Below are 72,089 nucleotides of genomic sequence, written 5' to 3'. Positions count from 1 at the left end.
GCCACATGGCTCGAGCACCTGTCCAGGGGCTGAAAGCCAGACAACCATCCCAAAGGGCACTCCAGCCTGAGCTGGAGCTGGAACTTTGTATCTGACCAGTTGGCCCAGCGCATCACCCTTCTTATTAAATGGTGTTCTCCAAATTGCAAGAGTGGCTATACAGCAGCACGTCACAAGCAGATGTAAGTGACTGTGTCGCCACATATTACACATATTACACATATTACACAAGGCACCTTTGAGGTGACTCAGTACTGAAGAGGCCTCACGTGCAGTAATCGCAGAGAGGCAGACATTGGTAGCCATCAACCTCAAATCCTGCTGGAATCCTCACAGTGGCAGGGCTACTCCCAGCTAGAACTTCGTGAAGCATTGTAGAATGCGGCCGTTGGTCAAACAAGCCAACATGGTCACTGACTAGGCACCAAGATTCTTTGTCCTATTGACTTTGAGGAGCATTTGATATTGACCCAAATGCTCCAAGTGCTTATGCAACAGATCCCTGTGCATGAATGCCAACTCCCCCGATTGCACTAACAGCAGCCATTCGTCAAGGTAGTCAAATATACAGACACCGCTTAGCCTAAGCAGAGCCAGTGCTGCATCAACACATTTAGTAAATGTGCAGGGAGCCAGGGACAGGCCAAATGGAAGGACCTTGTATTTTCAAGGCTTGTCAGGACCAAGTTGTTTAATGGCCAGTTTGTCTTGAATCTGCAATAGAAACGACACACTGTTACACACGTTTATCGATAGCACTCATCTTGTTCACAATCTGTCACACTGCTGGTGCGCACTAATACTAAAGTTACCTTTGGTTTGGCACTACGTTATGGGCAGATTCATTTCTGCCCAATGCGTCTCAATGAGGGCTCTTTGAAGCACCATATTTGACCAGAGATTTCCATTGGAAAAAATTAGGGGTGCTGTGGAGTTTGGAGATTCTCTGCCCCTCATGCTTATATATCTATATCAAACAAATTGTGATGGAGGTTTCAGATAAATTACGACTTAAAAATAGAATAAAAACTTATACTAGACCTGCTTTTAAATACATATGTCAGCATTTTTAACACATTACAAATTAACAATTTCTAATATGGATCTATGTTTCAAATGCATGAATATTTAGGTGGGGCTCTGCCCTACCTTCCCATATGGACGAGCCGCGCCTGAAAAGTGTCTCTTTATGGTTCTTTATCTAAAAAGAAACACACAATAGAACAATACAACACACCACAGTGTAAAGCATGCATTTATCACCGTTGCACAAGAGGGAGAAAATAATCTAACTCGTTGTTTAAAAGTGCAGATACAAACTTTGTTACACACTTTCCTCAATTTCCCCTACTCGAGCCAAATCTTTTGTGATTTTGAGACAGACTAGGAGATACTCGATTTGTCATGGACATTAAAGAGGCCCTATCAAGACCTACAGAAATGGTAAGTGAGTGACCAGGAGAAGTTAAAACTTAACATGGCATGCACTGTTGATCCGACATTTAAAGCTGCCACTCATGTCAGAAGATGAGAGGCATGACACATTCACAAGAATGGCTTATGATGCTGCAACAGTGTGATACATACACAATTTAACAAAGGAGCAGGAGCAGGAGCTCAGGGGAGGAGAACGTGTGTCTTACATCACAGAGGAGGGCCTTCCACCTGCAAAGAAATAAGTATCCTGTGCCATGGCTGACTTACTTGAGAGCACTTTTGTACATGTTAGGGAGACCTCTGATAAGTAATCTCAAGAAAAGGCAGGAGATGAGATAAATGGATACAATGATTGTCCTCCTTTGACTTTGGGATGGACACATGACCATTATCATCTTACAGTTCATACACAATCCTTTAGTTTTAAACATACAATTCCTCACAATTTCAACTCACACTTTCAAGTTAAGATAACTTAAACTATATTCATATCAATTGCCATTTTATGTTAAGAGCACTAATGTTTTTAAATTGTTTCTTAAATGTATTTCTCATCTTGACTAATAACAGCAAGTTTGCCAGTTTCCTTATTTACACTGAATGAACTTACAACTTATCTGCTCAAAAATATAAAATGTATTTTAACAAGAACAATGTTACACAAGCTTTAACATAGGCTTGAAAATTCATTCCTAGTAGGACAACAGGTTCTAATAAAGACTGGTTGTAAAAACATTCATTTCATCAAAATAATATCCAGGTTTCTCCAATGTTTTCAGAACTGGTACTGTCACATTCGCAGTGCACGGTCAGTGTGCTGAACTTTTCACCACACAAGAAAGTGGCAACCTTTTTACATTTTATCAACACCAATTAAAAATACAAACTTTCCTCCTCACCGCCTTTGTGTTACTCAACAGAAATGCAGCTACTCCAGCTCACTCAAAAATGCAGCAACTTCTCTGTATTTCCCGCTCAGTATCACCCCTCCTCCTCCCTCTTTTGCAATTTATAACTTACAGACGAGTTAAATGAACATTGAAAATCCATAAGTAGTCAAAACAATGGATTACTTTAAGTTTAATTCTTTGAAAACTTTAAACTTGAGTTCAATATCCAAAACTTGTCATGACAATTGGAGTTAAAGATAAGAAATAAGTTAAGATAACTTAATGGGGCTATCATGTTTTACAGTGCAGAGCATGTTGATCAGCTCTTGTTTCTGCAGAAGAATGAACATTAGAGACAATAGAGAACATAGAGAAAATGAACATTCCCTAAAAAATGGCTTGATATGGAGTGTCTTTACAAGCAGAATTAGCTTATTAATGCTATGAGTCAGTAAATATTAATAGAAGCATTCAGATGGTGACTTCCTTTTACTTTGTACTTATTTACTTTTACCTGTTCTGATTACAGTAAAAAACTTTGTAGACACAATTGTTAACTACAACTTATGTTCTTGTTTTTAAGCAAGATTCTTTTGTTTTTTAGATAAAAGGGGGGAAAAACCAGCTATTTACTTTTACCTGTTCTGTATTAAAGAATGAGGGGAAAAAAAGTTTGTGGACAACTGTTCTTGATCTTCAACTTCTGTTCTTGTTTCTAAGCAAGATCCAGCTGTTTAAAGAAAATGGGGGAAACAGCCATTTACGTTTAACTGCTAATTCTGTATTACAATGTTAATAAAATGTCTTAAGTTTGTAGACACAGCTGTTCTTCAGTAAACCTTTGTTTCTAAGTGAGATTCACTTGTTTTTAAGAGGGGGGGTTATGGGGGTCAGCTCAAAATATTGTAACATTGAATCACATTACTTACAAAATCGCAATACTTCAAAAATCACAATACATATATATCAGCAACTAAATATCATTGTAATATTGAATCATGACGTCTATAGCAATTCCTAGCCATTCACACTAGCTACTAACATCATATAAATGGGCTGTTTTCATTTAAAATAGAACCCCTCATCTTTAATTAAACAAATAACTGACTGTTTGTTAAACATTTAGTATATAATTAAAAAGTAGTAGTATACACTAATGCCATGGTCTCTGGAAAGAGATTCGGTTAGTGATAATTATGTTCCACATGATCGAGTAATAAACTCTGTGATGGCGATGCCTTCCACTGGTCGTGCTGGTCTGTTACAGTGGGAAAGGGGCTGGATTCCATTTCAACAGCCTTAAACATGAAGCTCTGAGGAATGCTGATCTCCAGGAGGAGAGGGTCCTGACAATTTGGGACATGCAGATGAAGACCTGAAGTTAGTGCAGAAGGTCCTTAACAATCTGGAATACACATATGCAGGAAATTTCAAGAGAAGGTTTTCTCATGAGAGCTTAACCTAGTAGTGGGTGTTTCTAAAAGTGTCTCCTCTTCATTGTATTTGTTGCTGAGTCCTACCTCGTGGCCTGAGACTCAAAACTTGATTGTTCATTGATTGCAGATTCTTACAGGTCAAATGGACCAAAAAAAAAAAAAAAGATCTAACTGACACAACACTGCAACACTCTTGAAATTTCCATCCTATTGAGGTAGAACACCAGACAATGAAATACATCATTAATAATAGAAAGGCTGAAACACATCCTCTAATTAAAAAGAACTGCAAGCTGAAGCATTAAGATTGGGACAGGAAATACCAGAAGACTTATTTTTCAAAGTTTTTATGGACAGATATGATGAGAGTGGCTCTTGACAGACCAGACATGTGGAAACATACAGTAGCTGAATCATTAAAGTACACATGATATGGGTTAGGGTCAGGTGCCAGCAGGCTGGGGAAGAAGTAATGATGTGGGTTGCTATCATTAATGATGAGCTTGTTGGACCTTTTCAGGTTGCAGATGGACAGAAAAACAATTCTAAAAACTTCTGCCAGTTCAGGAAGACACTTGCTTTGAACATTGGTAAAAGAAAAATTCTAAATTTTTCAAGACGACCATGATCTTCATGCAGGATAAGGCTCTTTTGCATTCATCTAAGTACTCCACTGCTTGGCTAGCTAGAAAACGCTTGTCAGATGACTGAATAATGACTGGCCCCTTTCCCCACCTGAACTGAACCCAACTGAGAACTTGTGGGCCCTTCTGAAACATGAGATTTACAGTGAGGGGAAACAAATCACATCTTTGAATGACATCTTAGAGACTGTGGTGGCTGCTTGAGCTAAAATTGGTTGAGAACACACAAAGAAACTGACAGAATTTATGGAGGAGAGGTTCATGAAAGTTATTGAAGTGTACTTGTTTGCCCACTGAATACCTTGAAATGCCCAAAATGTCACTTGGTTATTTACTTTTGTGCTGTTAAATTTTAAGGTTAGTGGAGGAAAAAAATAAAGTGTTACCTAGTTGCCAAATAATTGCACACACTTATAAATTGCTGTAACTCCTCTGAGATACATGACTCACTTTTTAGTTTTTAAATATTAAATTTTGGTACAAAATAGGAATCACTGACAACACTGTATCTTTTTAACAGTAAAATTAGTAGTGGGAAACATCCATCCATCCATCTCCTATAGCCGCTTGTCCTATGCAGAGTCATGGGTAGTGCTGGAGCCTATCCCAGCTGTTTGGGCTGAAGGCAGGGAAACACCCTGGACAGGTGGCCAGTCAGGGCAACACACACAGACATACACATTCACACTCTCACTTATGGGCAATTTAGGACCTTCAGTTAACTTAACCTGCATGTTTTTTGGACTGTGGGGGAAACCAGAGCACCTAGATCCCCAGCCTTAGTAACAGTAAATTAACTTTCCCAGACTGACAGTTCCCTTCTAGACACAACTGATGCACACGTAAGCACTTGTTACATTCAAGCACACCAATATATAGGAAGCATTTTGGCCCATTTGGTCACCCATCCCATGGTTACCTGAACCTGTAAGTTCCAACTTCAGCCTAACGTACCAAACTTGCTGCATATGTGATGATGAGCATGTGCATATACATAACTTACGTAAAACACACATAGGCTTATGTCACACATTTTAAAGCTTCACATGTGGAAACACACAAACAATACAAGTATACCATAAAAATAAATTTCATACAGTGACAGTGGGAAAAATCTGTGTGCTTAAACATTCAAACTAAAATCATATTAGATCCTGTCCTGGTCACACATACATCAGAGTGGTGTAACTGTGCTCCTGTGCCACAGAAAGAGATGCAGTCAGCATAGAGGTGGAGGTGAAAGTAAGTTTTATGAATACTGAACATTCAGACACACTACTCCATTGGCATACTGTTTTTGGAATACTTAATTGTAGGGAAGTATGGATATTAGGACACAACATCTATCTCTCCCGATCAAGCTGGTGCCAATTGGCGGATATTAGCTTAACTTCCTCACTAATTGGTTAACAATTGTCAGTTCTCTTAAAACATACACACATGTGACTCCATGAAGTTAAATATATAAACCAGATACATACAACTAAATTTTTTTGTCTAGGTTACACCAGACTAAATATGCATCTTTTTAGCCAAGCATACTGTAGCGAAGATGCCAGGGCAGTTGTGTTAAGATCCATGTGCAGTTTAATAAATGTAAGAACAGTACAACAAAGTAGCAAATAAAAGGATAAATGACAAAACAGGCAAGGGTCCGGTACACAGGAGACAGTCCAAGAAATGCAAATCAAGTAAATCCGAGAGACAGAGGGGTAATCCAATAAACAGGCAAAAGGACCAAAAACTCACAAGCAGGCAGGGAAATACTGTAAACAGGCAGGAGTTAAAAACACAGGAAGAACAGGAATGGTAATAAAGCTCAGAATTGCAGACTAGGCAGAACAAGACTTCGCACTGAATGCAGGTAAACAGAGAACTTAAATAGTCTGGGATAATGAAACAGGTGAGTGAGTAATCAGTCTGAGCGGGGGATTATGGGAAGGGTAGTTCATGATGGGAAAGCTAGAATTCCAGAGATGGAGACCTCTGGTGGTGTTCTGGAGAGATAGCAGACGCTGCAGATGTAACAGAGCCCCCCCCCCCCCCCCATGAGTGGCTCCTAAACTGAGGAGGTTGTCTGCGTCGGGGTCTACCACAACCTCTGGGAGCGGGACAATTAGGGAAATTGTTGTGGAATTCGGAGATGAGGGGAGGGTACTGAATGTCCTCAGAGTTTGTCCAGGAACGCTCCTCAGGGCCGTAGCCCTCCCAGTCAACCAAGTATTGGAGAGTCCGACCCCAGCGTCTAGAGTCCAGGAGCTTGTGTACCCAAAAGGCCTCCTCTCCATCAATGAGGAATGGAAGGTGTCTCTGGTGGTCTTGAGAGCCCTCCTCTCTCGGAGGCGCCGCGGGTTTGAGCAAGGAGACATGAAAGGTGGGGGAAACACGGTAATTAGCAGGGAGTTGTAGCTTGAAGGACACAGGATTGATTTGATGAATGATTTTGAAAGGACCAACATACCTGGGACTTAAATTCTTGCACGGGAGCCGAAGACGAAGATCTTGGGTTGACAGCCAAACCCACTGCCCTGGAGCATAGTTGGGGCCAGGCCGCCGATGGAGATTGGCCTGCTCCCTCTGTCGTTGAATAGCATGTTGTAAGGGAATGTGTGCTTGATCCCAGACAGCCTCACTGCGCTGCATCCAATCGTCAACTGCAGGTACATCGGATGGTTCCCTGGACCAAGGAAAGAGTGGGGGTTGAAAACCTAGGATGCACTTGAAAGGAGTGGTTCCAGTGGCTGGTGTGAACAGAAAATTTTTAGCATATTCAGCCCAGGGAAGGAAGCAGCTCCAGTCATGCTGATTCATTTGACAGTATGCTCGGAGGAATTTACCTAGATCTTAATTAAGGCGTTCAGCTTGTCCATTAGATTGAGAGTGATATCCAGAGGTTAGTCTCACATTGACGTTCAGCAATTTGAAGAATGCAGACCAGACTCGGGAGGTGAATTGAGGACCATGGTCGGAGACAATGTCTTCTGGTAGGCCATAGAAGCGGAAGACATACTGGAACAGGTTCTCAGCACATTCCATAGATGAGGGGAGCTTGGGCAGAGGGATGAATCTACAGGCCTTAGTAAAACGATCCACCACGGTTAAGATGGTAGTGAAACCCTGAGAGTTGGGTAAATCTGTGACAAGATCCACTGCGATATGAGACCAAGGATGACAAGGGGCAGGCAGGGGCTGAAGGAGGCCAAACGGAAGCTGTCGAACAGATTTAGAGGTGGCACAAACATTGCAATTTTTAACAGTCAGCGACCTCTGTCACTAGGTTCTCCCACCAAAACCGGTTTTGCACTAACCTGCAAGTAGCTTGTGCGCCTGGATGCCCGGAGCAGGCCGAGTCATGAACCCACTGAAAAACTCTGTTGTTGTCCCAGGTATGTTGGTCCTTTCAAAATCATTCATCAAATCAATCCTGTGTCCTTCAAGCTACAACTCCCTGCTAATTACCGTGTTTCCCCCACCTTTCATGTCTACTTGCTCAAACCCGCGGCACCTCTGAGAGAGGAGGGCTCACTGTAGTTTTTTGACAGACACGGGTAGTGGCCACTTCAGCACGGCTTACACCTTAGAAGAGTCCATGGTGACTCCCTCTGGGGAGATGACATACTCCAGGAAAGAGATGGCTGATTTGTGAAACTCACATTCTCCATCTTGGCATACAGTTTGTGTTGAACAAGGCGGTTTAGCACCACTCTGTCATGTTGAACATGTTCATCAAGGCAAGAAGATTATATCAGAATATCATCAATGTAGACAATGACCTATTTGCCAATAAGATCACGAAAAATGTCATTTACATAGGCTTGAAAGACAGATGGACTGTTGGAAAGTCCGAAAGGCATCACCTGGTATTCATAGTGGCCAGTGTGTGTAGAAAAAGCAGTTTTCCATTCATCCCCCTCCCGAATGCGGATTAAGTTGCAGGCGTTACGAAGATCCAGTTTTGTGAAGATCTTGGTGCATCGTAACTGCTCTAATGCTGCTGGTACCAGAAGGAGAGGATAGCGATACTTGATGGTGACTGTGTTCAGAGCTTTATCACGAAGTTATCTACTAGCCAAAAGTGTGTGCGAGAATGTTTGTGAGGGGTCGTGCGTTTGTGTGTGTGTGTGGTTAGTACATGAGAGAGAGAGAATAAAGTGAAGGCCCCAAAGCCGATTTTGCGATCGTGGGAGAGAAAGCAGCTGTTAGTTTATCACTCAGAGACGCGGTGGACGGCTCGTAAACCTATGATTCTTTAATGGATAAACTCAATGTGCCGGTCTCACCCGCGACGGCAGAAATGTGGTTGGACTTCAACACAGCAGATCTCATTCGTGATAATAGTACATTACAATAATACCTTGAGTATTACCCGCAATGAACAGACTCGGTAGTCCGTAAACTGTACAAGCAATAACCTTGATACACAAGAATAACACACTATAATATTCTATCTCTGCCCAGACGTAAACCTCTTACTTGAATCGTATGAGGATGCCAATGTGTGTTCATCCGTCCTTTAACTCCGACTCGGTTCCTCGAGGCTCAGGTGATGACGGGAGGCTGTTTCCTCGCTCTGTCGGCGGGTGGTATGGCTGCTCATTCTCAGCTGGCTGGCGGAGAAATCAGCGACGTCGACTTGATTGAAGATGGAAGAAAAATCTTTTATCCCTTCACTTCTGCAGGCAAATGGATGAAGATGTGGATTGCTCAGCGGTCTCCTTCAGATCCGTTAGAGTGTTCGGTGGAACACAGAGTAATCTCAACTCGTCCAGTGAGATGGAGATTGTATGGCCACAGTTTCAAGTCGGACATTACTTGTGCCACGAGGCTACACCTGAGAGCAGCGATGAGCTGCGTCTACACACGGCAGGCAAAGTTGCTGGAAGCAAATCCCAGAAGCATCTCAGAGTTATTTCTACTCCCGATGACGTCATGGTTGAGGGGGCGTTCTGTTGTGTGCCTCATCCAATAGGAATTGAGAGTTCGATCCTTTAGTGAACAAGGTTTCATGGGATTTGTAGTCTGTTTTGGACTCCCTTTGTTTGATTTTGGTGCGGTTTTTATCAGTAAGATTTTTGACTTTGTATGTGGGCCTCAGTTAGGTTTTACGACTGTGTTAGGCCTGCCTTCGTCTTCTATCTGAATACATCAGGCCCAACATCAGTGAGGATAGTCGTGGTGCTTACAGGAGGAAGAGAGATGGGTTCAGGAAGGTTGAGGCAAGACTGGAAACAGGAAGCACTCCAATGAGTGATTTGTCTATCTCTCCATGAGATCTCAGGGTTGTGAAGTCTCAGCCATGGCAGGCCAAGAACAATCGGGTTCTTAGGAGAATGAGTGACTAGAAATTGAATCACCTCATAATGAAGAAGTCCTACTTGAAGACGGATGGGTCGGGTGATTTGTTGAATCTTGCCAGACCCCAGAGGTCATCCGTCTAGTGCTGATACATGCAAAGGAGGGACACAGGGAACAAAAGACAGGTTTAGATTAGTGGCGAGAACCAGGTCAATAAAGTTACCTGCAGCCTAAAATGGTTGTGTCTAAAATGGCAGATACATGATGTTCATTATCTAGAACATGTAAAGTAAACCTTCAAACTGTTCAATTAGAATTAGGTTTGAAAGTTCCAAACTCACCGCCGTAGGGCAGGCAGCCAGTAAATGTCCCGACTGTCCGCAGTAGATACACAATCTCTCCCATAGACGATGTCTTCGTTCTTCGGTAGAGAGAGAAGAAAGACCCACTTGCATGGGCTCTTGATAACTGGTTGCAGCAATGTCAAAGTGAAGTGTCTGTAGAGAACTATCTGGACGACGGGCTTTAATCAGGTTATCCAGAGGAATGGCTAATTTGATGAATTCATCAAGAGATCTCCCCTCATTACGACATGCTAATTCAGCTCGAAGATCAGGATTTAACCCCTGATGGAACAGTAGTTTCAAAGTGTCCTCTACCCACACTGTTTGTGCTGCTAGCGTGTGAAAGAATAAGGAGAATTCAGCAGCAGACATCTTCCCTTGCTTTAAACATAATAAAAGTTCTCCTGGGTCCTTACCACCCTCAGAGTGTTCAAAAACCTCCCGTAAATGAGCTATGAAATGAGACAAGGTGTGTTTTATAATGTTCTCATGACTCCATACCACAGTAGCCCCGTCTAGTGCTTTTCCTGACAGCAGTGATACGATAACGGAAACACAAGCTTCATCATTGGGATACATTTGAGGCAATTGAGATAAAAAGAGCTCACATTGCAAGAGAAATCCTCGACACTTACTGAGTGATCCATCAAACTTCTCAGACTGGGATAATATGAAACTGGTGAGTGAGTAATCAGTCTGAGTGGGGGATTATGGGAAATGTAGATTGTGAAGGGAAAGCTAGAATTCCAGAGATGGAGACCTCTGGTGGTGTTCTGGAGAGATAGCAGACACTACACATACACCTAATTCATCCCTCAACCTGTAGTTATGCTGCATCGCACCGTGTCCTAACCAGACATGACACAATGAGAATTCAGCGACAAGCAATTTGTCTGTCCATGACAAAGCACCTCTACACTTGACTTATGACTAATAAAATCAGCAATCAGAACAGTTAGGCAAAACTGTCTGTTTATTGAATATAAATCTGCTCCATAAGAACCATTACATTCATATGTGACAGACCTCCAACTGAAGAGATGCAACAGATGGTAGGCATGACTCCCTCAGCCAAAATCAATTTGTTTTTAACCATCTAGGTAGATGCCAGCTTTAAAGGGATAGTTCACCCAAATATTAAAATTATCTTATTATTTATTCACCCTCATAATATCCCAGGGGTGTATGACTTTCTTTCTTCACCAGAACACATTTGAAGAAAAATAGAAAAATATCTCAGCTCAGTAGGTCCTTAAAATTCAAGTGGATGGTGATCAGACCTTTGAAGCTCCAATAATCACTGACAGACAGCATAAACGTCATCCATTTGACTCCAGCAGTTCAATTAATGTCTTCTAAAGCAACACAATTGCTTTTGGTGTTAAAAAAACAAACAGCTGGAGTCATATGTATGACGTTTTATGCTGACTCCGTTCTTTTTGGAGCTTCATAAGTCATTCCCATCCACTTGCATTTTAAGGACCTAAGACATTCTAAATCTAAGACATTTTTTTTTTCCCAAGTGTGTTTTGCTGAAGAAAGACAGTCATACACACCTGGGATATCATTAGATTGAGTAATTGATGAGAGAATTTTCATTTTTGGGTGACCCAACCCTTTAATGTGCCGTTTGATTTTAGACCAATGTGAGTTCACAATGACAGGGCTACCCAGCGTGTCATCACAGAAATAGAAACCAAGCAATCAATAGAAAAATCTGGTTGTTACTCAGGGTTGCTGGAATTGAAACAACTCTCATATTTTATAACTCTGCTGTACAATAAGGTGAATAGGATCTATGGTAATATAATTTCATTTGTTTACATGTCTCTTCCTCTGGACACCCATTCCAAGGTTAATGGAACCTGTAAGCTCCAGCTTCAGCTCCAGCCTCATGTACCACACTTGCCGCATATGCATTGCTGAGTGGCAAATGACTTGAAGTTCAGTTATGATACTGCACATGGCGCAAGCTGTTATCTGTTAGTCAATCAGCTCGCTCACATGTAATGTGTTAAGCCTATCAGCTCCCATGGTGGAAACTGAATGGTCCTTTAACATGTAATCGGGTAGCCAATCAACTTATCTCTCTTTATCTAACATATAAATTGCTCAGTTTGGCAGAGAAGCCAGTTCTCTGAAACCCTCATCCTCCCTGGCTCGACCGGTCTAGATCTGCTACATTGTATGTATGTCTAATTGAGTACTACATGTTCAATGCAGCATGCTTGTGTTGGTCTAATTGTGTAGCAGCAGCATGTCCACATGCTCAACACTGCATGTCTATGTATGTTCTAGCAGTAGTAAGTCTTTGTGCTTGCTCAGTAGTAGCGGCATAGCAGATCTAGTCCGCCAAGAACAAATCCTATCAATATGACATACACACATTAACATGCAAAATCATTCCTAGAGTTATCATGACTGAACTGCCAACTGCAGCCTGTGCCACCCAGACAGCAAACTTCACTGAACACTGCCTGCATCATCTCGGTCTTTATGATAGACATTTCAGAGAATTAACTACTGCAAACTGTAGTCTATGCCAGTTTAAACCGTGAGGAAAACTTCACTGACCACTGTCTGCATCTCTTCAGACTCTTAACATGAAAATCAGACAACAATATATAGACTATAAATTACTGCTAACTAAAACCTATACCAGCCAGCTAACAAAGGACACTGCACTGACTACTGCCCAATTTGGATGGACATCAAAGACTCTTACAGTTCAGTTATTACCATTATAGTATGAAGCTAGAGGAGGATGGGCTCCCACAGCTCAGTCTGCTTTCTCCCATGGTTTTTCAATAACTTAACATCTTATGGAGTTTTGCTTTGCCACAGTCACCTTTGGCTAGTTCACTAGAGGCTTAAATACATTGTTATGATCTTGTATAAAGCTGTACACTAGGGGCTTTTAAATATTTTAGACATTACATTATGATTTTCTGTTAAGCTGCTTTGAAATAAAATGTATTGTGAAAAGCGCTAAACAGTACAAATACAGTTCTGTCTATCACGACACCTGACATGAAGGTTATTATGAACTTGCCATTAACCCTCTGGGGTCTGAGGGTGTTTTGGGCCCTGGAGAAGTTTTGACATGCCTTGACATTTGTGCTTTTTTCAGTTGCTTAAAAACATATTAATGGCTAAAGTCTGATAACACTGTATTCAGCACAAAATGGGCTACAATAATATGTGAGCAACATATATACACATGTTTGTATTTTTGAGAAAATAGCGTTTATGCGTGGTTTTTGAAAAAACAAAAATGTTCTGAAAAAGTCACTGAAATATGGCCATATAACACATACTAAACATGTTCACAAGACGTTTGAGAACTGGATCTTGTAGCCTAGAGTTTTTGCTACAAAATGATGTGAAAACCATCCTGATCACTCATTCATACAAAACAATATAGTAATTTAACTTTTGTAAGACACTTTAAGTGTAAGAAAGGTCATATGCGAGGAGGCGTGGATGATCATGAATATAGATGTGATTCACACCTGAAGAGACAAAGACCCCTCCCCTGAGAGAGAATAAATGTGAGAAGACTTAATGATTGAATGTATTGTTTGTAGCTTATTCACAAAATCAAGTTTAAGTTAAAAGTAATCTGACTATACATTTTCTTTATATAAAGACTTTAATTAAAAACTTTAGACCTACACTACCGTTTAAAAGTTTTAGATCTGTTCGATTTTTTAAATGTTTTTAAAAGAAGTCTCTTCTGCTCACCAAGGCTGCATTTATTTGATCCAAAATACAGCAAAAACAGTGATATTGTGAAATATTTTTACAATTTAAAATAACTGTTTTCTATTTGAATATATTGTAAAATGCAATTTATTCCTGTTTATCAGAGCTGAATTTTCAGCATCATTACTGCAGTCTTCACTGTCACATGATCCTTCAGAAATCATTCTAATATGCTGCTTTTCTAATACGGGCATATTTACAGCACATTTTACACATTTACACCCGAACAGATATTTGCAAGCACAAGCTTCATTGATGATAATGAGGCAGCATAAACACTAGTTAAAATATAATCTAAACATTCATATTATTTTTATATCATATTACATATCGTATTTATATCATACAGCATACAATTTAAATACCTGCTTTAGCCGAAACAACATTTAAATGTAACTAAAATTTGCCTATTAGGACATATTTCAAATTTCAATACTTTGAATACTGGCTGGCAAGTCTGGAAATAGTCCAATTAGTAAAATATGTTCATGTTTATATAAAATAGCATGTCAACTAATGTAAGTAAAGACTTACTCATCCGAAATTGTATCCTTGGCTGGATCAAGTCGCTCTTCAAAATGCAAATGTTCATCGTCAGAGTCCCGCTCTTCTTCTAAGGAAAATGTGAACTCTTCGTCACTATCCAGGACCATCTGTAGAGCTTCCTCACCTGCGTAGCATGCCATCTTCCAAACGCGCAGGAAAGTGTTGATGAACTTGATGTTTTTTAAGGCATTGTTAGGGACGTTTACTATTTGCATAGATCGCCTCAGCACATTACCGTATGAATAGTGCCTTCTGCACGTGGGTGGGATCACATTAGCGATAATTAGCTGAGCCAGGAGAAACTGTACATCTCTTTAGTTTCATACAGATTACATTGCAGGAGAATATTTGATTTAAATTTGAATTGTTTTATTTAAAAGTAGATATTTTAAGCTTTCTTTAGACATATGTTTCAAGTTTGTCTGATAAGTATTTGCAGAGTTTCTGTTCATTTTTGTGACGTGTTTCAGAAAGATGCTCGCGGAGACAGAGAAGGCTGAAAGCATACCCTGTTTATTTTCTTTATTTTACAAAAGCACAAGGTTTTATTGTTATTGTGAGTGTACACAAATAAAAGTAGACCCTTTATAGTCTCTAATGATGTCTTACACTTATCTGTATGCCCAAAAATGACAGAGTATTTTAAGTTTATTCCGCTGTTATGAGGAAAAAATCCAGCAGGATGCGCTGGCATGTCCGTCGACTCCTGAGAGTTAATTTAACAGGTATCGCTCTTGGTTAATTTTATTTGTTTTCTAAGCTAATATTTTCTAACCCAAGTGATTTACAAGGAAGTTACTAGTGCATGGATGTGTTCAGAATAATGACTCAAGATGCTTTGAAAGTGGGAATGATGAGGTCAGCTGCAGAAGCAATAAAAATATTTTTTAAAGCATTAACACATCTGCAAGGAAGCTCAGGGTTAGGCAGATGACAATGTGTGTATGTGTGTGTGTTTGTGTGTAATGGAAACTGGGGAAAGCCCTTCACTTAACTGATTGGACACACATGGACTGAGATCAACCAGAACAAATGTGCTCAGCTTCCTGGTCTATATGACAGCAGTCAGCCTCAGGAAAATTGAATGTTTTAACAAGGGAGAGAAACATAAACCATCAGACATCAGGACAGCTGATTTCAGATAGTAAGAACACAGAAGTGAGAAAGTACAACATTAGCCTACTGTTTTCAACATCACACGATTTATTCATGAAGGTTTAGCTTTAAATATGCACTATTTGCTGAGCTAGTCGCATCCAGAATTGAGGTGATGTTCATGTAATGATTAATGATGTGAACATACTGTACAGTGGCTCCAAAAAGTATTTGGACAGTTAAGGCACACTTAAAAGCTATGGATGTCATTGCATTAGATTACAAAATATCAAAACAAGTGTAATTAGTTTAAATAATGATAGAACAACCACACTTTATGCAAAACATTTTACAAAAAGTAAGGTTTAAATGCATAAATAAATTGTTGAAAATGTTACACTTTATGGTTGTCAAATGGTTGTGGAACATGTCCGTAGTTTATATGCTGAATCTGTGGTTACTCTTCTAGGAAACCTGTGTGACAGTGAGGGGAACTGAATTCATACATCCACTAAAAATTACCTCGACAACAGCTGCTTGAAGGGATAGTTAACCCAAAAATGAAAATTCTCTCATCATTTCCTCATACTCATGCCATCCCAGATGTTTCTTCTGCAGAACACAAGAATATCTAAGCTCTGTAGGTCCACACAATACAAGTGAATGGTGACCAAAACTTTGAAGCTCCAAAATGCAGATCAAATCAGCATAAAAGTAATCCATATACTCCAGTGGTTTAATCAATATCTTCTGAAGTGATCCAGTCGGTTTTGAGTGAGAACAGACCAAAATATAACTCCTTTTTCACTGTACATCTTGCCATTGCAGTCTTTAGGCATGATCATGATTTCAATCATGAGAATCAGGGCAACTTTTATATTTCAATGTTGTATTATAGATTTTGATATGATGCAACGTTTACTTTCGGCCCACGGGCCCTCAGTCAAGTTTGATTTTTGGCCTTTGGTAGGAAAAGTTTGGGCACCTCTGCTTTAAAGTGTCAATGCAAAAAATAAATAAATAAATAAATAAAATTAAAAAAAATAAATTAAAAAAAAAAAATAAATATATATATATATATATATATATAAATGCTAACGTGAGTGTATGGCATGCTTAAACAGGCTGCAATTAATTAATTTTTGATTTGTTATTATCTAGATCCTTGCATTCATATCTTGAAAGTGTTGTTGCAGTCCAGCAGAGACTACCATTCATGATCATTGCTCTGATTTATCAAGCTAAAGCCCAGAGGATCGGACCTCAACTACACACATAACATCTTGTAATAAAATCCTCCATGGCAGTGTGTGTGTGAGAGACGTCTGCTGCCCAGCTGATGTGTAAGTCAGGGGAACTTGATTATAATTTGGCTAGACAGACATTTTCTGTGAACCATAGGTTGTGTGACCACAGCCTGGTAACATCTGTCGGCACACGGGCTGCACTCAGTACCTGAAATTGGTTGCAGCTGAGGCAAATAGAGCCACAGTAATGAAGGATTGGCATGCAAAATCTGAACGCAGCTTCCGACTTAGGTGGGACATTTGACCTCCCATCTGTTACTTGTTGAGGAGCTGCAGCAAATGAAGGAATGACCAAACAAGGGCCACTATCAAAACTGACCATTTGAGCTCCTCAGAGATGATAGTTTGGTCTAGGAGAATTGGGCTGTTATAACTGAAAATGAAAAGGAAATAGCTGAAGGGATTAACACAAACCACCTAATAACAGACAGAAAAATAAGATTCAGTGCCTGTAGCAGGTTTTCTCCTTCATGTTGATTTCTTTCTCATTATGATTAAGTGAAAGGGACAATTGACTAAACATGGCTCAACCATAAAGAAATACAACCCCCATACAGAAATCTGATATATGGCAAAATATCTCAAACACATATTTGATATTATGTTCTTTTATGGTTTTCACTGGAAAAATAAGTAACATCCAAATGTGTGTTGGGGGGATATCTGAAAAAACAGGCATGTACCAAAAACATTAAAATAAATAATGACTGGCATTCTCCATTGTACTGTCATCAAAACAGTTAAGTTCAGTGACTTTATTCTCATATGCGCGGGGTGGAGAGTTACATCATGCAATGGAATTCTCACTTTGCAACCTCTCCGTTTCATTGTATAAGAGAAACAATTAATAAATACAGTTAAAAAAGAAGAGCATACAATACATATGTATGTATACACAAATATTATAATCTAAAAAACTGTTTACATGATAGCATAAGTGCAATGTGCGTAGCAGCATAAGAAGAATTGTACTGATACAGTGGAGTACCTAATATCAGATATGCACTTTGACATATTAAGGGTTAAAAAAAAAAACACTGCTTAAAGAAGGTTTTCTTAAAAATATGAGCTTTTACATTAGGAACAATGATTGTAGGAACTATAGGATTTTGCAAAAACAGTGGTTACCATGGTAGAGTTTGTAAGGCAAGGTTACAATGTTTAGTTTTACAACAGTTGATTTTACCCTTAAGATTCTCAACCTAGACTACAATCTGAAATATTGTAGTTAAAAAATACCAACTCTTCAATAAACTTGTGAATTTGTTTTGTAAAAAAAAAAGGTAACACTTAGAATAACTTTCATTAATAAATCATTAACAAACATTATATAATGCTGAACAGATCATTAATGTAAATTCAGATACTTACAAATGTTATTAAACTTTCATTTATATATGGGCCTGCAGTTTTTAACAACTACAAATGATTTTAACAAATGTTATATAACAATTAACAGATCATTTGGTAATGTTTACATTTAAATGTTTACAAAAGGCTATGTTTTCAGTAAATATTAGTATTTGTCACCACTTTACACAGTACTGAAACAAAGGTGGTGATGCTGCTTCCTGATCCTGTTGCTGCTAGCGCTCATGTTTGTAGCCTGCTTAGCATTGCTTTCTATTTTTAGAGTCCAATTTTTAATCTCTCCCATTTTTTCACGTGCATTGTTTTTTCCACTTTTATACTTTTTAACGCAATACAACTACGTGCATTTTACCGCGCACACCCACCTTTCTTCTTTTATCGCGATTTCTTACACAGATCATTGCATCAGTGTCAAACCACTGGTGATCAGGAACCACCACAACAAAATTTACGTGAGGGATTCACATCGATCTCAAACCCCCACTGATCAAAAACCACCACCAAAACTACAACAAATAATTGCAGTATATCATGGCATCATCTCACATTATCACTACTTGCAGCACGTCACGTTTACTATAGCTTCTTCCGTTAGCAGTAAGGGATTTACATGTGATAAATGTAAAGAATTAGTCAAGCTGACAGAGAAGATTAATGAGTTAGAGAAATGCATCTGAACGCTAGTGGAGGTCAGTGAGAAAGAGAAGTGGTAGATACTGTTTCGGATGCGGATAGTACACCAAGCAACACACACACTTTGGTTCCAGCTGTAGAGCCGCCGCAACAGAGCATTTGGATGACGTCTCGGCAGCATACTTGTAGGGCAAAGCGACACCACTCTCCTGTTCCTGTTAGGATTTCCAATCGATTCTCCCCACTCAGTGATACACCCACTGAGAATCATGTTGAAAACGCCCTTGTTATTGGTGACTCTACTGTAAGGAACAAGGAAATAGAGACTCCAGCCACTATTGTTAAATGCATTTTGGGTGACAGAGCGTCTGACATCAGATAAAATTCACAAGTGCTGGCTAATGCTAAACACAGGTTTTCTAAGATTGCTATTCATGTCTGCACTAACAATGCCTGGTTTCGCCAGTTGGAGATCACTAAACATAATGTTAAAGAGGTGTGTGAACTTGCAAAAACAATGTCAGACACTATAATATGCTCTTGTCCCCTCCCTGCTCATTGTGGTGATGAGGTTTAAAGTAGACTAGTGTCACTGAATGGCTGGATGTCTGAGTGGTGTCTGGAGAATAGCATAGGATTCATAGACAATTGGAAGAGTTTTTGGGGAAGAACTGACCTGCTAAAGAGAGATGGACTCCATCCCTCCAGGGAAGGTTCCACTCTACTCTCTAGTAATATGGCCCATTGTCTTAATAATAATAGTATTTGACTAACTGGGGCCCAGGTCAGGAAGCAGACAAACTGGCTAATCCAAACATCTGCTATCTGCCTTGAGATGTCACACAGGTCGCATAAACTACAACACATAGTCTCTATATGATATAAAGGTTATTAATTCACTGTGTTTGTTTCCCGAACTACCAAACACAAAACTCTCATGAAGTCATTTAGAAAAACTTTGACTGATGTCAAACTTGAAGATAAAAAAAAAAAAAAAAAACTGAAGATAAACATCATATAAAGATAGGGCTACTAAACATTAGATCGCTTTCATCCAAATCACTAATTGTAAATGAAATTATTACAGATCATTGTTTGGATTCGCTCTGTTTGACCTGGATTTAAACTGGTTTAAATGAGTCTACTCCCTCAGGTTATTGTTATAAGCATGAGCCTCTTCTGAAAGGACGGGGATATAACATTAGTGTTACTCAAAGGTCTGGATATAAGTTTAATTCTTTTGAACTGATAATGCTTAATGTGACATCGTCAGATATAAATTAAAAATCTTTGTCGTCTTTTATTCTTGCAACAGTATTTAGACCACCAGGGCCATATTCTGAATTCCTTCGAGAATTTGATGATTTTCTGTCAGATCTACTGATTGCTGTAGATAGTGCTTTAATTGCTGGTGACTTCAACATCCACATAGATAACAAAATGATACACTGGGATTAGCATTTATCGATATTCTCAACTCTGTTGGGGTTAGACAAAATCTGACAGGTCCAACCCATCACAAAAATCATACATTAGATCTAATTTTGTCATATATAGAAATAATATAATATAAATAAAATAGAAATTCTGCCGCAGAGCGATGATATCTCAGATCATTACCTCATCTCTTGTATGCTGCGCTTAGCAAAGGTAACTTAATCTACACAATGTTATCATTCAGGTAGAACTATTCTTTCAACTACTAAAGATAGCTTCACTAATAATCTTCCAGATTTGTCTCAAATACTCAGTACACCAAAAAGTTCAGACGAACTTGATGTTGTCACAGACAATATGGATACAGTCTTCTCTAGCACTCTAGATAGTGTCACCCTCCTTTGAATAAAGAAAGTTAAAGAGAAAAATCCAGCACCATGGTACAATGATCACACTTATGCTCTCAAGAGAGCAGCTTGGAAAATGGAGCGTAAGTGTAAGAATACAAAATTAGAGGTATTTCGCGGTGCAAGGATAGTGTCTCTAACTAGAGAACTGCATATTTGAGCAAACTCATAGAAAATAACCACAACAATCCTAGGTGCTTATTCAGTACTGTGGCTAAATTGGTTAGGAATAAACTTCAATTGAACCAGATATTCCATCACAGCATAGTAGTAATGATTTGATGAATTGAATGATAGTGATGAAGTTACAACACTTGCTATCTATTTCTGATGCCGAAAAAATAATTAATGCGTTCATGACCTCAAGACTAGATTATTGTAATGCATTACTAGGTGGATGTCCTGCAGGTTTAATAAATAAACTTCAGTTGGTTCAAAATGCAGCAGCTAGAGTGCTAACTAGAATCATGAAATATTATCATATCAGCCTCATTTTATCGGCATTTCATTGGCTACCTGTTAAGTTTCGTATTCATTTTAAAATTATGTTAATTACTTTCAAAGGTTTTGAATGGTCTAGCTCCAAAGTAGTTAAGTGACCTTCTATCACACAATAATCCATCACATTCACTACGATTGCAAAACTCCTGCCTGTGAACAATACTAAGAATATCAAAATCCACAAAAGGAAGGAGATCATTTTCATATATGGCTCCTAAACTATGGAATAGTCTTCCTAGCAGTGTTCGGAACTCAGACACACTCTCCCTGTTTAAGGCTAGACTAAACACTTATTATTCAGTTAGGCATACACCTAATTTATTCCTCAATTCATATTTGTGCTGCTTTAGTTAGGTCTGTCGGAACCGAAAACACTTCTCTTATTCTTCAACCCTGCTTTAAAATGCATCGACGCTAATTTTATTCAATTTATTTCCCTGCCCCCAGCCCTTACAGGTGCAGACAAGGATGTTCAGGTGTTATATCGCTGTTTGACGCATCCTCTACATCCATGATGATTAATAGCAGTTGGCGCAGATCTACCGCTGCTGTTCAATGTTTTATGTGTGATTATCTGCATATTTAAACATAACATTTCAGGGGGAAAGACTCATGATGTAAGTCATTAACCTGGGAAGTTCTGTGGTGATATGCTTTAGTTATTTTGTTTATCCTATTCACCTGCAGTACCTTGTCAAATGTATGCAAATTAGCGCATTTTAATTAGTTAACGTCTAATTTGCATATCAATGTGGCAATTGTGATGACGTTATTAGACACAGATTTTACTGTATTCACCTGTTGTGTCTCCATTAAGTACAGTACATTAGCTTGTATGGCCATGATATATTGCCTTAGCTAAACTTTAGCTAACTTATTACATTAGCTAGTAGCTCATTAGTCATGCATGTTAGCAAGACACAAGTTAACTATATTTGTCTTTTGTCTTTTGACTAATTAGCTGTAAAGTCAAGGTACTAGTAGCTTAGTCTTTTGTTCATCACCACTCACCTCACCTCACAAGCCAAGAAAAACACAACTGGGATAGGAGCTGGGAGGGGCTGCTGCCTGCCTGTCTGCCTGTCTGTTTGTCTGATGTGCTGATGTGTGCTGCACTGCTGCGCGGAGATGCAGAAGGAGAGAGAGAGGGAGAGAGAAAGGGAGGGAGGGAGAGAGAGAGAGAGAGGGAGGGAGAGAGGGCCTGGCTACATTGAAACAACGCCTGTTGTGAAAAGCACTATACAAATAAATTTGACTTGAGTTACATTCATCAGTTAGTTTACATTAACAAGAACATTATCTTATATAACTATTTGAATATACATTAAATAATGATCTGTTAAGCATCTGTTACTGTTTTTGTCATTATTTGATTCCTGATTAGCTTTCCAGCAATGATATTTGTAATAAACAATGTTACAACACTGCTGTCATCTTTAAAACACGTTTTTAGATTACTGTAACCTCAGTGTGACTTTCTGAAAACACTGTGTTGAAATATATAAAACATGTACATGTCTTGACACAGTAAAACATATTTTAAAAACCATTTAAGTGAGATGCCCAAATGTTGTTCTCAACTCTAATGTAGTGACATAAGACAGTTCCTATTCTGTAGCGCCATCATGAGGCCAAATGGAGCATGTGGCACAGGTCTGCTCAGGCTTTGTAGTTGTAAAAAGCCTGATGAGATAGGTTTGTGATGCGAACACAGACAAATATACAGTATGTCTTAGGAACTGACTTATAGGCCTTTTAAAATTCCTGGACACCCGATCAATGAAAAAAACAAAAAAACAAAAAAAACCTATATATATATATATATATATATATATATATATATATATATATATATATATATATATATATATAGGTAATGGCAATGGAAATAGCAATGGAAATTACCACAATACAGCATATAACTCTTTCAGATGAGAACAGTCGAGAGTGGGGAGCGGAACGAGAGTGGAGTCCTTAGAAGAGCCTTAAAACAATACTCAACAAACAATAAAAAAAACAACACAAAAATAGAAATAACACAAGCAAAATAATAATAATAATAATATATATATATATATATATATATATATATATATATATATATATACTAAACTAAGATTGAGTGCAAGTCTGATTTAATTTGAGTCAATGCTTAACCATTATTACAAAATACTTTAAATCTTGTATCAATTTTATTTCATTTGGTAATGTATTCCAAAGCTGAGAGCCTTTTACAGAAAAAAAACTTTAACAACTTACTGTAAATAACAGAAAGGGTATTAAAAGAGACATTATCAGTGACAAATGGATCTTGTCTTTGGACATGCATTAAACTGTCGAACCAAACTTTCACTTACAACACACAGTGAAAGGATCTTGGTGCTTTACTTTGCATATTAAAAGTTTGATCTTGGGATTTTACGAATCAATCTCAATATCTTTCAAGGTCACAATTAATAGGAAAATCTATATTTATCTATAAATCTATATACCCAGCCCTTATCCCTATTATTTTTATTTGAAGTCATACAATTTGTTTTATTTTAAACAAAGCAAAATCCACTTCTTTTTGAATGCCTTCTGGAATCTGTTTACGTACCCCTTCGGGTATGGGTACCCTTGGTTAAAGGGATAGTTCACCCAAAAGTGAAAATTCTCCCATCATTTACTCACTCTCATGCCATCCCACTTTCTTTCTTCTGCTGAACACAAACAAAGATTTTTAGAGGAATATCTCAGCTCCAATGCAAGTGAATGGTGACCAGAACTAAAAAAGGACATAAAGGCAGCATAAAAGTAATCCATATGACTCTAGTGGTTAAATTAATATATTATGAAGCGATATGATAGGATTGGGTGAGAAACAGATCAATAGTCCTTTTTTACAATCAATCAACTAGTAGGTGGCTAAATGTGAAGGTGTAGATATACAACATAAAAAGAACTTATTGACCTGTTTCTCACCCACACCTATGATATCACTTCAGAAGTTATGAATTTAACCGCTGGAGCCTTATGGATTACTTTTATGATGCCTTTATGTCCTTTTTAGACCTTCTAAGTTCTGGTCAACATTCACTTGCATTGTCTAGACCAACAGAGCTGAAAAAATTCTTCTAAAATCTTAATTTGAGTTCCTCAGAAGAAATTTAAGTAATGCACATCTGGGATGGCATGATGGTGTGTAAATGATTAGAGATTTTTCATTAAATTCTGGTGCATTTTTGGGCTGCTGCCTGCAATTTTTCACACTCAAATTTAAAAGCTCACCATTCACACAGACTGTGGACTAAATGCAAAAAATTGGTCTAATTTTTTCAGAAAACCCCCCAAATAAAAAAAGACTCAAATGATTCATAAATAATATTGTACAGTATGTGTTTAGAATCTTATGATATTTTTCTTTTTTTTCTTTTGTTTGTTTTGTTTTGTTTGTCCCAAATTTGTAAGCATTTATTTCTGGTTCTATTCTAGCTCACTTTAAAAAGTCTTATTTTGTTCCACTAGATTGCTGCAATACTAGAAAAAATTTTTTTCTCTCTATCGCATTCCATTACAATATACATATCTGAAATGTAGGTGGCACTCTAATGCATTTTAGCCATCACAGATTTGCTCGTCCATAGACATTTAGTCTAATTTTCAGTTTATGCACCACCCTCATCATTTCATTGAATATCACCGCCTCTGAGAGGACTAGAAGCTCAATCTAGATATTAGAAAGCTAAGATCCTCATCTTTGCGATGATCTACAGGTGCATCTCAATAAATTAGAATGTCGTGGAAAAGTTCATTTATTTCAGTAATTCAACTCAAATTGTGAAACTCGTGTATTAAATAAATTCAGTGCACACAGACTGAAGTAGTTTAAGTCTTTGGTTCTTTTAATTGTGATGATTTTGGCTCACATTTAACAAAAACCCACCAATTCACTCTCTCAAAAAATTAGAATATGGTGACATGCCAATCAGCTAATCAACTCAAAACACCTGCAAAGGTTTCCTGAGCCTTCAAAATGGTCTCTCAGTTTGGTTCACTAGGCTACACAATCATGGGGAAGACTGCTGATCTGACAGTTGTGCAGAAGACAATCATTGACACCCTTCACAAGGAGGGTAAGCCACAAACATTCATTGCCAAAGAAGCTGGCTGTTCACAGAGTGCTGTATCCAAGCATGTTAACAGAAAGTTGAGTGGAAGGAAAAAGTGTTGAAGAAAAAGATGCACAACCAACCGAGAGAACCGCAGCCTTATGATTGTCCAGCAAAATCGGTTCAAGAATTTGGGTGAACTTCACAAGGAATGGACTGAGGCTGGGGTCAAGGCCTCAAGAGCCACCACACACAGACATGTCAAGGAATTTGGCTACAGTATTCCTCTTGTTAAGCCACTCCTGAACCACAGACAACGTCAGAGGCGTCTTACCTGGGCTAAGGAGAAGAAGAACTGGACTGTTGCCCAGTGTTCCAAAGTCCTCTTTTCAGATGAGAGCAAGTTTTGTATTTCATTTGGAAACCAAGGTCCTAGAGTCTGGAGGAAGGGTGGAGAAGCTCATAGCCCAAGTTGCTTGAAGTCCAGTGTTAAGTTTCCACAGTCTGTGATGATTTGGGTTGCAATGTCATCTGCTGGTGTTGGTCCATTGTGTTTTTTGAAAAGCAAAGTCACTGCACCCGTTTACCAAGAAATTGTGGAGCACTTCATGCTTCCTTCTGCTGACCAGCTTTTTAAAGATGCTGATTTCATTTTCCAGCAGGATTTGGCACCTGCCCACACTGCCAAAAGCACCAAAAGTTGGTTAAATGACCATGGTGTTGGTGTGCTTGACTGGCCAGCAAACTCACCAGACCTGAACCCCATAGAGAATCTATGGGGTATTGTCAAGAGGAAAATGAGAAACAAGAGACCAAAAAATGCAGATGAGCTGAAGGCCACTGTCAAAGAAACCTGGGCTTCCATACCACCTCAGCAGTGCCACAAACTGATCACCTCCATGCCATGCCGAATTGAGGCAGTAATTAAAGCAAAAGGAGCCCCTACCAAGTATTGAGTACATATACAGTAAATGAACGTACTTTCCAGAAGGCCAACAATTCACTAAAAATGTTTTTTTTATTGGTCTTATGATGTATTCTAATTTTTTGAGATAGTGAATTGGTGGGTTTTTGTTAAAAGTGAGCCAAAATCATCACTATTAAAAGAAGAAAAGACTTAAACTACTTCAGTCTGTGTGCATTGAATTTATTTAATACACGAGTTTCACAATTTGAGTTGAATTACTGAAATAAATGAACTTTTCCATGACATTCTAATTTATTGAGATGCACCTGTATAACATTTTATCATCAATATTCAAAAAATTATGATGATTTGTTTAGCATGCTTTTCCTGCTAGATGGCATATTATGTTCTGGATATCTAAGATATAACATTGAATTATTCAGCCAAGCAAGCTCACAGACAAGTAAAAAGGCTCATTTTTTTAGACAACTGCCTAAGGTAAAAGCAGATATAATTTTTTTGCTATTTGGGGCTTACAGCTGCAATATTTGGTGCATAAAAGAGACTGATGACTTACAGAAAGCATATTTAATTTTGAAAATCTTTCAAACTGTTGTATTAGGGCAACAAAATAAACTAAACAGTCATTCCTGAGAATGAGAGCTTTCATTTGATATATGACTTCATTTAAGTGCCATGTGAAAGACTTTTATATTCAAATTAATATTTCTACCCCATTACCTCTATGAGGCACTAATTTGCGACACAAATTTTTTCAGGCCTTATTTTGTTATTTTGTGTAAATGCAGAAGTGATGGTATTCTCTGAAAAGTTCAGATTCTAAGCTTTCAAACGATGTCTGACTGATGTATACGGGGACTATCCACAGGCAAAGCAGGAAACGTAAAACGAGATGTATCCACCTGAAGAGCAGTGCCACATCAATTCACATAAAACGTTCCTCCACAAGTTGCTTTTAATTTTAGGTTTCAACCAAAGATGTCAGAAGAGAGCCTAAAGTTTTGCAGTGCAGCTTTAACATGATGAATTATTACATTCAAACATTCAAATAACTAAAATAATCAAACTATAATGTAAATAATATGGATCTTACTCACTCTCATTACTCACACACTGTCCATATACATTTGAGCAGCAATAATGAGCCAACTTTTATAAATCCTATTCACAGTATATTTTGAAGGGAATGAACATGTGAGGGATAGACTTAGGTGCTTCTCATTTCTTAAATTGTGCATTCCAGTGGTGTATTAGTGACCGAAGAGGTGGGCATACTGTGAATTTTTTCAAAATATAGTATTGTATCGTACAGTAGCTCCAACCACTTTATTTTCCCTGTCTAATAAAATATTTGTAACAAATGTCATATTTGTGAATTGATTGCAATGAATCATATTAATTAGGCTATATATTTAAATACTGCAACTTATAACCTGTTCATCAAAACCAGATCAAGTTGACATAGGGCAGTGGTAGCTCAGCAGTTAAGGCTCTGGGTTACTGATAAGAAGGTCGAGGGTTCAAGCCCCAGCACCGCCAAGATGCCACTGTTGGGCCCTTGCGCAAGGCCCTTAACCCTATCTGCTCCAGGGGTGCCGTATCATGGCTGACCCTGCACTCTGACCCCAGCCTAGCTGGGATATGTGAAAAAGAAGAATTTCACTGTATATGTGCAAATGTATAATGTGTGATAAATAAAGGAAATTATAATTACATATGATGCTGAATGAAATAACTTTTTGATGTTAAATGCTCTTAAAACTCCAAAAACTCTAAACTTCATCAACTTCATTTTTAAGATAAAATAATGTTAATGACAAATATCATATGTAGGTACTGATAATTAATTTCATTGGTTATTGCATAACTTCTATTCGTTGCATCAAAAGCAGCTTGTGATGGCATAAATAAGCTACCCTGAAATAAATTATTTTGGATGATAAAATATGCTGTCAAACTCCTAAGACTTTTTAACTCCAGCCTCTTTTTTCCGTACGTCTAAAATAAAAATGATGTTATTATTTCCCAATATTATATTGAGTTTATTTATTACTATGAATTTATATATCATAACTTAAGGAAATGGTCACAGGCATATATAGCTCAGAACATTTTTTCCTACCTTGGAACCTGATTCTTTATGCTTTTTCTCTCTTACCTTCGCAGCAGTTTCATCTCTTCCCCACTTTAATAAGAGTAGAGCTGTGACTCAGTGATATGATCAGAGAAAAAAAGTCATTTTATTGGCAGCTGATTATGTTAGTTCTTTGAATGTTTGAATGTAATAATTCATAATGTTAAAGCTGCACTGCAAAACTTTAGGCTCTCTAGCGACATCTTTGGTTGATACCTAAAATTACAAGCAACCATTGGTGACCTGAATGGTGATCAGAACACAGAAGGTCTAAAAAGAACATAAAGGGAACATAAAAGTAATCCATAAGACTCCAGTGGTTAAATTCATATCTTCTGAAGTGATATCATAGGTATGGGTGAGAAACAGATTAATAAGTCCTTTTTATATTGCATATCTACACTTTCACATCCACATTTAGCCACCTACTGGATGATTGATTGTAAAAAAGGACTATTGATCGGTTTCTCACCCAATCCTATCATATCACTTCAGAATGTATGAATTTAACCACTGGAGTCATATAGATTACTTTTATGCTGCCTTTATGTCCTTTTTTAGTTCTGGTCACCATTCACTTGCATTTGAGCTGAGATATTCCTCTAAAAATCTTTGTTTGTGTTCAGCAGAAGAAAGAAAGTCATACACATCTGGGATGGCATGAGGGTGAGTAAATGATGGGAGAATTTTCACTTTTGGGTGAACTATCCCTTTAACCGGGGGTACCCATACCCGAAGGGGTACATAAGCAGATTCCAGAGGGCATTCAAAAAGAAGTGGATTTTGCTTTGTTTAAAATAAAACAAAATGTATAACTTCAAATAAAAATAATAGGGATTAGGGCTTGGTAAAAATATAGATTTTCCAATTAATTGTTACCTTGAAAGATATTGAGATTGATTCCTAAAAGCCCACGATCAAACTTTTAATATGCAAAGTAAAGCACCAAGATCCTTTCACTGTGTGTTGAAAGTGAAAGTTTGGTTCGACTTATTCAGTTTAATGCGTGTCCAAAGACAAGATCCATTTGTCACTGATAATGTCTCTTTTAATACCCTTTCTGTTATTTACAGTAAGTTGTTAAAGTTTTTTTCTGTAAAAAGCTCTCAGCTTTGGAATACATTACCAAATGAAATAAAATGTATACACGATTTAAAGTATTTTGTAATGAAGGTTAAGCATTGGCTCAAATCAAATCAGACTTGCACTCACTCTTAGTTTAGTCTATTTTTTGTTTAGTTTTTTTGCATGAGTTATTTCTATTTATGTGTTGTTGTTTTTTTATTGTTTGTTGTGTATTTTTTTTATTGTTTGTTGTGTATCTTTTTAGGCTCTTCTAGGGATTGAGATTTGGTGGCCACAAGTACTTTTTTTTTCATTGATCGGGTGTCCAGGAATTTTAAAAGGCCAATGTGGCAACCCTATATGTCAGTTCATAAGACATACTGTATATTTGTCTGTGTTTAAGCCTATCTCATCAGGTTTTTTTACAACTACAAAGCCTGAGCAGACCTGTGCCACACGCTCCATTTGGCCTCATGATGGCGCTACAGAATAGGAACTGTCTTATGTCACTACATTAGAGTTGAGAACAACATTTGGGCATCTCACTTAAATGGTTTTTAAAATATGTTTTACTGTGTCAAGACATGTACATGTTTTATATATTTCAACACAGTGTTTTCAGAAAGTCACACTGAGGTTACAGTAATCTAAAAACGTGTTTTAAAGATGACAGCAGTGTTGTAACATTGTTTATTACAAATATCATTGCTGGAAAGCTGATCAGGAATCAAATAATGACAAAAATAGTAACAGATGCTTAACAGATCTTTAGTTAATACATATTCAAATATATTCAAGTATATTCAAGTAAACTAACTAATGAATGTAACTCAAGTCAAGTCAAGTCAAATTTATTTGTATAGCGCTTTTCACATCAGGCATTGTTTCAAAGTAGCTGTTCATGAAATTATGCTGTAACAGAAAATTTATGAATATAATTTCATAATTATTTATTTATGTTTAGAACTATTAGTGGTTAAAATGAGTAAACTAAGTAAGTGTAGTGTCAATGGTTAAACAAAATGATTTTGTATGAACTATAAGTTTTAGTGTTAAAGTCCTTGAAGTCATCTCGAATCACCTGTGGAAATACATGTAGATGCATTGTCCTTTGATTTTTGCCGATGAAGGCTTTAGATGGTGGTTAATTTATTTTCTATGTAGTTTTTTTTTTTTTTTTAAGATATAGGTATCATTTAGTGATCACAGTCTGGCTGGAAGCTTGTGAAAGGTTATTTTGGTGAACTCCATCCTGAGACCATGCTTCAGAAAGTGGCTCATGAAAAATCCCATATCTTTGCGTTTGTCCTTTGATTTTGGCCGATGAAGGCTTTTGTTAGTGGTTCATTTATTCTCTCTCTCGCTCTCTCTCTCTCTCTCTCTCTCTTTATATATACATATATACAGTATATATGTATGTATGTATGTATATATACACTATATTGCCAAAAGTATTCGCTCACCCATCCAAATAATTGAATTCAGGTGTTTCAATCACTTCCATGGCCACAGGTGTATAAAATGAAGCACCTAGGCATGCAGACTGCTTCTACAAACATTTGTGAAAGAATGGGCCGCTCTCAGGAGCTCAGTGAATTCCAGTGTGGTACTGTGATAGGATGCCACCTGTGCAACAAGTCCAGTCGTGAAATTTCCTCGCTACTAAATATTCCACAGTCAACTGTCAGTGGTATTATAACAAAGTGGAAGCGATTGGGAATGACAGCAACTCAGCCACAAAGTGGTAGGCCACGTAAAATGACAGAGCGGGGTCAGCGGATGCTGAGGCGCATAGTGCGCAGAGGTCGCCAACTTTCTGCAGAGTCAATCGCTACAGACCTCCAAAGTTCATGTGGCCTTCAGATTAGCTCAAGAACAGTGTGTAGAGAGCTTCATGGAATGGGTTTCCATGGCCGAGCAGCTGCATCCAAGCCATACATCACCAAGTGCAATGCAAAGCGTCGGATGCAGTGGTGTAAAGCATGCCGCCACTGGACTCTAGAGCAGTGGAGACGTGTTCTCTGGAGTGACGAATCACGCTTCTCCATCTGGCAATCTGATGGATGAGTCTGGGTTTGGCGGTTGCCAGGAGAACGGTACTTGTCTGACTGCATTGTGCCAACTGTGAAGTTTGGTGGAGGGGGGATTATGGTGTGGGGTTGTTTTTCAGGAGCTGGGCTTGGCCCCTTAGTTCCAGTGAAAGGAACTCTGAATGCTTCAGCATACCAAGAGATTTTGGACGATTCCATGCTCCCAACTTTGTGGGAACAGTTTGGGGATGGCCCCTTCCTGTTCCAACATGACTGCGCACCAGTGCACAAAGCAAGGTCCATAAAGACATGGATGAGCGAATTTGGTGTGGAAGAACTTGACTGGCCTGCACAGAGTCCTGACCTCAACCCGATAGAGCACCTTTGGGATGAATTAGAGCGAAGACTGCGAGCCAGGCCTTCTCGTCCAACATCAGTGTCTGACCTCACAAATGCGCTTCTGGAAGAATGGTCAAAAATTCCTATAAACATACTCCTAAACCTTGTGGAAAGCCTTCCCAGAAGAGTTGAAGCTGTTATAGCTGCAAAGGGTGGGCCGACGTCATATTAAACCCTATGGATTAAGAATGGGATGTCACTTAAGTTCATACGCGTCTAAAGGCAGATGAGCGAATACTTTTGGCAATATAGTGTATATATATATATATTGTGTTGTCCCTCCTTTGACCAAGTTGATGTAGTAACACATTGACATAGTGATTGATGTATGTGGTCATGAAATCACAGGAGACGCATGGTAATGCCAGGTGTAAACGGGGTCCATGAGGTCTTTCTGGTCATCTACAGGAGCTCAGTCTGATCCAAGCTTGAGCATCATCTCTTTGTGGATGCTTTAGAAAAGCAGCATGTGATAACTTAATACTTGTGTCTTTTAGGGATGTCCCGATACCATTTTTTTGAGAATGAGTACTAGTACCGTTACTTTTTATTTAGTACTTGCCGATATTTTCTGAACGCAATTTCAGCAGTTTATTTAAATTTTATCATCAAAATTGTCTTTAAATAAATTAAAACTTTAATCAAAGTATAACAATTAATTTTCAACATGAAATTGTATTATTTTTATCAAATGAAGTGATTTTATACAGAACCTCACAGCACAATCCTAAATACAACATTGGAGTTATATTTGTCAAATAAAGTGCTGCATAATAGAACATCACAGATGTGAGATATTGCTTGAATATAATAGTTACTATTTATTATTATTATGAAGTGAATATTACACAACTATACAGTAGTGATCTATTTCTGTCATACTTCTTTCATTTAAATTGAGCTTTTATTTTGGCGGAGCTTTAATTTTGAAGTGTTTCTGATGTTGTTAAACCAGAAGATGTTGTAATCAGAGCTCCCAATCTGGAAAAGCCAGTCGCTATGTGAATCACAGTGATTATTAAACCACAAAAGGCTACTATTTAAATAAATAAATAAATATGTTGTCTGTATATGACTCCTGCTAAAAAGTGAATTAGTGCTCTGCCTGCTGTCATCTGCTACAAACAGAACATGCAGTGCTCAAATGTTTTCCATGTATGAGCCAAGGATCTCTAAAGGTATGAGCAGTTTGCATCTTTATGCCTGAGCAACACTGGCTCTACACATTTACAAGCACTCACACTTAAGAGCAAACAATCTATTTATCTCATTAAATCGCAGCTTTTGCTGTTAAATAATCTCACTAGGACATGACGTGATTTTAATCTGTGCGCTGAATGTTGGTATCGGTTTTTGGTATCAGAGCGTTTTTACGAGTACAAATACAAGAGGGTGGTATTGGACCCGATTCCGATACCGGGGCATCCCTAGTATCTTTTATTGAATGTTACAGATATGATTTTGTTTTTACAACAGTTCCAATTGGTGTTGCAAGAGTTCTGATATTTTGCATAACAGCACTAGAATGTTTTACTGGAAGTGGTATTAGGGAGGCCAGCAGGGGTTGCTCACCCTGCAGTCTGTGTGGGTCCTAATGCACCAGTATAGTGACGGGGACACTATACAGTTAAAAAGCACTGTCTTTCAGATGAGATGTTAAACCGAGGTCCTGACTCTCTGTGGTCATTAAAAATCCCAGGGCACTTCTTGTAAAGAGTAGGGGTGTAACCCCGGTGTCCTGGCCAAATTCCCCCCATTGGCCCTTATCTATCATGGCCCCCTAATTATCTCCATCCCTGAATTGGCTACATCACTCTACTCTACTCTCCACCAATAGTTGTATGTGGTGGGCGTTCTGGCACACTATGGCTGCCGTCACATCATCCAGGCGGATGCTGCACACAGTTGGTGGCTGAGGAGATTCCCCTTTTCACTATGTAAAGCGATTTGAGTGCCTAGAAAAGTGCTATATACGTGTAAGGAATTATTATTATTATTACTGTTTGTGTCACTCTGCCTACCTGTGCTTTGGCTTCTTTTGGAACAGTTTTCATTGGTGGAACGAAAATAATCAGCATATTTGTCCATGTTGAGTCTAACATGCAAGTTACTTGGTGTTATGTCTTGTTTATAAAATTGCTGTATTAAAGCAACTCCCACAAGCAAGAGAGCTGTTGTAGTGAATGTCAGCGCAGCTGTGATGATATAAGAAATATAAAATATTCCAGTCAAGTGCTGTTTGATTCAAAGGCTTCTGTTGCTGTTAAAGACACTTAAGCTGGGTTCAAACTGTACGGTTTTGCCATCTGAGACAAATTTCGGGGATCGTTAAAGATTTGTCGGCAGTCTCATTAACAGTTTAGGAAAAAATATAATGCATGGACACTGCTCTTGAATGTTCAGTGCACACGTGCATGTTAATTCATTAAATGTCTGTATAACATTAATACCGGCTCACAAAGCATATTAAAAACACATCCATGTATACACACTTTGGCATGCACCTGTGCGTGCACACACACACACACACCTCGGGGCTATTGATGGAGTTTATGTATCCATACAGAGGTTGCTCATCCACCAGTAACGGAGTGCTAAAACACTCTGAAATGAGTTATATCCACTCTATAGTCATATCTCTGACAGTGATAGTGTTTAAAATTTTAGCAAAATGATCTTTTCTACTGTTCATTTTCAAGCCAATTTAACTCTGGACATTTGATAACTGATAGATCTTAGAGCCCGACCGATATGGGATTTTTGAGACTGATACCGATTTTAGAGAGGGAAACTTCACCGATTACCGATATGGTGACCGATACAGCTAATTTTTTAGCTGGAATGAAAACAGACCTTTTCTATGTAGATTGTGCACCAATTTTGAACCGATATGACTATGCATAGGTACTCAGAAGGCTGCTTTCTTAAACAAATATTTTTATCAAAGAACATTTGACATTATTATTATACTTTGTCAACTAATTCTAGAAATGAACACTGAGATAATAAAGAATAAATAAAAATACAATAAATAGCTTAATAAACATCAGTACAGTTAGTATAAGTCAATTGCTGACCATTTAAATAAAGAATAAATAAAATAAAAATCAGTACTGTATGTTTAGTATCAGTCAAATGCTGACCATTAAAATAAAGAATAAATAAAAAATAAAATAAATAGATTAACATCAGTACTGTTTAGTATCAGTCAATGGCTGACCATTAAAATAAAGAATAAATAAAAATAAATAGCAAAATAAACATTAGTAGTACTGTTTAGTATCAGTCAGTTGCTGACTATTTAAATAATGAATAAATACAAATAAAATAAATAGCTAAATAAACATCAGGGGCCGGTTGCACCAGCTATACGTACGTTACAACTTATCCTGGTTGAGGCGTAAATGGGCACTAAGTCACAATTTATTCTCTACTAAATATTTGAGCGTTGCACCATTAAATTTATGTAGGACATAACCCTACGTATAAACTAAATATATACGGCAGCCTCCGACCAGGAATAACTGATGGAATAAAAAAGCAGACTCACTTAATGACATCAATGAGCTCATGTTTTGCATGACAGGCTTCAATCCTTTCGACATATATGATGATGTTGGCATTTACACTCATTTACATTTACGAGAGAGAGAAAAAAAAATGTACTTTTAAGCAGCTCTTCAGCATGAAACCATTCTAACGGTGCCGTTTTTAAGGTGCGTCACCCGGTGTCAAGTTTCAACACATTCAAAATATATTTATATAGGATATTAAAATGAATAAATGTCTATTTTTCCAGCCTGTTGTATTAGTATGTATCACCCCTCATTTATTTTAGATACAGTTCCTATATATTATTATTTACACAGGGAAAATATACTGTTTATTAAATCTACTTTTATTATGTATCCTATTTTAATGTCTGGAAAACCAGACTTTTAAATATTACATTTTATAAATGCAATGACTGGAATTGTTCGGTTGAAGGGGTACCAAACTGTGAATCCTGAACAAAACAGTTTGGTGAATACATGTTTACACATTAGCTTCCACTCAGCTGACAACAATGAAAGTAGCTACATGATTAGCTAGTTAGCTATAAGCTCGTCGTCATGGAGAGTAAAAGATGGACTTTATTTACTTTCCAGCATTGTGTCTTACCAACTAGGTAGCAGCAAAGTCAACACACACCACACACAATCCACCACTGCACCATTATCTGCTGAGCTGCAAAAAGATGCTCTGATGTTTACCTTTCAATCTGCTACATTACTGACTGCACTGATAAACTATAGCTGGCTAACAGCAAACAGATGTGATAAACATGAGGGACATGGTTGTCAGGGACAGGGTTAATGTTATATTAGTTATATAAAATGATGGGGTATTTTTTTATTAACTTTCCAGTATGTATTTCACAAACTAGGTAGCAATTTAAGGAGAAGAGATCACTCAAATTCACATGGTTTATCTCTGCCCTGTCTGCAGAACCACTGAAAGCTCAGAGTCAGCTCTGTAAACAATGGAGACGGAGCAGGCTCTGCTGGACAAACTATGCTATGACACCAATTCTAAAGCATTGTTTTCTGCATCATATGTTCTGAAAAAAGTTTTCATATCGGCGCATATCGGTAAAATATACGCAGATACCGATATATCGGTGAAAGGTTAATATCGGCCGATATATCGGTCGGGCACTAATAGATCTATAATCAATATATTGATAATAAATAACCTTCCTGAGGTAAACCATTAAGTGAAAGTTGTTGATATCATTGACATCTTTCCGATGTTGGAACACTGATACTTCAGTTACATTAGAGTTGATCACTTCAGCCATCTAGGCCTGTCACGATAACTACTTTTGTTGGACGATATATTGTCCCAGAAATAATTGCAATAAACGATATTATTGTCATTTTAAGACCATTTTATACCACTGATATAATAATAATATAATAGCATAATAATGCAAGTACACCCTTTCAAAGAGCAGTGAACTTTGAATTTTTAAGAATATTCAGACATTGGCATTGGAATGTAAAAAAATAAATATATTTAAATCAGGAAGGCCCCTCTCCATCTCCAACTGCGGTTTTTATTCCCAGCACAGAAAACTGGATGGGTTGGTTATGTTTTAGATGAGCTTTTAGGTTAGTTGGTATCATTATGTATTTTTCAGTTATAAAAGATCGGTTGTATAGAGTGACACAGGACACTCGGACAAATGAAAATACAACCCAGTTGTTTATCCCAAAGAGCCGTCAGGAAATGTTATTCCAGGCAGCTCATCATAATCTGATGACAGGTCACTTGGGACAGGGGAAAACACTAAGCCATCTCATGGCCCGTTTCTATTGGCTGGGCATTCACGGTGATGTTTGCTGGTGGTGTGCGGCATGCCGTGAATGTCAGCTGGTGAATCTGTCAACCACTCCAAAAGTGCCATTGCGCCCCCTTCTGTTGATTGAGGTTCCTTTCGAATGAACTGGCATGGACCTCGTCGGGCTATTAGAATGGACAGCACACAGGTATCGCTTTGCATTAGTGCTGGTGGATTATGCAACACGATATCCGGAAGCAGTGTCGCTGCACAACATCTCAGCACTTAGTGTTGTGGAGGCACTCTTCAAAATGATCTCCCGAGTGGGGATTCCGAAAGAAATCCTCACTGATCAGGGCATGGCTTTTATGTCACGTACACTATGCAAGCTGAATGAATTATTGTGTATTAAATCGATTCTTTAAGACCTTAAAGAATATGATTCGTAAGTTCGTGCACGAAGATGTTCGGAACTGGGAAAAGTGGCTCAAACCCCTGTTATTTGTAGTGTGAGAGGTCCCGCAAGCCTCCACAGGGTTTTCCCCATTTGAATTGTTAAATTGGCATAAGCCCCGTGGCGTGTTAGACGTCATGAAGGAAAATTGGGAGGAGGGACCATCACAGAGTCAAATTAAATTCAATACATTCTTGACCTGAGAGCAAATCTCCACACACTGGGGCAACTATCACAGGAGAATTTGCTACAGGCACAAGATCGTCAGTCCCGGCTGTATAACAGCCACGGGAGTTTGCACAGGGACATAAAGTACTTGTATTACTGCCCACATCGAGCTCAAAATTACTCGCGAAGTGGCAAGGGCCCTTTGAGGTCACACGGCAAGTTGGGGAAGTAGATTATGAGGTAGTGCGTACGGATAGGGGCACGTCAGATTTAACATCTCAGCCTACTAAAACCATGGAGAGAGGCGGTACCCGTATCCTTGCCGATAGTAGTTCCGGAGAGGGAGGAGCTTGGACTGGATCAGGACAGGGTCCTCAGACTGCACGCTGCATATGCCGCTGCCTATTTGGATGATAACATTTATTGTAATGATTGGGAGCGGCACATGCAGCATCTGGGGGTCGTTCTGAGGTTGCTGCGACGAGCGGGGCTCACAGCAAACCCGAAGAAGTGCGCAATTGGGTGGGTGGAGGTACGGTATCTGGGGTTCCACTTGGGTCATGGTCAGGTGTGGCCCCAAATTGATAAAACCGCTGCGATTGCGACCAGCCCGATACCCAAGACCAAAATGGAGGTGAGACAGTTCCTGGGACTGGCTGGCTGGCTATTATCGAAGGTTTGTGCCTAATTATTCAGATTTCGCCAGCCTGCTCACTGATCTCACTTAAAAGAGAGCTCCAGACCTGGTCCAGTGGATGGAGCCATTTCAACAAGCATTCACGCTGGTAAAAGCTGCACTATGTGTCGGGCTGCTTCTGCATTCCCCTGACTTCTTTCTCTGTTTTGTTTTGCAGACGGACGCATCATGCTGTACTGTCCCAAATAGTGGAGGGGGAGGTGCGCCCGGTACAGCACCATAGAGAAGGAGTGCTTGGCCATCAAATAGGTGGTCCTCACTCTCTGCTACTATTTGTTAGGATGAGCATTCACCCTTTGTTCGGAATATACCCCCCTACTATTTGTTAGGATGAGCATTCACCCTTTGTTCGGAATATACCCCCCTCCAATGGCTCCACCGCATGAAGGATGCCAACGCCCGTATCACCCGTTGGTATCTGGCACTCCAGCCATTTAAGTTCGAGGTGGTCCACAGGCCGGGGGCGCAGTTGACGGTGGGGGTATGTAGAGGCGAGGGCGTGGTCGAGCGTTCATCTGTGGAGAGAGGAAGCGGTAAGCATTTTCACCTGAGATGAATTACTTGTAATTGCTGTTTCTATGTTCGCAGTGAGAGACTGGGGAAATAAAAAGGGGCCAGACCTCAGAGTAAGAGAGAGAACCCAGCTGACAAGTCGTATGTGTTGGCCGCTGCCATTCCCAGAGCATTTGAGTGTTTATATATGAAGCTTTACCATTACGCTGTTAAGCGAAAGTGTTTTGTGTTATAAATAAATTTACCTTTGAGTTGGATTCGCCGTCTCCCACTTCCTCATTCCTCGTACGTGTTACAGTAACATTTCTTTTAATGTTTAAGTTTATAAATTTGATTAGCTATAATTTGTTTGCTCATTTACATCAGGAGGACCAGTGTGAAGACATTTTTCCACATTTGGCTGTTTACTTAAATATTTCTTATATTCTTTATATTCCTTTATCGTTTGTAAAGAAATACTGTGAATAACTATATGTGTTTTGTGGTTCAATATATTTTCTACGCTTACATTGTCTGATTTATTAATTTAGTCAAGCAATTTAAAGTTTAGGAAAAAAATAACATGTTAAATGAAATGTAGAAAAATGTAGTTTTTCAGGGTTCAGAGAAAAATTTTCAGCTGACAGCTGGAAGGACCTGACCCAATAACTGGAAGTGGGAGGGGCTTGTTGGCAGCAGCCAGTCACTGGCATGCTTGAGAGGAAGTAGTTTCTTCTTTCTTCATAATAAAAGCACTAATGTTACGTATATGTTGCGGAAAGTGCAGGCAAAAAGGTAAAACTGAACGTGTTTTAAAATAAAGCCATGTATCTGGATTGTCATCTTTGGTTTACTGGTTTACTAGCAATTCAACATACAGCTTACTTATGGAAAGTGTTGACAACATTTCGAAATGTCTTTTGTATGAATGGTTCATTTTTTTTTTATTTTTTTTTTTTATTTTGTATGGGCCATGGTTAAATTTGTTTCATTGTGAATGGATCATTTATTAAGCAGATCTTGGTTCATCATGCATGCCAATAACAGACTAGTTATGGTGAATAATGTGATTACCCAAGTTGCTGTAGGGTAATGTATCCATCTTTATTGTGGTGTAATGTAAGGTAAGATTAAACTACAGGAACACAGTGAAGATACAGACTTTATGCACATAAAGTTCATGATGTTGACAAATATTAAATGCGGATGCCACTCATTTGTGTAGTTTTCCATACAACGCAAATGCACAAATACGTTTGCCAGTAACAGAAGACCAACAACAGAATAAAAATTAACATTATATACACCAATAATTTACCATACTGCCCTACAAAGCCAAATGATACACCAAACACTGAATTATTGCATAATTAAGCTTAAGTATACAGTGCACTAAACCTAAATCAAAAATAAAAACATTGCTTTCAATTTTCAAAAAAATAAATAAATCTTGACATTTGTCTTTCAAGTTATATTTATTTGCATAGCATTTTTCACAACATCGTTTCAAAGCAGCTGTAAAGAAAATGATGCTCTAATAGAAAATAATGCTGTTAAAGTCCTCATTGTGTGTTTCAAATGCATGTCTTAAAAATTATATTCTTTATAGCAAGCCTAAGGCTCCTGTGGCAAGGAACACACCAGCTTGGACCAGCAAACATTTTCCAAAACACAGCTACCGGCTTAAGCTGGATTTTCCTGCAGGGTCGGTAGGCACTTACTGCTACCTTGTTTTGTTTTTTGTTTGTGTGTGTGGTTGGGGGGGGGGGGTGTTTTTTTCTTCTTCTTCTTCTTCTTCTTCTTCTTTCTTTCTTTCTTTTTCGCAGAACCCCCTCTCCGCCCTAGTTACGTAAAAAAAATAAAAAAATAAATAAAATAATAATAATAATAAATAAAATAGGTGGATAGCGCTTTAAGTAGCCTACAACATTCTCTGTAGATTCACTGCAAGACTGAAGTAGCCGATGAGTCGTGCAACAGATCTGCGCAGTCTAGTTTCTGGAGCACGCTGGTATGCGCTGCGCTGGTTTGCCCAACACTCACATAAAACCAGCGTCAATCATGGATTTCAGTTGGGAAGCCTATTTAGCACTTAGCTATGAAGGGCCGAATGTAATTCAATTTACTTCGGCGCCCGAAAATCCAAGCCATATGCTGATGAACAGAGCTGAGATGTTGTTTTATTTTACGTGGAATTACGTTGTCTTGTTATTTGGCGTAATATTTACTTGGGTGGTGTGAGAGCGCGAGAAAGTGTGTGTCACCCTGACTTAACCTATGGGTTATGGCTTACAAAACGTAGAGTCCACAAAGATTAAAAAACAAAAGCAGTCTCCTCATGGCCATTTTCATCCAGTACTCCCATTATTATTACTCTGTCAAACAGCAGTGGAAAGAAAAGGCTGTCACACAATCTTCAATTACAATCACTTTTAGGTTTTTGTGTTGCAGGGTAAATACTGTACGTGTTTCGGTTTCACAGGGCGAAATCCAGAGGTTCATTTTCAGAGAGCAGCAGACACACATCATCAGCGTCACTGACGGCGTCCTCGTGACGTCACGCGACTGCTGCTGCGCTCGTGTGCATTGAGGTACACGCGTAGTGACGTCGGTTTTATTTATGGAAGCTCGCAAATTGACATCTACCGAGAGCGTTTGCTTGAAACATTCATAAAATGCACTGAAACGCAAAAGTGAACTTGTGTCTTTTGAAGAATCCTGTTATAGGAATAAAAAAATCTAACAGACTATAAATTCCCTGGAGAGCTACTTAATTTTTTTTGCAGTTAATCGTTAACCTTATTTATTATTTTCTTAAGAGGTAGTCGTCCATTTATTACAACATTAGCGACAATAAGGTTTATGCTATAGCTCATCGGTGCTCCGGTGCAGAAATGTGACCAAACGAAGGAGTTTCACTGAAGTGCCGAAAGCATTGGGTATGACAAGCCTGTCTGGGCTTTCACTGCAGAGATCTATCCTTGACGTGGGCAGAGGTAAGGGAGGGGTTGATTGATGGTTGGGCTTGCTTCTCTTCATCACGAGAGCAAGAGAGGGATGAGTCACAATGGCTGATATAACATTAAGTGCGACCACAGCACTGCAGAGCATACTCCAGCTGACTGCCAGTAAAACTACCCACACACGCATTTGTTTTAACAATAATATGCGCACTGTTTTCCAGTAGATGAGAATATACTTTTCCATATAATAAAGTCTATCTTCTGTCAAATGCGTACCAGTCATGTAAAGAGCGAGAGAGAGGGAAAAAGTGGGCACCATTCATGGTTTTCAAAAGGATGTTATTTTAAAACGGGTAGCCTAGCATAATTATTAAATTATTAAATGTGCACATTTGCATTAATAAAGGCGTGTATGTGGATAAAAGATGCTTGCTTGGAGACCTTTAGTCTTCCACCAGATTTTATTAGATACACTTGTTACAACCATTCATCTCGTGCTTTTAATGACACAACGAGTATCGATATATTTATTTAATAGCCGCCTGATTTTTTTTTTTTTTTTTTTTTTTTTTTTTTAAGCTGTCGTCAGTTTAGAACGGGCATCTCGGCGGCAACATGTCCTTAGCGTAACATGCACATACGTGTACGCGCACTTGACACCTGTTAACTCGCGCTCCGCGGGCTTTTGATATGTGCCATTGTTGTGACTGCGCGCTACGTGGACTACCTTAAAACTCTGACGCCAGGTCGCCATGGAAACTGCTTTACGCTCCGGGGCTCTGAGAGAGCTGACAGTGTGTGCGATATTTAAGAGTTTCAGAACCACGATCTGCCTGAACAGCGACCGCGCTCCCGCACCGCTCCTCCGCTTCGGAATTCAACCTAATGAACCCTAAAAGATATAACTGACCCAATCACAGTCGGATTAACTCTCTGGAAATCAGCACTGACGCGCCACTCTGACGTTTGTCCTCATCGTGATTATTGGTGAGTTGAAGAAGTCCCATCTTTGTGGGGACTCAAACTCATTTGACTTTTATTGTGCACGTAACAGGACTAGCTAGTGATTGTCTCAATTCACTATGTAGCCTACGTCTACGTGATGACTCGATCAGTGTCAAGTGATCGGATCACGAGAGTACGCTTTCATTGCAAAAGTTTGCAAAACCTATGAATATTGTAGGACAGGTACCACAGCTCCGGAATGTATGGAAAGAACAGTGAAACACTAAATACATAAATAAAGTGAATACTTTAGGATAGCCATTGCGACACAATAATACTTTACTATTGGATATATTGCACAAATTGTTTTCCACATGACACGCATAGGCTATATTCCTACGAGGATTGAATTTGCTTTTCCTCAGCGATTTAAATTAATGTTGCTTTAGTCTTGTTTATCTGGAGACATTCATACTTTTTTTTTTATTCTTCTTTTTTTTTTGTTTATCTTGCTGGGAGTTGTGGCTGTCACGCGCGCGTGTGCACGTCATACGTTTTGCTTCCGACTGTTTAGAAGTTTAAACACAGTCTGTGTGCAGCGATACATAGGCTACTTATCAAAGAAGATCATCTATTTGGCACAATACAGGCAAATGTGGTTTGTCAATATATAATTTAGTTTAAAACGTACAAAACGCGTTGAAGTACACAAAGACGCATTTATCCATTCTCCGGACTATAGTGTTTTCTGGAATCTGCTTGCGTATATCTGTGAATGAGTCGATGACTCACACCGGTTTATTTGCGGGAGAGTGCGCGCGAGTGGGGCGGGGGAAGAAAATATCCTGCAGCGTCACAACTCTGTCCATATATCCATTTATCTTTGTGTGTGGAAAGATGGCACCATAAAACACGGATAAAGCTCGTTTTCTGAAGTTAATAACCATTTGGAAAGTGAGTGAGAAATCACTTTATATCTCCTTCCTTCAGTGAGGAATGATCTGCCATGTTGTGTCGTTAATGACGTCACAGTAATCGTTTTCCCCATTATTGATCTGATTATTGTATTTTCTTTGATATTTGGAAAAAAGGCAATTGAACAAAATTTGACGTAGAATGTTTGCCTAGAAAATAAAAAATATATATAGAATAAAAAGTCTTTTTGTATTAGTGTTCTGACAGTTATCAGTCAAGGAACGAAAGCAATCTGAATAAACAGAGAATGGTCCGCTTAAATTGAGTTTTTGTGTGTGTGTGTGTGTGTGTGCGTGTAGTTGCGGAATACTCTATATATGCGTCATTTTAGTTGTTTTAATATTGTACAATTTACCAGGCAGTCCAATTAATTTAGTTACATTTCAGTGCGTTTTAATTAATTTAAAACTTTGACTGAAATGCTTTACATAACCCACTAACCTGTAATAAAACCTTCAAAGAAAAGTTCAATTAAAGTATAATTAAAGCTTATGATAACCGAAAGAGAAACTTTCATCATTGCATATATTTTAGGATTATCACAAATCCAGATGCATGTTCATTATCCTCACAACAAAAACAGGTTTTTAAAGATGTAAAACAGCAGTAGTACTATTGATTATGCGTCTATTAGACTGAGTTATTTTAAGTAATTTTAACAAGTGCATAGTTTATTTTAACTTTATATCATATTGAAATCTGCTACTGGATCCACACAAGCTTTTTACATACATTTATATAGATTTGTATATACACTTGAGTTTAAGTAAAATCAAACTTGCATGCATGTGCATGTGATTTTTAGCTCTCTCCCATACCTGTTCATGGTTTTATTTTTTTTAATTAATGACGCTGTGATGATTAATTCATTCTGTTGGCAGTGAGTCATGCGGTTGTCAGCACTGGCAGAAAGCCGATCAATAGACACTTTCTTGCATAGGTTCGCTGATCTAATATTCCACCTTTATATGAAATGCTGAAATAATGTCATTACCATAAATGGTGCAGTCTTGTGAGATGTTTATTTTCCTGATTCATGACAAGCAAAAAAATCTGCTGAGTTTACTTTTTGTCAATGTATATTAAAACTGATCAAGTCTTAATGAAATCTAGTTCCAGCCTTGTATTTTACAGAGGATAACTGGTCCCATTTTTGAGGTTGGGACCAGTTACTTTTATCAGTACAAAACATTTGTACTGATAAAAGTAACTGGTCCCAACCTCAAAAATGTGAAAAGTGCTAAAATCTTCTACCTCATGTTGTGAGTCATCCGGAAATATGTTGTGACACAGAAGACAAGCCTATCAAGGCATAAGCAAATATTAAAATAAAGAGTATGAATGTGAAATAAAGAGTCTATATGAAATATATAATTGCAAAAATATTTGCATGGATCTTGCTAGATTCAAATGTATTAATAAAGTAAAATGTATTGGTGTTTTTTTCCCCCTGCCAATATAACTTAATTCAATATACTGTAGCTTTCATCACACCATATATTAATTGTTGCTTAAAAACATCACATTTAATATATATATATATATATATATATATATATATATATATATATATATATATATATATATATATATATATATATAAAATTGCATGAGTCTTGCCAGGCTTCATATATAATTTCAAATGAAAGTATTAAAAAAGAAAAACTCCTTAAAGGAATAGTTCACCCAAAAATGAAAATTCTCTCATCATTTACTCACCCTCATGCCATCCCAGATGTGTATGACTTTCTATCTTCTGCAGAAACAAATTATGATTTTTAGAAGAATATTTCAGCTCTATAGGTCCTCACAATGCAAGAGAATGGGTGCAAAATTTGGATGCTCCAAAAAGCAGCATAAAATAATCCATACAACTCCAGAGTTTTAATCCATAGCTTCAAAAGTGATATGATAGGTGTGGATGAGAAACAGATAAATATTTAAGTTCTTTTTTGCTAGAAATTCTTCTCCCTGCCCAGTAGGGTGCGATATGCATGAAGAATGTGAATCACCAAAAACACAAGAAGAAGAATGTGAATGTGAAAGTTAAAGTGGAGATTGACTGAGCAGGGAGGAGAATTTATAGTACAAAAGGACTTAAATTTCGATCTGTTTCTCACCCACACCTATCATATCACTTCTGAAGACATTGATTTAACTTTACTTTTATGATGTCTATTATGTGCTTTTTTGGAGCGTCAAAATTTTGCACCCATTCACTTGCATTTTGAGGACCTACAGAGCTGAAATATTCTTCTAAAAATCTTAGTTTGAGTTCAGCAGATAAAAGTCATACACATCTGGGATGGCATAAGGATGACCCTTTAATGAAGCCTAATCATTCCTTTTTTTTTTTTTTTTTCTGCTAATCAAAACTGTCAGTACAGCTTTAACCACTCCATATAAAAAGTATTGCTAAAAATAAATAGATATTTTATTTAAATTGCACAATTGACCTTATTAACATTAGCACATTCTTTCATTTTTGATGGGAATGAGAAACGAGGCTGTAAGGAATAGACTTACAGTCTCTTTAATGGGTTGTACTGTTGTTTAAAGTGTTTTGGTTTTGCTTATGAAACACTGAAAAAACATATTTCCAAAAAAAAAAAAAAAAAAGAAAAAAAGAAAAAGAAAAAAAAAATTAATTAGACAAAAAACTCCAGAATACATGAGTTGTGAAAAATAAGATGTAATCTAGGAGCTTTATACAGCTGTATACAGTGCATGCCATTGAAGAGACTATCCCTCACAGCCTAATTTTAATTCCTGCCAAAACTCAAATATTGCTCTACTGTGTATAAGGTCTATGAAATAATGCATTCAGTAGTCTCTTTTCATTAATCAACTTTGTCTCTCTCTGTATTCCCCCCAGATCCAGTGAACATGACAGAGTTGAAAGATGACCGCCGGTTTCACACGCTAACACAAGAGCAGGTGGAGACTTTGGACCAGGTTCTTACAGAGGTCATTCCCATTCATGGTAGGGGCAATTTCCCAACCCTGGAAATTAAGCCTAAGGACATCATCCATGTGGTCAGAGACAGACTGATTTTGAAGAACATCAAGGTGAGAGATGTCCGTCTCAATGGCTCAACAGCCAGTCATGTGCTGGTCAAAGAGAATGGCACCAGCTATAAAGACCTAGATATCATCTTTGGTGTGGAGCTTCCAAAACAGGAGGACTTCCAGATCATCAAGGAGGTGGTTCTGGGCTGTCTGCTGGACTTCCTACCTAAAGGAGTCAACAAAGACAAAATCACAGCTCTCACCATGAAAGAGGCATATGTACAAAAAATGGTCAAAGTGTTCAATGAATATGACAGATGGAGCCTTATCTCTCTCTCAAACAATAGCGGGAAGAACGTGGAGCTCAAGTTTGTCAACTCTCTACGACGACAGTTTGAATTCAGTGTGGACTCCTTCCAGATCATCCTGGACAGCATGCTACAATCTTATTTGGAGGCTGAGTGGAGAGAGGTTATGGAGCTAAAAGAGAAAGAGCAGGTCTCTCCTTCAGCTGAAAGAATTGGGATTCAGTCAGGCCTGACGGATGAGCCATCCCTCAGCTCTGCTAACATTGGTCATCACCAAGAAACTGACATTGACATGTCCTGCAAAACTGATGACATGCAGAGTTTCTGTGACTGCGAGGAACAGTCTAAATATTCAGAACAAGAACCAGATCTTGAAACAGTTAAAAAAGATGTAGGGGCAGAGCTGGCTGAAACTACAACTCAGCCTGAGTCTATGGAGCAAATATCAGAGCATGAACTTACTGAAAATGTGGCTCTTCTTACAGAGACACTACTAGAGGTAAATACAAATGAAACAAGTATTGACTCAGGGGAAAAAAATGAACTGGTTACAGTAAAAAAAGAAACCATGTCTGTTAAAGAGACAAATCCTCCAGTTGAAACATATATTACTACAGTGGATTCTAACAAAACTGAATACATGTTAGATATAAAGTCAGTTGATGCCCAACCATGGCTAGAAATGGTACATACAGACTTCTCATGTCTTTCAACCACAGGGACCTTTGGTGAGCGATGCACATTCCGACCTGCTCCCATTACATTTCTTACACAAACAGCATTGGAATCATATTCTGAGTATCCTCTACCACCCCCTGCCAAGAAAAACACTCGAAGTTCACAAATGGTCGTTCTCAAGCATTCCTCACCAAAACCTCCTCGGAAAATGTCCAAAAAGGCAACTCCTGTACCATTTTCATCTGAAAAATCTGTGTCAAATAATTCAGATGTTACTACTTGTCAGGTTTTGAATCCACCTAATGCTTACCCAAAGGAATCATTACCAAAGCAGGTCAAATTACCAGGTCTTACAACAAAAGGCTTTGAATTATCCAGTGCCTCAGAAAAAGACTCACAGTCAAAAAAACTAGCCATTTCTACCAGAGCTTTTACTGTTACTGCTCTGGAGAATGATGTGCATTCAGAAAAGACATTATCCATAAGTCTATCACCAGAGGAAAGCCCTCAAACTCAAGTGCAGAGCTCAGAGCCAGAGACTGGTGAAGCTACCCATATCCCTATTCTAACCCCTTTGACCAAACTCAACAACCTCCCAAAAGATCAAGACCAGCTTTTTACTGAAAGGGTCCAGACTGTAAAGTGTACGACAATGGCACCTCTCATTCATGTAAATTCACAGCCTTTGCTTCAGGCAGATGATAGTTTTCACCTCAGCCCAACCTCTCCCAAAAAGAAAGATACTGAGACTTGTACCCAAGTTGATGACTCCACATCACCAAAATATTTCACTCAGCCCCAAGGACCTGTCAGTAAGGTTACAAATTGTCCCTCTCAACCATTGAAACTACTGTCTGCAAACTATACTGTTGATTCAGAAGGGGTAGGGAGCAGTTCCTCATGCTCTGAACATGTTCTATCACCACAAGTTCTCCAGACTCAGGAACATCTTGTGCCATGTCCAAAGACTAAAGAACCCCCAGAACTAATTGCACATGTGTTAGAACCACCTGTCTGTTTATCAAAGGTTCAAGGCCTCACAGTATCCACACCAAATTTTACAAATCCACTAGAACCTCCCATATCTTTAACAACAAGCCTAGAACCAACCAGAATCTCAGAACCTCTTTTAGAACCTACAGCTACATGTCTTGATGTCATGAATCCCTCTGAAGTATCCCTTGAAGTTCTAGTACCTTCTGAAGTTCTTCCGCAGCTTTTGGAACCCTCTGCAGTATCATCACATATGTTAGAAACTTCTATGTCCTCAGCTAGCCAGGCAGTTATTTCTGAGATTTCAGAAACATTGGCTTCAGACACTAAAGAGCCCTCGCTGCCTCCAAAAGAGCTGCCTTGCATTACAGTGATGGCTGAGAGCATGTATGGTGACTTTGAGCAGGCTATGGACCACCTGCGTTACCGGCTAATCGCAACACGCAATCCTGAAGAAATCAGGGGCGGAGGCCTGCTTAAGTACAGCAATCTGCTCGTCCGGGACTTCAAACCCGCCAGTGAAACTGAAATTAAGACACTCGAGCGCTACATGTGTTCGCGATTTTTTATTGACTTCCCTGACGTGAATGAGCAGCAGCGTAAAATCGAATCGTACTTGCGCAGCCATTTCATTGGAGAGGAGAAAAGCAAATATGATTACTTGATGACACTTCGAAGAGTAGTCAATGAGAGCACTGTGTGCCTGATGGGACACGAGCGCCGCCAGACCCTCAACATGATAACCATTCTAGCACTCAAAGTCCTGGGAGAGCAGAACATCATCCCAAATGCAAACAATGTAACCTGCTACTACCAGCCTGCACCATACATGGCAGACCACAACTTCAGCAACTATTACATTCCAAATGGCCAGTCCCCACTTATATACCACCCCTATCCCCTACACATACACATGCAGACAGGACTGGTTTAGCTGTATGTATGAAACAGATGGAAAGGTGTACACAGGAGAAATCTGCAACCTAAAATGTCCATCACAAACAATCTATCTTTGAGCATGAGAGAACATCCCGGTACTTAACTGAAAAAAAAAGAACATTTTGAGTATGTAACACTCAGATAAAGAAAATATGTCAGTCAAGAACTGCTAGTGGTATTGGCTTTAAATGCAAATCTGGTGAACAACATCTGCTGTTGGATTGATCATATTTTATCGTGGTATTGGTACAGTTGACTGTCTGTGGGAATTCCATGTAAAAACAATGAAGCCATTGCACCAGCAGCTTGAAGACTAGAAAAAACGAATGTGTTGAAACAATCAGAAAACTGTTGAAAAATGAGGGTGGACTATGGAAAGATCAATGGTAAAAAATGACTAAAAAACAAAAAAAAGATAGTTACTATAAAACTATTCAGAAGAAACAATTTGGCTAGGCCTGCTCAAGGTTGCTTGCAGAACAGGCCTGTTGTTAAAATATATATAAATCATTTAAAGGCAAACAGTGTTTTGAAAATGTGGATTAAAATTTTGAAAAAGTGACTTTTCAATGATTTCATGCGTTATTAGCATGAAAAATAAAAGTATCAGAGACATAATCAGCATGCAGCCAATGCTTTATGACCCATTTAGGAATTTTACAATTAGACTAATTGTGCCCATCATATTTTACTCTATGAAGGCTGAGATCAGTGTTCCATGAATTATTATTTATTTATTTATTTGTTTGTTTTGTTGTTGTTGCTATTAATCACTTAAATTATATATTTGACATGTTGTGAGATTTCTTTGTACAAACACTCTCTACATTTTATTTAATAATTTATGCTTATGAGTGGATTAGTGATGTAGTTAATGTTACACCATCATTATAAAAGTGCTCCATCAGCATTGTTCTGGTGACTTAAGAACAGTGACTTAATGAGAGATTTTAGAAGATTTTAATGAGATTTGCAGATGTTTAAGTTGGTTTTTACATGAAGAGAAACAAGCAGTCATCTTTAGTTTTCTTTGCTGTATAATGTACATTTAGCATCAAGAGAATACATGTGAGTAAATAAAATAATTCAATATTTATTTAAGTTAATAAAATAGAAACATCAGGGGTGCTGAAGACTTATATAATTAATTTTATCTCTTTTTTTTTATTCTTTGTGACAAAAAATACACAAATATTTTTTATAATTTTTGTGTAGCTACTGTACTACCGCATGTAAAAAGATTGTACCAACCATACATAATTACATACAAACACATAAACACAAATAGAACATATTAAGTCAGGACCAAAAGTTTAAATGTGACTTGTAGTATGATTTAAAATGATTGCTAAAGTACTTCGATTGAGCAATTATGATTTTTATAGTGTAAGCAAACATTGCCCATGTAATGAAGATTGCATAAGTATTAGAAAATCTACACGACTTCTATGACAAGTGCTTCATTGAAATTGTGTAAAGATTTCTTTTTTCTTTTTTTTTTCTTTTTCTTTCAAAATAAATAATAAAGGGCATAATAAACTGCATCATCATCAGAAAAAACATCATCACTACATTCATTTGTCGAGTTAACTTTTCCAAGTGCAGTCCTACAGTTTTGTAAAGTATGTCTCTCTTTCAGTCTTACCTTGATGGAATTGTCTACCTTTGAAATACAGCCAAAATCTGTAGTAACACTGTGGTTAGAAATATATGTTTAAAATGTCATTGTTTACAAAGAAGATGTACACCAATCATTAAATCCTTAAAACATTTTATATGAACAAAATTATTTTGTAGGAAAACTTCAGTGCCTAAATAAGCAAGAGAAAAGCTGGAAAGAAGGCAAAAGAGGAGGATGTTCCTCAGAAATGTAAACGCAACAGTCGCTTTTTCTCATTTTCAGGTGTGCATTTTCTCCTTTGTCCTCTTCTATTGCTACTTGTGTTGATGTCGGATGTTCTTCTTTGCTCTGGCTAGTTTATGTTTCATTTAATAAAAATAATCAAACTTAATTTGATTGTACTTAATCACAGATGTGTACTGTTTTGTGTACATAAAATACAAGATTACACACACACAAACACACACATTTTTTTATTTTCTAAATAAAAAATTTATTTTCATTTTCTATGTTTCATCAGCTGAATGATTGACACCCATTTTAAACAGCTGTCCAGGCCATTGAAGAGAGTCTGTCCCTTACAACCTTGTTCCCTATCTATCACTCACTCGATGTTGTGTCGATGCAGTGTCACTAGGGGTCACTCTTGGGAGCCCGAGACACCTCTGGTCTTTGATAAAAGGCCAATGAAAATTGGCGAGTGGTATTTGCATGGCACTCCCCGGACATACAGGTATAAAATGAGCTGGTATGCAACCACTCATTCAGATTTTCTCTTCGAAGCCGAACGGTCATGCTCACTGAGCTGAATACTACTGTTCATTCACCTCTGCTGGATCTGACGGCGCATTTCAGTGGCTTCTCCCCCCTCTACACTGATGAACTGCAGAGAATGCCCCTTGGCGCTTCGGCAGAAATGAAAGAGTATATTTTTCTAAAAGAGTATATTTCTTTCTATAAAGACGCGTCTTTCCAAAAAAAAGGCGGTGGGTTGCGGCCAATCTGGGACCTGTGAGTTCTGAACTAGGCTTTACACAGACTCCCGTTCAAGATGCTGACGCAAAAACGCATTCTGGCGAGCGTCCGGCATCAAGATTGGTTCACGGCGGTAGACCTGAAGGATGCATACTTCCATGTCTCAATGCTTCCTCGACACAGACCCTTCCTGTGGTTTGCGTCCGAGAGTCAGGCGTATCAGTACATAGTCTTCCCTTTCGGCCTGTCCCTGTCTCCTCGCGTCTTTACGAAGGTCGTAGAGGCTGCCCTTGCCCCGTTAAGGGAGGTGGGCATTCGCATTCTCAACTATCTCGACGACTGGCAAATCCTAGCTCATTCTCAAGACATGTTGTGCGCACGTAGGGACCTGGTGCTCTCACACCTTAGCCAACTAGGGCTTTGGGTCAACTGGGAAAAGAGCAAGCTCCTCCCGGTTCAGAGCATCTCTTTTCTCGGTTTGGAGTTGGACTCAGTCTCCTTGACGGCGCGCCTTACGAACGAGCGCACCCAGTCAGTGCTGGCCTGTTTGAAGGTGTTCAAACAGAAAACAGCAGTTCCACTGAAACTTTTTCAGAGGCTCCTGGGGCATATGGTATCCTCGGCGTTGGCCACCCCGCTCGGGTTGATGCATATGAGGCCACTTCAGCACTGGCTCCAGACTCGAGTCCCGAGATGGGCATGGTGCCACGGGACACATTGCGTGGTCATCACGCCGGTCTGTCACCGTCTTTTCAGCCCTTGGACCAACCTCTTGTTTCTACGGGCAGAACTGGTCTCCAGGCACGTCGTGGTCACGACAGACGCCTCCAAAATGGGCTGGGGCACTGTTTGCAATGGGCACGCAGCCGCCGGCCTCTGGATGGGTCCGCGACTGCATTGGCACATCAACTGCCTTGAGTTGTTGGCAATTCTGCTCGCCCTGCGGAGGTTTCGGCCGTTGATCCAGGGCAAGCACATGTTAGTTCAGACAGACAACACGGCAATGGTAGCATATGTCAACTGCCAAGGCGGTCTGGACTCTCGTTGTGTGTAACAACTCACCCGCCGTCTCCTCCTCTGGAGTCAGCAGCACTTCAAGTCGCTGCGAGCCACTCACATCCCGGGCGACCTCAATACTACAGCGGACGCGCTGTCATGGCAGGTTACCCTCAGGGGAGAGTGGAGACTCCACCCTCAGGCGGTCCAGCTGATTTGGAGTCGATTCGGACAGGCACAGGTAGACATGTTCGCCTCCCAAGAATCCTCCCACTGCCCGCTCTGGTACGCCCTGACTGAGGCACCCCTCGGCATAGATGCGCTGACACACAGCTGGCCTCCTGACCTACGCAAATATGCATTTCCCCCAGTGAGCCTACTTGCACAGACTCTGTGCAAGGTCAGGGAGGACGAGGAGCAGGTTGTCCTGGTAGCACCCTACTGGCCCACCCAGACATGGTTCTCGGACCTCACTCGGTGGTAGACACGATCACTCAGGCTAGGTCCCCCTCTACGAGGTGCCTGTATGCCTCTAAGTGGCGTATGTTCGCTAAGTGGTGTTCTTCCCGACGGGAAGACCCCCAGAGATGCGCAGTCAGATTGGTGCTTTCCTTCCTGCAGGAGAGGTTGGAAGGGCAGCTGTCCCCTTCCACCTTGAAGGTGTACGTTGCTGCTATAGCAGCACACCACGACACAGTGGACGGTAAGTCCTTAGTGAAGCACGACCTGATCATCAGGTTCCTGAGAGGCGCCAGGAGGCTGAACCCCTCCAGACTGCACCTCGTTCCCTCATGGGACCTCTCTGTAGTTCTTCAGGGTCTACAGAGAGCCCCCTTCGAGCCTTTGCAGTCAGCTGAGCTTAAGGAACTCTCCTTGAAGACTGCCCTCCTGACTGCGCTCACTTCCATCAAGAGGGTAGGCGACCTGCAAGCGTTCTGTGTCAGTGAAACGTGCCTGGAGTTCGGTCCGGGCTACTCTCACGTGATCCTGAGACCCCGACCGGACCTTTCGGACGCAACCATATAGAAATGACGCGAGACAGAAACGGGGATAATGGAAAAATAAACACAATATAATTCCAGACATATGTAAACATATCCCTAAAACAATGTGACAGTTAATCATGTCTGGCAACTTGACAAATATGTTTTCAATATTTTTAGGATATGTAAAAATTAAGGTGACATTTGATTATCTATAATCATTTTGGAAATCACAGATTTATTTGCAAACTAATATTATAAAAGTCAGAAGACATTGTCAGTGTACTACGTTTCTTCAAATATATTTATATGCATCCATAAACTCATGAAAACCTAAAAAGGATTTCTTATCCTGTGGCTCTCTCTGGTAGACAAAAAATAGTTTTACAGCTTCCATTGGTCAGATAAATGGCTGATTATTTAAAATTTGCTGTTAGCCCCCCCATCATCATAAATTCATGAAAGTTTGTATAATTCCTCAGAATGTCCTGTTTTCCATATTTACACAGATTAGTGAAGTTTGGCATTTGTGCACACAAGATACAGGAATATTAGTCATAATGGGCCACACTAGTCAAATATATATAGGATTGTATCTTCTAGATTATTTAATGGATCAAAATTCTTTTGATAACTTTTTGCCTGCATGGGGCAAACTTGGGCCAAGTTTGTTGAAGATCTGATTAACACCCTAGGAGGAGTTTGAAAAAGTAGGGTTTTCAGTCAATTAGAATGGCAGAAACATTTTATAAAATGAAATACATTTGTATACAATACAATGAAATACAAATACAATACATTTTGTAGGACTTGATGCAAGGATTTAGAGGTAAAAAGGATTTTGATTTTAATGTGCTCGGATGTGGAGTAATTAGCAAAAACATAAATGTTTTTGTTATAGTGCAACCTTGTGGCCGATTCTCACAAAACTTGGTACACAGCCTCATTTTGACACTGTGTATGAATAAGTTTCATATCGATCCATTCAGATTTGATGTTATTAGCTGCTGAAATTTGATTGGCTGCTGGCAGCCATGTTTGTTGATTTTTCCAAATGATATTAGAGTGATATGTTAGCCTTTGGGCCACAGAAGATGCAAACCAATTTTCAACATCATTGATCTTCCAGCTGCGGAGTTATGAGCATTTTTCAGTTGTAGTGCCCCCTATAGGTGGAATTTGATGTGACTTGGCGTGCAGCCTCAGAATGTTGTGTTGTCTATGTTTATCTAGATTTGCTACGTTTGGACTTTTGGTTTGGTAGATATAGGTCAATTTCGATTACATGGACGACGCCTGACCAGTATGTTGGCTTATGTCTTCGTAATACTTATACAAAATAAAATTATTTTACAAGCTTTTTGTCATGAGCTTTCATAGATGATGCATACCAAATTTCGTGCGAATCGGGCATATGGCCTTGGAGGAGAATTTTGATCCTAGCCCTTACAGCCCCAGAGTTATGACCACAAACGCAAAGGTGCTTATTATAGCGCCACCTAGTGTCCGATGGGACCCAAATTGGTGTCTCTGTGACTTACGGTCTCTGATGCCCACACACTTTTAAGGCAGAAAAAGAATAATAAATAATAAATATAGCTGCGAGCAGCAATTAACGGGGTTCAAGCAGTTTCAGGCCTTTAAGCAAATGCGTAAATAGTATTATGTTTTATTTAGCAAGCATGTAACCACTTAGATCATAGATGGAATAGACCATTTACAGCCAATACAGGCAATTTACTAAGGAAATACATGGTTTTTCAAGCTTTTTAAAGCTCATAGCGCCACCTATGGTCCGATCTCCATAAAAGTCTGCATGCTTGTTTAGAATCATATGTAATCCATATACATGTATATAGATACACATATATATGTGCTCACCTAATTTTGTGAAGTTCTGAGTTTTTGTTTAGGAATTATGGGCTTATTTGTACACTTGACCACACCCATTTTCTAAATTACACTGTTATAGCTACCCAAAGGGTAAAGTTCAACATTTGTTTTTTTATAATTATTGACCTAGAGAGTCCAGAGAATTGTACTGCATTGGTTTTATTGAGGTTGAGCAAAAAACCTAGGACTAGTTCACAAAAGTAGGTTTTTTACATAATTGTGAATATTTAATGAACGATTTGATTGACAGCAGTGGTTCTTGAGGCAAAGTTGTTCAGTATGAGGAGATTTAACAAATGATATGAATTATAGCTGCGTCCCAATTCAGAGGCTGCATCCTTCAAAGGTCGCATTCGAAGGCCGATTGCGTCACTGCTGCGCGACAAAGGCTGTCCCAATTCAAAGGCTCCTTCAAATGCGGCCTCCAAATGTGTCCTTCGTTTCCCGTGAAATGAAGGATCCAACAGATGGATCCTTCGCGGCCTTGCCTACGCCAGAATTCATTGCGCGCCAATGACAGGATTTTTTTAGAGAAATTGCCGAATTACACTTTTAAACGTAAGTATTGGGTTTCAACTTACTCAAATATCTAATGATACAAATGTAAAAAAAAAATTATTATTTTTATACAAGTGGTTCATATGTTGACTTATATCTTACTAAAATGTGATTATATATAGTTTATAGTCTTTATTATATACAGAAATGGACCATGGTGAAAATATTTAGACAGTTTGTGAACCCTGTTTTGTTTTCAGACAGTTTAATATAACTTTCAAAAAAGTCCAGTACAAACTTTACAGTCACTCGGCAGCTGTCTCAGTTGTTAGGCGACAAGAACAGTCCTCCGTAGGCTAGACTGTACTAATTAACAATGCTCAGTCCGACCTTCGTGGCCTTCGAAGGCATGGCCTTTGAAGTCTGAGTCCTTCGAAAGATGCAGCCTTTGAATTGGGACACAGCCATTGTGTGTATGTGTGAAACACCATGTGATTACAGAGGTGTAAAACTCGTTAGCACCATCCATTGGCTGATTTCTTTCAAAATTCTTACAGACCTCTAGGGCCAGGAGTTGAATAGGCCCACCAAGTTTTGTGCCGATCGGCCTTCGTTCACCTTGTTTAATAGGTGCTCAAATTAATTGGCCGATGGCGGACATATTTTTTGAGATACGCCAGTGTCCTCATAGATAGTCATGGCACCTTGGACAAAGACACTGCATGCCGATTTTCAACTCAATCAGACTAACAGTTGCGTAGTTAGAGATATTTTCATGTTTTTTTCTTTTTATAGTGCCACCAAGTGGCCAAACTCCACGTTTTTTTTTACTGTGACCCCAGATTGAGCTCATACATATGTCTGAACGTAAAAAATCATTTCTGACTACTACTTTCATAATTGTCCAAAATACAGAAGTAGCAGGCGTTTAGTATAAATTATAGGTCCATTGATATTTCTCACTTTGCGCTGATAGTTCCGGTCGTGTGGTCACATATGGTCTAGTCGCACGAGTGGAAATATTTCAACGTAGCCGAAGCTCAAATCGGATCCAAAAATGTCGCATCCAGAGACGGTTGGAACCTCACGCAGCCCTCGTGGGACTCTCCATAGGAAATTAATGACTTTGGAACATCGGATGCATTGAAAAGGCGGCTTAAAGGTGTCTGCTCTGTTTTATGTTTTTTGTCAACATAAACAAAATACACTATATTGCCAAAAGTATTCGCTCACCCATCCAAATAATTGAATTCAGGTGTTCCAGTCACTTCCATGGCCACAGGTGTATAAAATGAAGCACCTAGGCATGCAGACTGCTTCTACAAACATTTGTGAAAGAATGGGCCGCTCTCAGGAGCTCAGTGAATTCCAGCGTGGTACTGTGATAGGATGCCACCTGTGCAACAAGTCCAGTCGTGAAATTTCCTCGCTACTAAATATTCCACAGTCAACTGTCAGTGGTATTATAACAAAGTGGAAGCAACTGGGAATGACAGCAACTCAGCCACGAAGTGGTAGGCCATGTAAAATGACAGAGCGGGGTCAGCGGATGCTGAGGTGCATAGTGCGCAGAGGTCGCCAACTTTCTGCAGAGTCAATTGCTACAGACCTCCAAAGTTCATGTGGCCTTCAGGTTAGCTCAAGAACAGTGCGTAGAGAGCTTCATGGAATGGGTTTCCATGGCCGAGCAGCTGCATCCAAGCCATACATCACCAAGTGCAATGCAAAGCGTCGGATGCAGTGGTGTAAAGCACGCCGCCACTGGACTCTAGAGCAGTGGAGACACGTTCTCTGGAGTGACAAATCACGCTTCTCCATCTGGCAATCTGATGGACGAGTCTGGGTTTGGCGGCTGGCAGGAGAACGGTACTTGTCTGACTGCATTGTGCCAACTGTGAAGTTTGGTGGAGGGGGGATTATGGTGTGGGGTTGTTTTTCAGGAGCTGGGCTTGGCCCCTTAGTTCCAGTGAAAGGAACTCTGAATGCTTCAGCATACCAAGAGATTTTGGACAATTACATGCTCCCAACTTTGTGGGAACAGTTTGGGGATGGCCCCTTCCTGTTCCAACATGACTGCGCGTCAGTGCACAAAGCAAGGTCCATAAAGACATGGATGAGCGAGTTTGGTGTGGAAGAACTTGACTAGCACAGAGTCCTGACCTCAACCCGACAGAGCACCTTTGGGATGAATTAGAGCGAAGACTGCGAGCCAGGCCTTCTCGTCCAACATCAGTGTCTGACCTCACAAATGCGCTTCTGGAAGAATGGTCAAAAATTCCTATAAACATACTCCTAAACCTTGTGGAAAGCCTTCCCAGAAGAGTTGAAGCTGTTATAGCTGCAAAGGGTGGGCCGACGTCATATTAAACCCTATGGATTAAGAATGGGATGTCACTTAAGTTCATATGCGTCTAAAGGCAGATGAGCGAATACTTTTGGCAATATAGTGTAGCTACCTACATGTTTGTTACATGATTATTCTGTACTAGTCATGCCAACATTTTTGTATTTTACTTTATTTTATTAATTCTCTGGGCACTACATGACATATTTTACTTTAAGCCCCAGAATATATTCAGGAAATATTCAAATTATTAAGAACAGCCCACTTAATCACAAGACACTCCTTCTCTGTGGTACTGTATTTTTCTCCCTGAAGGATAGCTTACGACTAATAAACAGTACCTGCTGTAACTCCCCTCCCACCTCCTGCGAGAGCACCACCCCCAGCCCCCTGTCAGATGCATCCGTCTGCAAAATAAAGGGGAGAAGAATGTCAGGTGCATGTAACAGTGGCCCCCCACAAAGTGCGGACTTTACATTAAGGAAAGCCTGTCAGCATGTCTCTGTCCACTGGACCGGATCGGGAGCTCCCTTTTTAGTAAGGTCAGTCAGTGGGTTGGTGACATCAGAATAACTAGGCACAAACCTTCGGTAGTAGCCAGCCAGCCCCAAAAACTGCCTTACCTCCTTTTTGGTCTTGGGCGTCGGGCAAGCTCCGATCGCTGCGGTTTTGTTAACCTGTGTTTTTTTGTTAACCCCAGATACCTAACTTCCACCCGCCCAATTGCGCACTTCTTCGGGTTGGCCGTGAGTCCCGCCCGTCACAACGCTCCCAGGACAGCCCTCAGATGTTGCATATGCCGCCATCTGTCATTACTATAAATGATGATATCTCTAGATATGTGGCAGCATATGCCGTATGCGGTCTGAGGATCTTGTCCATGAGGCACTGGAAAGTGGCCGGGGCTCCGAACAAACCGAACGGAAGTATCATGAATTGATGTAATCTGAACGGTGTGGAAAAAGCCATTTTTTCTCAGGATATTGGAGTTAAAGGGATCTGCCAATATCCCTTTGTTAAGTCCAGTGTCGAGTAAAATTGAGCCGTGCCCAACCGATGGAGTAACTCGTCGATTTGTGGCATTGGGTAAGCGTCAAATTTGGACACCGCGTTCACTTTCCAGTAGTCAACACAGAACCGGACCGAGCCGTCGCTCTTTGGTGCCAGAACTACTGGGCTGGCCCAATCGCTGTGAGACTCTTGTATTATGCCCATTTCAAGCATTTCCTCCAATTCTTCCTGAAGTATCCTTTTCTTGTGTTCAGGAAGATGATAGGGGTGGCTATGAACCACCACCCCCGGGGAGGTCTCAATGGTGCTCTATAAGGTTCGTGCGACCGGGAAGGGGTGAAAACCTGTCCGTGAATTCCGCTTGCAACCGGGCAATGTCTGTAAGCTGTGACAGTGAGAGGTGGTCTCACCAGGGACCGGGGTGAACGAATTTGGTTTGGGAGTCACCTCCGGCCCGAGCTCTGCCCTCTCCAGAACTACCGTCTCCAAGGCTACAGGTACCACCTCCCTCCATGGTTTGAGGAGGTTAAGGTGGTAAATATGACGTGCCCCTCCCCTATCCGTTCACCTAACCTCATAATCGAGATCTCCAACTCATCGTGTGACCTCAAAGGATCCTTGCCACTTGGCGAGTAATTTGGAGCTCGAAGTAGGCAGTAATACAAGCACTTTATCTCCCTGTGCGAATTTGCATAGTCAAGTGCCCCTGTCATGCCGTTCTTGCATTTCACCATTTTCAATGATCAGACCTACCACCGTCGTATCATCAGCAAACTTAATGATGGCATTGGAGCTGTGTGTTGCCACACAGTCATGTGTGTACAGAGAATACAGGAGTGGGCTGAGAACACACCCCTGCAGGGCTCCAGTGTTGAGGGTCAGTGATGAGGAGATGTTGCTGCCCATTCTAACCACCTGTCGTCTGCTTGACAGGAAGTCCAGGATCCAGCTGCACAGCGAGCTGTTTAAGCCCAGAGCCCGGAGTTTCACATAAAGCTTGGAGGGCACTATGGTGTTGAATGCTGAAATGTAGTCTACAAACAGCATTCTCACATAAGTGTTCTTTTTTCCAGGTGGGAGAGAGCAGTGTGTGTTGTAGATGCAATGGCATCATCAGTGGAGCGGTTGTTGCGGTAAGCAAACTGCAATGGGTCCAGTGATGGAGGCAGAATGGAGCAGATGTAATCTCTGATTAGTCTCTCAAAGCATTTGCTGATGATGGAGGTCAGAGCAACAGGACACCAGTCATTTAAGCAAGTGATTTTGGATTGCTTTGGAACAGGCACAATGGTGGACGTTTTAAAGCATGTAGGGACTACAGACAAAGAGAGGGAAAGGTTAAAAATGTCCATAAAAACACCAGCCAGTTGGATTGCGAACGCTCTGATGACGTGGCCTGTAATGCCGTCTGGACCTGCGGCTTTACGGATATTCACCCATCAGAAGGATTGGGTTACATCCGCTACAGAGACGGAGAGTGAACTAACCTCTGTAGCTTCGGCCACGAGAGCTCTCTCCACGAGGATGGTGCTATTTCCCTCGAAACAAGCATAAAAAGTATTTTGCTCCTCTGGGAGAGAGACAGCGGTGTTCACGGTGGAGTTTTTATTCCCTTTAAAGTCCATGATGATATTAATTCCCTTCCACATGCATCTAGAGTTGGTGGTGTTGAACTGTCCTTCAATCTTGTTCCTGTACTGACGTTTTGCTGTTCTGGCTTGTTTATGCTCCTCCATGTTCCCGGAATTAAAAGCAGAGGTCCGCACATCAAGTGCCGCGCGAACATCGCTATTAATCCAAGGTTTCTGGTTCGGGTAGATCCGTATTGTTTTGGTCGGAACAACGTCCACTACGCACTTTTTGATGAAACATGTTACGCTATCAGCATAAAGCTCGATGTCGTCATCAGAGGTGGACCGGAACATCTCCCAGTCCGTGTGATCAAAACAGTCATGTAGCGTAGAGTCTGATTGGTCCGACCAGCACTGGATCGTTCTGAGGGTGGGTGCTTCCTGTTTCAGTTTCTGCCTGTAAGCGGGCAGAAGCAGAATGGAAGAGTGGTCCGATTTGCCAAATGGTGGGTGGGGGAGGGATTTGTAGCCATCCCGGAAGGGAGAGTAGCAAAGGTCCAAAACCCGGTCCCCTCGTGTGTTAAAACTGATGTGTTTGTGGTATTTTGGTGCGACTGATTTGAGATTGGCTTTGTTAAAGTCCCTGGTCACAATGAACGCAGCCTCAGGGTGCGTGGTTTCCTGCTTGCTTATAATCCCATACAATTCCTTGAGTGCCCGATCTGTGTCGGCTTGTGGCGGGATGTACACAGCAGTGATAATGACCGCTGTGAATTCCCTCGGTAGCCAGAATGGTCAACACAGAAGCATGAGAAATTCCAGATCAGGAGAGCAGAAAGACTTGATAGAATGTACGTTCCTCTGATCACACCAGGATTTGTTGATCATAAAACATACAGCACCACCTCTGCTTTTACCTGAGAGGTCTTTCGCTCTGTCCACTCGGTGCACGGAGAACCCCTTGGGTTCAATGGCTGAGTCTGGAATCTCCGCAGACATCCAAGTTTCTGTAAGGCAGATAATGCAGCAGTCTCTCATCTCTCGTTGGAAAGAGATCCGCGCTCTCAGCTCACAGAGCTTGTTGTCCAGAGACTGAACATTTGTCAGTAGAATACTGGGTAGCGGGGGTCGATTTGCATGACGTCTTACTCTGATGAGAACGCTGGCTCTGTTTCCCCTTTTCCTTTTGCGTTTCCGCGGCCAGGCTGCCCAGACAAAGGGCTCCGCTGGCCTGTTTGTAAACAGCGGGTCGGCATTGAGGAATTTGAAGTCTGGTTTACAGTGTGTAATTGCAGAACCAATGTCCAAAAGTGTTTGTCTGTCGTAGACAATAAGGCAGACAACATCCAAGACAAAAAACATAAGAATTGTAAACAAAACAAACAAAAAACTACAATGTTGTGTCGGAGCACGCAACGCAGCAGCCATACTCGGTGCCATCTTAAGTCCACTCAACCCAGCCATTGGGTTATAGTGAGCTGCCTGGAAGAGTGTTTCCCGATGGCTCTTTGATGCTAATAGCTGAGTTGTATTCTCTTTGGTCTGAGTGTCTTGCGTCACTCAATACAACCGCTCTTTAATAATAGAAAAGTATGGTTATGTGAGCACAACATTAGGCTGGAGCACTTGACCATCAATTACTTTCACCTGGTCGAAGGCGTGCTTGAGGGACTCATCCTGCGACTGCTCCAGAGGGAAATCCCCCTCAGGGAAGCCCCTGAGGACAGGAATTCCCTCGTCTGCATCATCATGATGCTCGGCCGCCATCGACAGCCCTAGCACTGCCTCTCCAGCCATAGTGTCGCACGTCACACACTGTGACACTACTCTGCAGGACCTATCCACACACATTACCCTCAATATAGTTTTAAAACCTGGCTAATTGGTTCCCAGAATTAGTGGATGAGTGAGGTGGGAGTTAACAGCGGCCTCGACTCTATGCCTTTTTCCCTTGAATTGTATCTCAGTGGTAACCACTGGATACGTGTGAATGTCACCATGCACACACCTCACCCTCACCTGTTTGTTCTTACCCAATGCCCCTCCTTGCACCAAGCGTTGGTGGATAGAGGTTTGGGAACAAGCTGAATCCACCAAAGCTTGATGTGTATCCCCTTTTACTCTTACCGGTATCCAATACGCCCCTGCCTAATCAGGGGTGGCCTGTGGAGTGTCTGGGATCCAGATCAGTGACCTCACCTCCATCACCGGACATCGATCCTGGCCATATCTGGCTTCACCACAGCTCCAAAAGACCAGCCCAGGCTTTCCTTCCACACTTATGGGGGCAGTTTTGCCAACCTGGGGGGATAGCAGAGGGAGACAGGGGGAGTAGGAGGGACAGACAAGGGGAGGGGTCCCCTGGACCGGGGATGGGGCTTGGGCGGGGCTCCCCCCCACTTCCAGGGAGCCGGAATTGGTCGGGACTGGGAGGGTCGGGGGGGGGAGTGACTCACAGGGGGTGGAGAGAGAGGAGAGAGAGAAGAAGAAAAAACATTGCATTGCTGCCTCCTGGAAATGTCACCATGTAGTCCTCTGCCAGCTGGTCGGCCTCTTCCAGCGATGCCGGGCGGTGGCACTGGACACACTTGGACAATCCTCAAGGAAGTTGGGAGATGAACTGTTCCAGCACCACCAGATCGACAACCTCCACAGTGCTGCAGGTTCCCTCCGCCAGCAACCATTTCCGGCAGGCATCCTGGAGCTGTTGGGCAAAAGCAAACTGGCAGCCGTGCCTCCCAAAGTTCAGGGATCTAAACTGCTGCCAACTCTGCTCGGGGCTACAATCCACCCATTGCTGGATGGCCTTCTTTAAGTGTTGGTAGTCGAGGAGACTGACGGCGGGAAGTTGTTGTGCCACAAGCTGCACCTCCCCAGAGAGTAGGGGCCATAAGCGGGCTGCCCACTGGTCAGGAGGCCACTTCCATACCTCCGTCGTCTTCTCAAATAAATCTAAGAAGGCCTTCGGGTCATCATTCGGCCCCATCTTCATCAGGGCTGTGGGTGGGGTTGGCTCCGGGGAGGTCACAGCGCCAACCCCTTCTCTGGTGATCAGGTTCCGGAGCACCTGCCGGTCCTCCGCTTGTGCCTGGAGCAGGACTTGGAAATGCTGTTCCTGCTCCAGGCGTACGTCCATGAGGGCCTGGTGTTGATTTTGCTGGATGCTGATAAGGGTCTTGAAGACTTCGCCCAGTGGTACGGACTCCATAATGGCATTCTCTTCCAAAGCCGGGCTTTCGGCACCACTGTGAAAGATTTATGTTCATGGGCAATGGAGGAGTCAGAAGGCAGCGAATTATCAACATGAGTATTTTTATTTACACATTCAGGGTCACACAAATCTTTAACATAAAAGGGCTCTTAGTGGCGAAACTTGGCATTTCTTGCTACAATATGACATACACATGCAGCCAACACTCTCTGCTGTCACTCTCCCTCCCACTCCGATGCTCTGGCGTGCCTTATCAGGTCTCCCTCTGACATCACTATAATGAGAGACAGGTGTTAGAGTGATTACAGCCCAGGTGAAGAGCATTACCACTTTCCCTCTCCTGCAGACAGACACATGACTATGCCCACCATGCCACAAATGTTTAAACAGAGGTGTTTGTTTATGAGCAAAACCCTGAAAATTTTACATGTTGTAACTTTACTCTTGTCATAGCGTATCTTACCTTCTGATCTCTTTTCTGAAAGAAAGACAAAAGATTTCCTTGAACTGTTCTCTTGGCCATTTTTGAAAGTCTGTGAAACTTTTGAAAAAGTTTCGTGTGAACACTAAGAAGGACAAGTCAACCTGTCATTAAACTCTGACATACCGATTTGCCGGAGGTTTCATAACTGGCGCCTTGTTGCAGTGGAGAGAGAGCTGGCACACTCATGGTTGCCAGATTGCGCAACTAAAGTGTTACACTGGCAGAATATTTCTAAACTGTGCAAGTGTAAAGATCTGATTGGGGGATTTCACCTCTTGAAATCTGGCAACCACACATATCGAAATCGAAGAAAATATGATGAGCGGGGGCGGGGTGGGGGTCTTGTGGGGGTTATGTCAATTTGTTTTACTGTCCCCTTCTGCATATTGCGGCTTCCTTCATCATATGGCGGCACTGTTTTGCAGCCAGCCCACCAGAAAAAGTCCCAGTTCTACCGATGGCCAGTCCACCTCTGTAAGGGGGGATTGGTGGTTTTACAATGGGGATGGTTTTACTATTTTTTGCTACAAGCGGGATGGCATCCTCTCGCAAACATTGATGCGATCTGCCGTGACTGATGTAGATTTAGCACACGACGGGAAGCACAAGTGTCTGGCTTGATGGCTCTCTTTTCAACTCCTCTCCTGACTGCAACTGGCAAATCTCGCCGATCGGTAAATAAAGATGCAGTGCAAGTCGAACACACCTATTGTTTGTTAAAAATGCTGCCTTCAAACATGTGCTATCTTGACAACATAAATGTTAAGCACTGAAAATAGTCCACAATGGACCTGAAATGTTTGCTTATTTATATTTATTTTATTGTGCACATATTCACTATGCACTTTTGTGCACTTTTGTACACTTTTTTGTTTTACCGCTATGTATATTGAATTTCATCAGTAAAGTTTTGATACAATATCCAGCTCATCACCTAGGCCTTCCTCTACTGTCTCTGCTGTTTCTTGTCACTTTCTCAATATCATCCATTTTCACACTTTTCACACCATAACATTACTTACATTCTCAATAACATTCTCAATGTACAATGTGTTAACATTTTTACTCACCTCAGCTCAGTGTTGTATAAAGTATCCAGTTGTCATACTTAAGTAAAAGTAAAGATACCTTCATGATGTTGGGCCTCATGTATTCAGATAGAAGACAAAGGCAGGCCTAACAGTCTAGGGAACTTCTAAGTCGTAAATTTTACTGACAAAAATTGCGCCAAAATCAAACAAAGGGAGTCCAAAACAGACTACAGATTCATGAAGCCTTGCCCTCTAAAGGATCGAGCTCTCAACTCCTATTGGATGAGGCACACCACAGAACGTCCCTCAAACATGACATCATCAGGACTTCAATTAATTCTGAAATGCTTCCAGAGTTGCTACCAGCGACTTAGTTCACCGAATACGGACGTAGCTTTTTGCTGCTCTCCGGTGCAACCTCGTGGCTTAAGGAAGTAATGTCCGACTTGAAACTGTAGCCATACAATCTCCATCTCGCTGGACGAGTTGAGATTACTCTGTGTTCAACCGAACACTCTAACGGATCCGAAGGAGACCGCCGAGCAATTCGCATCTTCATCCGTTGGCCTACAGAAGTGAAGAGATTAAAGATTTCTCTTCCATCTTCAATCAAGTCGACATTTCTGAGTTCTCCGCCAGCCCGCCGAGAATCAACAGCCGTACCGCCCGCCGACAGCGCGAGGAAATGGCCCCCGTCATCATCCGAGCCTCAAGGAACCGGGTCAAAGTTAAAGGACGGAGGAAAACACATTCTACCTGTGTCCTCATACGATTCAAGTAAGAGGTTTACGTCTGGGCAGAGATAGAATATTATAGTGTGTTATTCTTGTGTTTCAAGGTTTTTGCTTGTACAGTTTACGGACCGCCATGTCCGCTAATTATTAATACTCAGGGTATTAATTATCAGGAATTTGTTTTGCTGTATTGTGGTCCAACCAAATTGGACTGTTGTGCATTTTCGCCATCCCGGGTGAGACAGCAACTGAGTTCATCCATTAAAGAGTCAAATAACAAGGGACTTTTACGAGCCCCGCTCGTAAAACCGCGTCTCTGAGTGATGAACACGGCTGTTTTATCTCCAGCTATCGCGAAATCAGCTTTCGGGCTGTCACTTAATCATCTCTCTCTCTCTCTCTCTCTCTCTCTCTCTCTCACTAACCACACTGACACACACACACACACACACACACACACTGTCACACACTGTCACACACACACCTTATGTGTTATAGGATTATTTTATTTCCATATCTAATCATATCACTGTTTAGTTTGTAGTTGTAAGTCGGAAGTTTATTGACTGCATTGTATTAATTATTAATTGATATTACTGCATAAATAAACTTTGTTTATATTACAAAGAGAAGTGTTTTGGTTTGTTTTGCATACGCCTGTGTCATGCTGACGGGATGTCAGTGCTCGGATTCAAACCTTCATTCATTGTTTTTTTTTCCCGAAAATCGATATTCTTCGGATGTCGATTTTCCTAAGAAAACAATCTAATATTGAGACTGTTTTAATATTCGGTTATTAGTCCCTGATTTCAGGGTGGTGCCCCGTCAATGTTAATCCTTATTAATATTCTGTTGATTTTTGATAATTGATAATTATCTTTGATGATTGTTCAATTTGAAGGATCAATAAGCTAGTGTTAATTTTAATTAATGTTTCATCGATGTTAATGATTAGTGATTATATTTAATAATTGTTGATTTAAATGATTAAAAAAAAGCTAACATTGATTCTCATCAATGTTCTATTGATTTTAATAATTAATAGTTATCTTTGATAATTATTAATTATTGCTAATAACCAAACTTGCTCCTAAACGTAGCACACTACATTTACTGGAGTCCCATATGAGGTTTTGAGTTAGATCCAATTAATTAATTTAAATATTGATTAATAACTACAGAAATAATTATTAATTATTTCTGATAGTAACACTGATCTAAACAACCAGTAAAGCCCTACAATGAAAATTGACTGACGCAAAAGTTTAAGTAGCTTGTGAGAAAAATAGTTAAGTAAAAGTAATTTAGTAATCTACTCAAGTATCAAAAGTAAAAATAAGTCACTTTAATTACAGAGCAGATTTAAATTATACTCATGGCAACTTAGTTGGGTGCCGGTGCCATGTTGGAGTATATGTTAGGAGTTAACTCAAGAATTGCTCTCACCAATTCAGTCAGCAAGTAAATGTACTACTCATCTGGTGCAAAATAGCAAAGTAAAAAATATGAATTAATGGTGCGTTCATGCCATGTGCGAATGATTGTATTTACAAGATAAGCGCTAATAAACGCCACCATAAAGCCGTAATTACCAGCGGGATTTTCTTGGAGCCCCAGTTTCTGAGTTGATCCGGGGCACAAGGGGTCACGGCTTCTTCCCAGTAGCTCAGCTTCCCTGTGCTCCAATCCCCCAGCATCGCATCTAATTCACATCTGGGATCCGGGGTGTGGGTCTGGCGATGCATCGGACTCAAGATGGCGCCGAGTATGGCTGCTGCGTTGCGAGCTCCGACACAACATAGCAATGGTTTGTTTGTTTTGTTTACAATTCTTATGTTTTTTGTCTTGGATGTTGTCTGCCTTATTGTCTACGACAGACAAACACTTTTGGACATTGGTTCAGCGATCTCACACCGTAAACCGGACTTCACATTCCTCAATGCCGACCCGCTGTTTACAAACACGCAAGCGGAGCCCTTTGTCTGGGCAGCACGGCCGCGGAAACGCAGGAGGAAAAGGGGAAACAGAGCCGGCGTTCTCATCAGAGTAAGACGCCGCGCAAATCGACCCCCGCTACCCACTATTCTACTGGCAAATGTTCAGTCTCTGGATAACAAGCTCTGCGAGCTGAAAGCGCGGATCTCTTTCCAACGAGAGACGAGGGACTGCTGCATTATCTGCCTTACGGAAACTTGGATGTCTGCGGAGATTCCAGACTCAGCCATTGAACCCACGGGGTTCTCCATGCTCCGAGCGGACAGAGCGAAAGACCTCTCAGGTAAAACTAGAGGAGGTGGTGTATGTTTTATGATCAACAAATCCTGGTGTGATCAGAGGAACGTACATTCCATCAAGTCTTTCTGTTCTCCTGATCTGGAATTTCTTATGCTTCTGTGTCGACCATTCTGGCTACCGAGGGAATTCACAGCGGTCATTATCACTGCTGTGTACATCCCCCCACAAGCCGACACAGACCGGGCACTCAAGGAACTGTATGGGAGTATAAGTGAGCAGGAAACCGCGCACCCTGAGGCCACGTTCATTGTGACCGGGGACTTTAATAAAGCCAGTTTAAAATCAGTCGCACCAAAATATCACCAGCATATTAGTTTCAACACACGAGGGGACCGGGTTTTGGACCATTGCTACTCTCCGTTCCGGGATGGCTACAAATCCCTCCCCCACCCACCATTTGGCAAATCGGACCACTCTTCCATTCTGCTTCTGCCCACTTACAGGCAGAAATTGAAACAGGAAGCACCCACCCTCAGAACGATCCAGTGCTGGTCGGACCAATCAGACTCTACGCTACAAGACTGTTTCGATCGCACGGACTGGGAGAAGTTCCGGTCCGCCTCTGATGACGACATCGAGCTTTACGCTGATAGCGTAATGTGTTTCATCAGAACGTGTGTAGAGGAAGTGATTCCGACCAGAACTGTGCGAATCTATCCGAATCAGAAGCCGTGGATCAATAGCGATGTTCGCGCGGCACTTAATGTGCGGACCTCCGCTTTTAATTCCGGGAACGCGGAGGAGCATAAACAAGCCAGTTATGCCCTCCGAAAAACTATCAAAACAGCAGAACGCCAGTACAGGAGCAAGATTGAAGGACAGTTTAACACCACCAACTCTAGAAGCATGTGGCAGGGAATTAACATCATCACGGACTTTAAAGGGAATAAAAACTCCGCCATGAACACCGCTGCCTCTCTACCGGATGAGCTAAATACTTTCTATGCTCGTTTCGAGGGAACTAACACCGCCCTCGCGGAGAGAGCTCTCACGGCCGAAGCTACAGAGGTTAGTTCACTCTCCGTCTCTGTAGCGGATGTAACCCGATCCTTCCGACGGGTGAATATCCGCAAAGCCGCGGGTCCAGACGGCATTCCGGGCCGCGTCATCAGAGCGTGCGCGAACCAGCTGGCTGGTGTTTTTACGGATATTTTCAACCTTTCCCTCTCTTTGTCTGTAGTCCCCACATGCTTTAAAACATCCACCATTGTGCCTGTTCCAAAACAATCGAAAATAACTTGTTTAAATGACTGGCGTCCTGTTGCTCTCACCCCCATCATCAGCAAATGTTTTGAGAGACTAATCAGAGATTACATCTGCTCTGTATTACCACTCAATCTTGACCTGCTGCAGTTTGCATACCGCAACAACCGTTCCACTGATGATGCCATTGCATCTACAATACACACTGCTCTCTCCCACCTGGAAAAAAAGAACACTTATGTGAGAATGTTGTTTGTAGACTACAGCTCAGCATTCAACACCATAGTGCCCTCCAAGCTAGATGAGAAACTCCGGGCTCTGGGCTTAAACAGCTCGCTGTGCAGCTGGATCCTGGACTTCCTGTCAAGCAGACGCCAGGTGGTTAGAATAGGCAGCAACATCTCCTCATCACTGACCCTCAACACTGGAGCCCCGCAGGGCTGTGTTCTCAGCCCACTACTGTATTCCCTGTACACACATGACTGTGTGGCAACACATAACTCCAATGCCATCATTAAGTTTGCTGATGACACGACGGTGGTAGGTCTGATCACTGACAATGATGAAACAGCCTACAGAGAGGAGGTGCACACTCTGACACACTGGTGTCAGGAGCACAACCTCTCCCTCAACGTCAGTAAGACAAAGGAGCTTGTGGTGGACTTCAGAAGAAAAGACAGAGAATACAGTCCAATCACCATCAATGGAGCACCAGTGGAGAGAGTCAGCAGCTTCAAGTTCCTGGGTGTCCACATCACTGAGGAACTCACATGGTCCGTCCACACTGAAGTCGTTGTGAAGAAGGCTCATCAGCGCCTCTTCTTCCTGAGACCGCTGAGGAAGTTTGGAATGAACCGCCACATCCTCACACGGTTCTACACCTGCACTGTGGAGAGCATCCTGACTGGCTGTATCTCCGCCTGGTACGGCAATAGCACCGCCCACAACCGCAAAGCACTGCAAAGGGTGGTGCGAACTGCCAGATACATCATCGGAGGTGAGCTTCCCTCCCTCCAGGAAATATATACAAGGCGGTGTGTGAAAAAAGCTCGGAGGATCATCAGAGACTCCAGCCACCCGAGCCATGGGCTGTTCTCACTGCTACCATCAGGTAGGCGGTATCGCAGCATCAGGACCCGCACCAGCCGACTCCATGATAGCTTCTTCCCCCAAGCAATCAGACTTCTGAACTCTTGATCTCCCACGATCAAAATACATCAGCCCTGCACTTTATTACTCTTTTATCTCACACCGGACTGTCATAAATTATATTACTGTTATTATATTATGTCTCTCTTAACAACTGACTATCAACCGACAGCCTGAATGTCAATACAGTACAATACTGTACATTCTATATATATATATATATATATATATATATATATATATATATATATATACTTTTTTCATATATATTTTAATTTTTATTGAATAATGTGTATCTATATAGTATCTATATAGTAAAAAACAAAAAAAACAAAAACAGCATATTGTATACTGTACAGTGTATGTTATTATTTGTATATTGTTGAGTGTA

The 72,089-nt window shown here is 40.4% G+C and overlaps 1 protein-coding gene across 1 annotated transcript; it reads left to right on the top strand.

Annotated features, from left to right (window-relative positions):
* Nucleotides 1-46,079: 46,079 nt before the first annotated feature.
* LOC127418139 (uncharacterized) lies at nt 46,080-51,700 on the top strand. The gene has a single exon (XM_051658542.1). It carries the CDS (start codon nt 46,659-46,661, stop codon nt 49,692-49,694), a length of 3,036 nt encoding a protein of 1,011 aa, XP_051514502.1. The 5' UTR covers nt 46,080-46,658; the 3' UTR covers nt 49,695-51,700.
* The last annotated feature ends 20,389 nt before the right edge of the window (nt 51,701-72,089 follow it).

The sequence above is a fragment of the Myxocyprinus asiaticus genome, chromosome 27 (assembly GCF_019703515.2).
Source record: "Myxocyprinus asiaticus isolate MX2 ecotype Aquarium Trade chromosome 27, UBuf_Myxa_2, whole genome shotgun sequence".
NCBI classification, from domain to species: domain Eukaryota; kingdom Metazoa; phylum Chordata; class Actinopteri; order Cypriniformes; family Catostomidae; genus Myxocyprinus; species Myxocyprinus asiaticus.
The sequence above is the reverse complement of the archived record's forward strand: the minus strand, read 5'-3'. Positions and strand labels throughout refer to the sequence as shown.

What these genes read in the sequence shown, in the direction of transcription:
- LOC127418139 (XM_051658542.1), top strand. Translation starts at nt 46,659, where the DNA reads ATGACAGAGTTGAAAGATGACCGCCGGTTTCACACGCTAACACAAGAG.